This window comes from Convolutriloba macropyga, chromosome 5 (assembly GCF_964194025.1).
Source record: "Convolutriloba macropyga chromosome 5, txConMacr16.3, whole genome shotgun sequence".
In the NCBI taxonomy this organism is placed as follows: Eukaryota; Metazoa; Xenacoelomorpha; order Acoela; family Convolutidae; genus Convolutriloba; species Convolutriloba macropyga.
In genome coordinates this window covers 32,562,501-32,634,589 of record NC_134472.1, presented here as the reverse complement: position 1 = coordinate 32,634,589, position 72,089 = coordinate 32,562,501, and the positions used below count along the sequence as shown (strand labels likewise).

General features: G+C 36.1%; 1 protein-coding gene across 1 annotated transcript; it reads left to right on the top strand.

Annotated features, from left to right (window-relative positions):
- Window positions 1-13,368: 13,368 nt before the first annotated feature.
- Window positions 13,369-60,087, top strand: LOC142339957 (uncharacterized). Its single transcript, XM_075390327.1, has 3 exons — window positions 13,369-13,668; window positions 56,898-57,107; window positions 59,901-60,087. The coding sequence occupies exons 1-3, from the start codon at window positions 13,458-13,460 to the stop codon at window positions 59,984-59,986; spliced, it is 507 nt and encodes a 168-aa protein (XP_075246442.1). The 5' UTR covers window positions 13,369-13,457; the 3' UTR covers window positions 59,987-60,087.
- The last annotated feature ends 12,002 nt before the right edge of the window (window positions 60,088-72,089 follow it).

The window sequence follows — 72,089 nt, the reverse complement described above, 5'->3', positions numbered from 1 at the left end:
TAACTAATGTCGGTGTAAATTTAATGGCTTTATTGACTTTTAAACTAAATTTTTTCAAAAAAAATGTTTTTCAAACTTTCCCTTTTTGTTCTGATTTTAGTCCTTTTTGCCTATTCACTTTTTCGTATAGTTTTCGTAACCTAACCTCAAAAAGGAGAAATCTTGTTTTTTGTTGAGTCGCAAAAAATAATTTCTCTGTTCGTTATACGTTTTGACTGATGTTTTTTTTGACTGAGACTTAGTCTATTTGTTTCAGAAGAATTTTGTTTGTTTGTCTTAGATATTTTCAACATTTGCGGTTCTTTTCCTTGTCATTTTGCGATCGTCCTGTTACAAAAAAGACTTTTTAATGTTCAATGGAGGCTCAAGTGAAGATTTAGATTTCTTGCGGTTAATATCTTTAAACTTACTGGCCTCAACTCTGCGGTTCCGCAAAATTATTTGTGAATTTTTTAGTTCTGCTTGTATTTTTTGTTAGTTTACAGGCTTATGACTTAATCTGAATAATAACAGACGCAATTACTTCTATGGCAATGCAATTTAAACTTTCTATTTTTTGGTTCTAAGCTTAAGTTTATTATAAGTTTTGAAAATATTTGTTTAAAGAGACAGTCAAATAGACAATGGACTTTTGAGCTTTGCCACTTTTTTTTCTGTTATATTGCAGCTTAGTTTCTCTACAGACAAGCCACATCCGTTACCTAGTGAAGTACATTTGGCTCTTCATAACGGTTTCATTTACCTCAAATGGTCTTTGTATTATGAGTTTTCTTTAAATACTCATGGTTTTTGCATGTTTGCCAATTTTTATCAGATTTCTGTTCTCTTTTCACAGTATCAGAATAATGGGTTGACTTTTTGCCATTTGATAAAAATCGCAACTAGAAATTTTAATTTTTTAGTGAACAGCCTAAAATTTAATGGGCTGGGACACCGTTTTTGTGCAAACTTTGATTTTTTTATGTTTGCCTGTATTTGTCGTTCTTTTTGTGGTCGTATGACATAACTTGGATAATGAAAGGTCCCAATCACTTTCCTTTGAACTTAAAATGAATCTATCAATGAGTCTAGATGATACAGAACGTTTTTAATCAGTTTGACAAAAGAAAATTCGAAAGGCAACGTTTAAGCGTTTTTTTAATCTTTGCCCTTTTGCTCTTTTCTTGTCAACCTGCTACCAAGTCCCATTGAGAAGAGGACCCATAGTTTTTTCTATTGAAGCACAACTTTATTTTTCTTTAAGGTAGGTCTTATCTGATGCCATTTTGATTTGGTAATTTTTGTTTTAAAAACATGGACAATGGGTTTCGGTCGTAATTAATATTTGTATTTATTTGATTTTTATCGCCGTCTTTTCTGGTAGTCACATTAATGACAGGTTTCATCGGCCGTCTAAGGTATATTGTTTTTCTATTTAGTAGTTTGTTGAATTACGTGGGATTTTTTATCTCTTCATCGTTTGGTAGCCAATTAAGTGAAAAATGTAGATGAGCGGGGTCGGAACATTATATGCAAACGCACATTACCGAGCCTCCTTGTTCATATATAAATAGGTATTTTGAGAATTAAATTGATTCAAGAATTTGGAACAGCAAAAATTTGGCGTTTCAAAGTTAGCAAGACGTATTTGAAACCCTAAGTAAGGATTGCACAAACATTCTATTTTCTCCAAACGGTAATCAATTCTAATTCATTACGTATAACAAATGGCAACTTTATTTTTTAGGAGTTTTTTATCGGGACGCTTATCTTTTTCTGTTATTTTTTTCAATTCAACTTGAAACAAAAAATCCAGCCTCTGAGAGCTGTCGGATAGGAATTTGATTTTTAAAAGCAAGACTACAGACTTCCTAACGATATACTTCAATTAAACCGTTGTTTACAGAACAGACATTTCTTTGTCTCTGATTGGTCAGTCTAAAGTCAGTTTGATGTCGATGAGGTATTCTAAATCTCGATTTTCATCTGCTGCGGTAGCATACCACTTTTAACTTAGATCCACAAGTTTGAGTGCAATCAGTACCGCTGGAACCAGATGGGATACAACGATGACTCATTGAATTCCTTGAGCTGCGTCCAGGCCAGGGACTATCCTTGGATCAGGTGGTTCTACATTAAGAGATCTCAATATGAAGAGACCGAAGACTGCACAGACGCGAAGCAGGCAGATCCAAGCGGCTAGTTTATTCTGAATCATCCAGAACGAGGTGTCAGACCAAAATGAACTCTGATCAGACCGTTCCAGAAAAAAAATGACCTCTGAGCAGACCGTCCCAGACCAAAATGACCTCTTATCAGACTCAACTGTGCTTTAAGTTTTTGCGCGCTTGAATCCAGCTCTGATCAGTATCAAAATCGCTTAAAAAAGTTCAAATCGCTTAAAGGAAGTGCGCTCGATATGACCTCTGATTAGATCCTCCTGCGCCTTATAACCGGATAAATATTCGCTAGAATTCGCTTCTGATCAGACCCACATGAGTTCAAAACCGTTTCTGATCAGACTATCTTGCGCTTGAAAAACTCTGATTGGAAACGCGCTAGCCATGAATGAGTTTTTTAGTGTCCGTATAATACACGTTTTATAAATTTTGACCATTCGGCAAAATATTGGTTAAAAAGTTCAGCTGAAATGGAACAATTTTTGCCTACAAAAACACTTTGGAATGTTTCATATTTTGTAGGTACATGTTGTCAGTTTCCTGTACAAAAGCTAATCATGAACACGCCAACTTTCTCAACAATTGCTTACACCTACTTATAAAGGGGACCAGCTCTTATTAGACTGAAGATCATGGTTTTGATTGGAGCCAATCGACTCAAATCGGAGTAGTATATGATTAGATCGAGTATGTAGTGTTGGCCTTTGGGAGAACCATTAACTCTTAATCAAACAATTTTTACAATTATAAAAAAATAACGCTGGAATAAATTTTTTAGCCCTGATCAAATCCACTTGACCAGACCCCCCCCCACACACACACACACACTGATCAGACCCCCTTCCGCTCGGAATAGTGGTTGCACTAGCGGTCGCACTAGTGGTCGCAAAATTGTCTCTTGTCAGACCCATTTGCACACGGAATCGTCTCTGATCAGGCCGAGATTCTCAAAATACTCTCTCTGATCAGATCCAATAGCACCAGAAACTGTCTCTGGTCAGACCCAAGTGCGTCAGTCTGCGTATCTTCTGGCTATCCCGCTGCTACTTTGAGATCACTCACACCCTGTACTTCGGGTGTAGAAATCAGTGTATCTAATTATTATTCAATTCGGTCGAGCACGTCGTCCTGGGCAATACTGTCTCGGCGAAAATTTTTGTTGTGCAAAATGACGTTAAGTTAGTACAAGGAGGATCGGTAATATGCGTTCGCACATAAGAGTCCGACCCCGCTCATCCACATTTCTGCTTAATTGTTTACCAAATGAGGAGGGGATAGAAAACTTTTAAAAATTCAAGTAAATTTCGCAAATAAATAGTGTAAGAATAAAAAATTGCGTACAACTCAAATCATTCAGTGGACTTAAAAAATGCCGCTTAAGAAGGTCGGGGAGATTTGCCATTATTTAGAATACGAGACAAGACGAACAGCAAAATCAAATAACAACAACAAACATTAATAACATTCAAAACTCGATATCTATCTGTAGATAAAACTAATGACAAAGTGTACATAGCGGTAGGTAAAACTTATATTATACAAAATAACTAGTTTATTGTTCTTCACTACGAAAGAACGGGAAGCAGTCCTTAATGAGACTCGGTAACAAGTAGACAAAAAAACAACGAAAGCAGCTAACATAAAAATTACGCTCATATTTTTGAAAGCAGTTAAATCCAAACTAAAGAAAACACTTAAATATAAACTGGAAGTTTTGAATACAATCATTTATAATTCCATAAGATAAGACCTTGGCACCTGTCATTAGTAAGATTTTTTCATACGACTACAAAAACCCGAAAAGTACTGACAAAAAACTCAAATCAATTCTGCGAGACAACGGTGTCGAAAGCATTTAAACCATATTCTATTCCCTAAGAAAAAATGTTCGGTTGCAAGTTTTTGAACGCCAAAAAAGTAATATGTAACCACTCATTAGTGAGACTAGGTAAAAAGAAGACAGGAAAAAAGCAAAGTTTAAAACAACGTTTTGTGTTTTTCGAAAACAATTGATTTCAAGGTCATGAAAATGATCAGCTATACATTAAACTTTGCAAAAATGGGTGTACGTATTCCCCAAAACGAAACCAATAAGACCTTCTTTGATCAGAATTTGTCCTACGTTTACAAAGAGAACGTCAAATACGGACAAAAACAAAAAAAAAACCAAAACACATTTCTTTTTCGAAAAATGGGATTGAAGCCATTAAAACCATATTGAATTCACTTAAACCGTTATAAATTTTAAATTTATTTTTTTATACAGGCAAAGGGACAATGGACCAGTAAATAATGAGACTAGGTAACAAAAAGCCAGAAAAAAAAACAGATGAAAAGTTAAAAAAAACTTTTTTGGAAACAATTATTTTTAAAGTCATTGAAAAGGTCAATTAAATAGAAATTTTTAACAGGTTCAATTAATTTTTCCAACAAAGCCGTTGAGAACTGTATTTTTTCAAAAAATTTCATACGTTGAAAAACTTTATTTCAAATACAAACTAAAATAAAAGAGAAAAAAATTAGAAAAAGTGGTGTCAAACCCTTTATAACCTTAATTAATTTAGCGAAAACTTAGGATATGTTAAACTACGCCCCTTTCCGACACCAATACTGTGAGATTTGACCTGTATTTTACCATAATAAGTAATTAACTAAAACAGGCGAAGAACAGGTGGCGAAAAGAAAATAATGGTTTAAAAATTTTGAAAACAGTATTTCTCCAAGTCATGAAAACGATCAACTGTCAGACCAAGTCATTAAACATAACCCTTCATTCCTACAGCAGAAGCCATTGAGACCTGTCATTAATCATACTAAGTTATGAAATTACAAAAAAATCTCAAATACAGAAAAATTCTTTTTGGCAAAACACCGGCGTCGAAGCCGTAAAAACCATGAATTTAGTTTAAAATAGCCCTACCTATATGCGCTTTCCCTCAATGCCAATCAATTGAAAACGGATTGTATTTATTAAGACTGGGTAGCAAAAAAGCTATAGAACAAAAGACTAAAATATAAAAATCATACTTTCTTAAAAAAATTCTTTTCAAAGTCGTGAAAATCATTCAGCTCTAAATTGAGATTTCTTAAGAAGTTTATATTTCCCCACCGAAGCGAAGCCACAGACACTTGCCACAAAGCAGAATTTGCCATACGTTTCAAAAACGAATATCAATCACAGACAAAGTTCAAAAAACAAATTATTTTCTGAAAAACCGTTGTCCAAGCTGGTAAAACCAAAATTATTTCAAAAAACAGATATCTCCAATTGGTCTCTTTTTGAAGGTAAAACTAGAAATAGGTTCTGTTATTAATGGGACAATAAAAAAAATAGGCAAACAGAACGGTAGACGAAAGACTTTAAAAAAAACAATTTCATTTCTTGAAAAATTTATCTTTTAAGTCATGAAAACCACCAGCTAACAACAAAAATCAGTAAAAATATTGCAGTGTTCTCTATTAAAGAGTCCATAGTTTTAAGACCTCGGGTTATAAAGAAATTCTCATACGACTACAAGAAGAAAAGCAATTGAAGACATTTGTGAAAAGAATTGCTTTCAATTCTTCTAGAAAGCGGCTTCGAAGCCTTTAAAACCATAGTTTCTTCCCTAAAAATTATAAGCTCTATTGTGTTTTTTAAAGCTCGAACAAAGTAATAAGTGCCCTGTCAATACTTTGCTGATTTGACAAAACCAAAAAAAAATTAACCTAAAAATTGAGCAAATGTCCAAAAATCAATTTTTTTGTGAAACTAGTATTTTTGAAGCCAGAAAACATTTTATTGATGCATAAAACCGCCATAGAAGTTAAAAATGAATTGAATTGAAGATGCATTTTTTGCGCAAATTAATCTGCCCTAGCTGACCAAAAACCAAAAAACAAGTGAAAAATAGTGGTAAATGTCTATAATCCGTTGTTTATTTTGAAATCAAATAAGTTTAAAAAGAAGAGGACAGAAAAAAATTCCAAGTAAATCATATAGTAAAATAATAATTTAAGTGGTCAATAGCAATCCTTCATGTGAATTTTTCTGTTCTGTAAGGAACTTAAAAAATCAATAATTTGTTTAGAAGAAAAGACAGCTACTGATTACACTCCGAAATAAGTTTGGTTTTCAGAACCATACGGTCAAACCAAAACCAGCCTTGCTATTACTGTTGGCACATTGAAAAACTTACTATGGTTCCCAGTTTAATGAATATCGTGAATAATTTGACAAAAAAGTTCTTGTATCAACGAAACTTTATGTTGTTTATATAGATGTCTAGATTTATTAGCTAAAAACCGGCGAAATTTCCTTCCCAGAAAACTTTCGAAGAGTGCGGACAGGTAAATTAGCCATCTCATTAGTTGAAGCAAATTATTACGTTTGTTTCCAACAAAAGAAGCAAAGTTGACTAAAGAAGCTTTTTTTGCAATTTTTGATGAAAAAGGTCGTTTTTTTTCAAATAAGTAGCAAAAATCTTGATAAAACAGACCAACAGTACATTTTTAAAAACAATTTCACACATTTAGAAAAACGGACAAAAACATTTGCAAAAATTCATGAAAATCGTAACAAATACAATGAAATTCTCTCTATTATTCACAAAACTTTAAACCTCGTGTACTCCCTGGAGAAAAGCGAAAATCAAAAAAAATCTTTTTAATTCCATAATCTACGCTGGACTGGTTTTCTAATGAGACCCCTCACAGCACTCTACGATGAATATATCGATCGGCGAAAATTTACTGAACAAAAAACCCATTGGAGTATATAGGTTCTCCCACCACTAAAGTGGGTCGGAACAATAGTCTGCTTTGTTCAAAGATTCTTTGGTTACCCAAAACAAAATTGTTATCAGGTTAAAATTTCATGACACCTCCAGCGTGACAACTGAGCATAAGAGGTTCAATACTATTCAAATCACAGGTTTTTTGATAACGTAAATTATAATTAATGATTATATATTTTATAATAATAATAATTATAATAGCGATAATAATAATGATTATAAGGAATATATTATAATTATAATGATCATTATTAATAAATTGATCATAATTTTATAATTATAATTATTTTCGGCGAGGAAAAAGTTTCCGAAGAGCTGAACGCCTTTTCTAGATTTACAGCAGCTGGTCCTTCAAAAATATTTCCCGAACAACTTTTGCATGCTGTACAGTGTACCGCTTCCGTGGTAAACATAAGCTGCCGTGGAGACTTCCCGAATTTAATTCACAGGCTCTTTGTAGTGCATCGTTATTAGGCTTGTTGAAAAAGAGAGGCGCTATTTGCCCTATTGCAGTCGGAGAATTCTTGAGGAGGCTAATAGCTAGATGTTTAGCCAAGGAAGCAAATTTAGTAGCAAAAGATTTTTTCCCGAGACTCCGATTGGGTGTGTGAGTGAAGGATGGAGCGGAAGCCATTATACATTCGACTAAGATTTCGTACGGTAAAATATTCACCTCGTCCAGTTCCACGGATATTTTGCAAATTGACACTTGCATTGCATTCATTTCAATAAAAGCAGTGAAATGCTGAAAGCCGTTGCCTGTTCAATGCCTGGCGTTGCTGTTTTTACCAATTTCTATTATTTACATCCCTGCCAAGCATTCCTTGACAAATATTTTGTTAGCAGTGAAAGTGGCATGCAACAAGGCGACTCATTGGGCCTTTTGCATTTTTCTCTGACGCTCTGGCACATAATAGAGAAAATTCAGGAATCTTCGCCATCGCTTCAACAACATTCCTGGTGTCTATATGATGGTGTCTTGGTGGGCTCAGAGGATAATGTCTTTAGATCTTGGTATCTTCTATGCAAGCTCGGATCTGATCTAGGCCTCCCCGTCAGGGTCGATAAGTGCGAATTCTGGTCCACTAGAGACTTAGAGAGACTGGATTTAAGAAAAAAACGAAATGATTATCCGGGCCTTGAGGTTCTTGGAGCTGCGGTTGGAAGCACAGAGTTTGTCTGCACGAAACTTAACGAAAAGATAGGGAAAATAAGGGTACTTTTTCAAAACTTGGACTATTTTGATGACCCTCAGTGCTCCCTAGGTATCCTAATTCACCGCATTGGGGTCCCCAAAATGGTGAAATCTTTGTGTTGTCAAACTCCCACAAGTCCAATTATTAAATCCGCAAAAGAAATAGAATCAGTTAAAGACAAAGTTCAAAAAACAATTTATTTTTGAAAAACTGTTTTCGAAGCTGGTAAAGCCAAAATTATATCAAAAAAGATATATCTCCAATTGGTCTCTTGTTGAAGCCAAAATTTAAAATGGGTTCTATTGTTAATGGGACTATAACACAAAAAGGCAAACAGAGCGGAAGATGAAAAACTTTTGAAAACAACTAAAATCAGTGAAAATCTTTCAGTGTTCTCTATTAAACAGTCCATAGCTTTGAGACCTCGTGTTATAAAAAAATTCTCATACGACTACAAGAAGAAAAGCAATTGAAGGTATTTGTGAAAAGAATTGCATTCAATTCTTCCAGAAAACGGCTTCGAAGCCCTTAAAACCGTAATCTCTTCTTAAATTATAAGTTCTAATGTGTTTTTAAAGCTCCAACAAAGTAATGAGTGCCCTGTCAATATTTTGATGATTTGACAAAACCAAAAAAAACGAACCTGAAAATTGAGCAAATGTCCAAAAATCAATTTTTTTGTAAAATTAGTAGTTCTGAAGCCAGAAAACATTTAATTGATGCATAAAACCGCCACAGAAGTTAAAATTGAATTGAATTGAAGATGCATTTTTTGCGGAAGTTAATCTGCCCAAATGACCAAAAACCAAAAAACAGGTGAAAAATAGTGGTAAAGCTCTATAATCGGTTGTTTACTTTGAAATCAAATAAGTTTAAAATGAAGAGGACAAAAAAACTTCCAAGTAAAACATTGAAGTGGTCGATAGCAAACCCTTATGTGAATTGTTCTGTTCTGTAAGGAACTTAAAAAGTCAATTATTTGTTTAGAAAAGACAGCCACTGATTGCACTCCCAAAAATTTTTGGTTTTTAGAACCATACTATCAGACCAAAACCAGCCTTGCTATTACAATTGGCACGAAAAGAAACTTACAATGGTTCCCAGTTTAATGAATATCGTAAATAAATTGACAAAAAAGTTCTTGTATCAACGAAAATTTATGTTCTTTATATAATTATCTAGATTTCTTAGCTAAAAACCGGCAAAATTTCCTTCCCAGAAAACTTTCGAAGAGTGCGGACAGGTAAATTAGCCCTCTCAATAGTTGAAGCAAATTGTTTCAGCAAAATTATTACGTTTGTTCCCGACAAATGAAGCAAAGTTGACTAAAGAAGCGATTTTCTTGCAATTTTTGATGCGAAAGGTCGATCTTTTTCAAATAAGTAGCAAAAATCATGATAAAACAGACCAACAGTACATTTTTAAAAATAGTTTCACACATTTAGCAAAACGGACAAAAATATTTGCAAAAATTCAGGAATATCGTAACAAATACAATGAAATTCTCTCTATTATTCACAAAACTTTAAACCTCGTGTACTCCCTGGAGAAAAGCGAAAATCAAAAGAAAATCTTTTTAATTCCATAATCTACGCTGGACTGGTTTTCTAATTAGACCCCTCACAGCACTCTACGATGAATATATCGATCGGCAAAAATTTACTGAACAAAAAACCCATTGGAGTATATAGGTTCTCCCACCACTAAAGTGGGTCGGAACAATAGTCTGCTTTGTTCAAAGATTCTTTGGTTACCCAAAACAAAATTGTTATCAGGTTAAAATTGCATGACACCTCCATCGTGACAACTGAGCATAAGAGGTTCAATACTATTCAAATCACAAATTTTTTGATAAAATAAATTATAATTAAGGATTATGTATATTAAAAATATAATGATAATTATAATAACAAATATGATAACGATTATAATGAATATATTATAATTATAATGATCATAATTAAAATATTGATTATATTTATATAATTATAATTATTTTCAGTGAGGACAGCTGAACTCCCTGTCAGCTGTCCGAACAGCTGAACAGCTGGTTTCCCTTTCTCGATTTACAGCAGCGGGTCCTTCAAAAATGTTTCCAGAACATCTCCTGCATGCTGTACAGTGTACCGCCTCAGATCAGACACAAATTGCTCTGAGAGTGCTGACTGAGCTGGTAAACATAAACTGCCGTGGAGACTACCCCAATTTGTTTCACAGGTTCTTTGTAGTGCATCGCTATTAGCCTTGTTGAAAAAGAAAGGCGGTATTTGCCCTATTGCAGTCGGAGAAGTCTCGAAGCGGCTAATAGCTAAATGTTTAGCCAAGGAAACAGATTTAGTAGCAAACGAACTTTTGGTGCGGAAGCCATAATACATTCGACTAAGCTTTTGTACGATTAAATATTCACCTCTTCCAGTTCCTTGGGTAATTTGCAAATTGACTTTTGCATTGCATACAATTCAATAAAACGCAGTGAAATGCTCGAAACCGTTGCCAGTTCAATGCCTGGCATTGTCGCTTTTACCAATTTCTGTTATTCACATCCCAGCCAATCATTTTTATGACAAGTCTGTTGTTAGCAGTGAAAGCGGCATCCAACATGGCGACCCATTGGGCCCTTTGCTTTTCTCTCTGACGCTCTGTGACATGATCGAGAAAATTCAGGAATCTTCGCCAGCGCTTCAACAACATTCCGTGTATCTAGATGATGATGTCTTGGTGGGCTCAGGGGATAATCTCATTAGATCTTGGGGTCTTCTATGCCAGCTCGGATATGATCGCGGCCTCCACGTCAGGGTCGATAAGTGCGAATTGTGGTCCACTGTAGACTTAGAGACTGGATATAAGAATAAAACGAAGTGATATTTCGGGCCTTGAGGTTCTTGGAGCTGCGGTTGGAAGCACAGAGTTTGTCTGCATGAAACTTAACGAAAAAATAGGGAAAATAAGGGTACTTTTTCAAAAATTGGACTATTTTGATTACCCTCAGTGCGCCCTAAGTATCCTACTTCACTGCATTGGGGCCCACAAAATGGTGTATTCTTTGTGTTGTCAAACGCCCACAAGTCCAATTATTAAATCCGCAAACGAATTTGATGCCCAACAGCGCGAAAAACTTGAGAATGTTCTCGGAACTGTTCTTTCAGAAGAATCTTGGCCACAAGCAACCCTGCCCATAACCCTTTCAGGGTTGGTTGTTCGCCAATGTCAAGACCAATATAAAGCATTATACGTTGGTTCTGTTATCTCCGCTGAAGATCTTGTTTCAAAAACAACCGAAGAAAGCCCATGAAACTGCCAAGTTTTTCGGGATCTTTATTCCAGTATAGGACAACTGCACTTTTGAAACCTTTTGCAAAGGCGATCCAGCATGCTCTTGATAATGAAACATTTTGTGGTTTCAAAGAGACTCTAGCTTGTGAGAGAGAATGTGCTCGTTCTGTAATGCAGGAGTTTTTGACATCTATGGGGATCATGCCATTGCGTGTCACGGGCGAGGAGACGCAATTGCACGACATGATCGGATTCGAGATAAAATAGTGTCCGCTTGCTCATTTGCGAATCTCTCACCAGTATTGGAAAAAAAGAACCTCATTCCAGAAAGCCAATCACACGCCGGAGACATCTTTGTCCCGACTTGCAAAGCGGGCAAAGCTGCTCCATTTGATGTAAATGTTACTTCGTCGTTGCAATCCAACTCTCTCACTAAGGCGGCTACAGAAGCAAAATATGCGCTTGATGCAGCAGATGAGAAAAAAATAATGCCTCCACGACGAAAACTGCACAAAAAATGGGAAACATATTTGTCCCCTTTCCAATTGAAGTCCTTGGCAGAATATCGGCAATCTTGAAGAAAACGCTCAAGCGGTTGGCTGTGTTAAGTGACAACCGTTCTTTCCAAGCGCAGAGGTTGTCTGTAGCCTTCTGTAAATTGATGCAATCCTTGTCAATCACCGCTATTCGAGGATCAGCGGCAATGTTGTTGGCAAGGGTCCCTAGTTGTTGGCACGGGCTTCCTAGTTGTTGACACGGGCTTCCGCGACCTGATCCATTACTGTTGCAATCTTTGTCGACAGATATGATCAAGGTGTCTGCCTCAATGATTTTGACTCGCTCTTTTTTGGCCAGATTTAATAACCGATTCAGAATAAGATGAGTCCGGATCGGTCCTTTTATGATGAGCCGCCAAAACGATTGCAGCAAACGGGAGCCTTATTAATGTGCAGTTCTACTATTTTTATTCTTGCCTGATCAAAGTGGGGAGAACAAAAACGAACATTTTAAAAGTATAAAAATAAAAAATGCTGATGAAATTAGATTCATAACTGTTGATCTGTTGTATTGATAACCACCGTTATGTTAACCAAGTTAATTGTTATTTAAACTAGCTTCTTATCATGCACTCACGCGCACACACTTCAGTTCTGAATTTTAATTACTTGGTCTGAGGAATCTCAAAATAGCAAGATAGACTAATCAGAGGCCGACTCGAGAGCACTTAAATCTGATCATAACAATTTTGGGCACAACGTGGTCTGATTAGAGACAATTTTTAGCATACGCGGATATTATCACAAAAAACTTGGTCGAAATTGTGTCTGATTAATGCAATTTTTTGCATTGAGAATAAAATTTTTTCTTACTAAACTATGGTTGATGCTACTCATATCAGGTAATTTTGAGCGCGACTGCGTTTGATCACAGAGAATTTGAAATTAATTTGCGTCAAATCAGAGAATCTTTCCAGCGCAGATGCAGATTGGTCTGATGAGAGCGTCGATAAGAGATTAGTCTAATTTTTAGCGCATTTAAATGTTATTGGCAAACATGAAAACTGTTTCATCTGAAGATTTCTTTGTTTGACTGGATTAACCGGCGTTTTTGCTGGTACTTCTTTCTGTAGATAACTTCTCATCCTCAGAACCACGCCAGTTCTGTGCGTTGGGTTTCTTGCATGTCTAGTGCTTGGTATTTGTGCTAGTCGTAAAGAGAACAACTTCTTGTTTCTAATAGAAGTTTTTTTTCTTGTAGCATTTCTCTACAACTAAAGGGACTCTGAAATCTAAGGACTAATGTCGAACTTCGAGTCTAAACACGGTAATTTTAACTCAATCTCCGAAAGCACTCCCAGAGATGGACAAAAAAACAGTTTTGCCGGTCTGGCGTTTTTAAAGTGCTAAAAATGTTCCTATCCTGGTTGTCGAAATTCTTTATTATGCCGATGACCACTACATGCACGCGAAAGTTGAAATCAATTTATTTTCCCAGCGACCTCAGGCTACATTTGGATACAGATCCGATCTCACTTGGCACATGTTTACTGTGACATGAGCAGTGACCCACCCAAGACGTACATAGATGCAACAGGGACCTCAAAGTGGGGTGGTAGTGCGTACGACATTGACTTAGCATTACACAATGAAGTGTCTGCGAGTTTCAGCAAGACTAGACTTGTCGTGTCCTCTTGCATGACATTCATCAACATTACAGATCAGACATTCGCCACAGCCCCTCATTCCTTAGGAGGCGGTTATTTTAGTAAGTAGAGCCTCAAATTGATGGATGCAACAATAGCATAAGAACAATCACAACTCCAATTGGTTGTTACCCAGGTCGAGTAATTTTCCCTAAAACTATGTGAGAAATGCACTGATTTCTTCAACAATCACTTTTCCATATTTAATTAATGTAAAAATACTTTTTGTCGACTATAAATGATATCGTTACAGTACAAATATATCAGAATCAATTAATCGAAGCTCGGGTCGAGGTGTCACCACCATTCAACGCAAAATTAAGTAAAATAAGCGGTGAATGTGGAAAATTTTGTAAGATAAGCGGTGAAGGCGGTGAAATTACATAAATCAGGCGGTGAATGCGGTGAAAAACATTATCGCCTGGTAGCGGTGAAGTTACATCACTTCACTGCTTTGAAAAAAGTGTCCCAGTTGTGTGAGATCAGCAGTTAATGTGGTGAAAGTTACATAAATTCACCGCTTAGAAAAAAGTGATAAAATTGTGTGAGATCAGCAGTGAATGTGGTGAAAGTTACATATATTCACCGCTTAACTTAGTGGTGAAATAACACAATTTCACCGCAAAATTATGTACCAAATTTGCGGTGATAAAAACAACTTTTCACCGCTTATCTTACGTATTTTTCCGATTTTTCCTCGACCCGGAAGCATTATCATAAAGAAAAAGTTATATTTGAAAAAATGAACAAAATAATGCAAAATTTACAATATTAAAAAGTTTACATGGAGGTTTTTCCATTAAAAGAACTTTTTTGGTCTCAATTAAAACAGAAAATGAAAGTCCGGAAATATATACTCAAAAATTTGAAGTTCAGACTCTAAAGTTCGAATCATATGCACCTTTTCATTTGGTTCAGAGTGCTGGCAAATGAAGTAGCGTGAGAAACGTTTGAGTGTGTGGAAGATATGCAGTTTTTGTTATCAGTTACCTTTTGGTCTTTGATTTTTGCTCCGCTTTCTAGTTTTATCCTTGGGTCTCCGGCATTTTTCTCTATTTTCTTGTTTAGTCGTCTTGTCGGTTGGAAGCGTCGGGCAGCGTTTTGCGTAAAGGTCCAAACTAGTATCCTTTTTCAGCCTTCGTACCAAATTTGGCCAGATCAAAATTGCCGATTGTGAACTCTGGCTGGGCAGGCTTCGTATTTTTGACGTCTGTTTGTCAGTCTTTATCACCATGGATCCAGTTGCGATCAATCCATATAACCCGTCAAGATTTTCAATGGAGCATTTGTTATTTGGTCTCCTTTTGCGAAGTTCAGTTCGATGGAAGCGCTTTGGTTCTTGGAACAAGTAGACCAGACTCTGTCTCAGCTTCCTAGGTGCGTACTATGGCGTCAATATAAATAGATGTCCTTCGATTTGGGGATTTTAATGCGATCGGTGCAGACATAACAAGACCACGTATAGTTTCGAGTAATCTATTGTGTTTACAGCTTCTTCATCGATATCAGGAGGCAGCTAATTTGTTTTCTAATTTTGGGCAAAAAGAGCGTAGTCAATTTGTGCCGTTTGCTTACATTTATCAATTTAGCAACGATGGGCAATTTAGTTGAGTCTATTTGTTTCGTTTTTGTTGCTGCGATGCTATCAATTGGCGTTCGATATTGCGGCGAGCGAAATCGGCACATGAAAAGGACTTGTTTCTAATTTTATTTTCGACTTTTGGTTCCTTTTCTCGTTTTTGTGATGCAATTTGAGGCATTGAAAAGAACGCATTTCGTGCAGCGTTAGTATATCGATCAAACTATAGTCATGAATTAGTAAGAATTAATAGAACGAAAGTTTAACTCACCAGATTACCAAGACAGAAGCAAATTGATTTTAATCACAAAGTTTATATAAGTGAATCGTCAAGAAAGGGTTATAAGAATCAATATTTGGTTCAAATTGGTAAATCTAGATAACTAATATTAGAGTGAGATTATTTGATGTAAAATCTTCCCAGCAAGTATTGAATGATCATGATACCACCGGAAATTTGAACAAATTCTTAGAAAAGTCTAAATGCATAGCAATAGCATCATGGTATCCCCTGCGAGTGATTTCTGAGAAAATTTGCAGAAGCAAGTCATATTGGGTGCCCCTTGAGACCCCACTGTAAATCAAGGTTGAAAACTTACTTACACAAAAGAAGCTTGTTATGATTTAGTGGTGGAAGTAATGCAGACTGGTCTGCTAATGTGAACGGCAGAAAATGAACGACGGGCTTTTACTTCAAGCTTAACGGACGTGACGCAGCACTCAGCTGGGGTGTCGAGAAGCCGGCCACAGTTTCTCTTTCTTCGTCAGAAGGAAAATATCAGGGCATGGCAGCAGCAGTTCAACAGCATTGTATCTGAAACAACTCCTGGAGGATTTCGGCATCCAAAAGAAACATCCAATAGCAATTGGAGAAGACAACCAGAGTTGTACCAAATTGTGCAAAAACCCAGTCATGCACAAGAGGGGCAACCACATGCGACAAAATTTCACTTCATTCGGGACAAGACGGAAACTGGGACTATTTCAATTCATTACGTTCCTACTGACAAAATGGCAGCCGACATCTTCGCGAACCATTACCCGTATCGAAGGAGGAAATATTCAGAACTGTTTCGATCGAACAGACTCTACGCATTCAGCTCATGTCTGAGTTGGGGTGTTTGAATATTGATCAAACTAGAGTCATGAACTTAGTGAGAATTAAAAGCAAAAAGTTTAAATTACCAGATTACCAAGAAGTTTATATAAAAGAATCGTCAAGAAGTGGTGCTAAAAATCGATATTCGATACAAAATGATGAACCTAGACAACTAATATTAGAGTGAGATCATTTGATGTAATATTTTCTCAGCATGTATTAAGTGACTCTGATACCACCAGAAATGTGAACGAGTTTTTAGAAAAGTGTAAATGCATACCATCTATGGTACCTCCTGCGACTAATTTCCGGGAGATTCGCAGAAGCAAACCATTTTGGGTAACACTTGCGACCCCCTCTGTAAATCATGGTGCTAAGATAAGTTTTGTATTTTGATTCTCTCGCAGTGATAATCGGTATATATACAGCTTATTTTTAGCCTTTTTTCATCCCCAAAATCAAATCACCATCTTGATCTAATAATCAGATCTCTCCTGTAAATCTCCAAATTCTACTGTAAAACATCATTTTCGTTATTCTATCATTTTAAGAAATTAATTTTTCTTCTTAAGTCAAAAAATAGTTTCTAAAACAAAATTGATTTGTTTTTGACAGTTATAATCGTTTTCTGCTTAGTACCTTCTCTTTTCACAACTGTTTTGCCTGCTCAAACTACGATGGATCAACAGAAAGTGAAGCTACTGACCTACACAGGAAGGGCAACGGACTTTCCAATCTGGAGCACAAAATTTGCGGCTATGATGCAGACGAACGGACTCTACAAGTCTTTTCTTGGGACAGAAGAGCAACCCAATGAGCCTGCACTACTAGCCAATGGGGCAAGCAATGATGACAAGAAGAACCATAAGGTGCTGAAGGATGCATATGAGAAGGAAGTAGCAGACATCAAGGAGAAACGGAACAATGTGTGGTGCCATCTGGCACTGACTCTAGATGCAACAACCCTCATATTGATGAGAAATGACTGTGTGGGAGATGACGGCATCGGAAAGGAGCAATAACTTGGATTTTTTTGCAAGAGAGATTTCAGATTGTGGAGACGCCGACAGTGGTAACTTTGATGGCACAGCTGGGTCGACTGCAGCTCGAGGATTCTGAGCATTTGGATAGCTTCTTCATCAGAGGAGAGAGGTTGCTCACAAGGCTACAAGAAGCAGGGGACGCAGTCTCAGAGACCCTCTACAACGCATTGGTCTCTAAAGGTCTGCCAATGAAGTTTGAAAGTATTATTATACCGGAAAGCTTTAAGCCGGCACCGAAATTCACAGAGTAGAGGAAAAGGCTGCAGAAATTCCTTGAGAGCACAGCACAGAAGCACAAGAGACAAACTACAAGAAGGGACCCAAGAAAGGAAATTGTTTTGTGTGTGGGATCCCTAAACACTTTGCCAAGGACTGCAGGAAGAAAAAGACAACACAGTGCAGCAAGTGCGGTGAGAAGTGTCACTTAGACAGGGCATGCAAGAGACAAAGAGATGGATGCAAACATGAGTCAGTGGCAACGAGTCCCACATTGGGTACACCAGTCGAGGGATTTTGGGCAGCTCTTACCCAGTGGAAGACAGCAGGCATGCTAGTGGACAGTGGTTATACAGATCACATAGTGACGAACATCGACGCGTTCCTGGACTTTATGCCCTTTCGATCAGTGGTCAAAAAATCCAAACGAAGAAGCTTCCACAGTGGGGGACATAGGCTGTGTGAGGATAAGCTTTCCCTCAAACAAAGGGGAACTCCAACGCAAACTCAAAAATTTTTTGTGTGTGCCAGACTACTCCTCAAACCTACAATCAGTCTCAAGATGCTCGTAGTGGGGACAGGGCTTCACCTTTGAGAAAGGAAATAGCTGCATGAAACTCCAGACCAGACGGGAAATCCGTTAAAAATAACACAAGAAAATAATTTGTTTCACTTACCCTGCACCGTTCTAGAATTCAAGATGAGTTCCAACAGCATGAAATTTGACTGTGCAAGGAAGTGGCACAGACAATTGGGTCGTTTGAATCAAGCGGATGTGGTCAGGAGAACGCCAGAGACAGTGGGGAAACTCGATGATGTAAACATGCGTGTTTTGCAATGTGTGCGCAATGGCAAAGATCACAAAGCCTCCAGTACCAATAGTGGCAGAGACCCAAGAAGAATAGAAGCTGAAGAGGGTGTTCACAGACGTCATGGGACCTTTCACAGTACAATCACTGACAGGATTCCGTTTCTGCATTGTGTTTGCAGACCAGTATTTGAAGTTTTTGTTTGTGGACTTGATTAAGGCAAAAAAGGAAGCACTGGCCAGCCCAAAGAAGTTTCTTCTCAGTGTGGGGATGCCCAAAAAGCTGAGACAAGACAATGCGAAGAGGTTTCTCTCAGAGCAGTTCAGGATGTACTGTTTAGATGCAGGCATTCTACAGGAGAAGACCATACCAGAGACGCCACAACAGAAAAGGTTAATTGAGAGGTGCAACACGACACAGCTGGGGATGACAAGATGCTTGCTCATTGACTCGGGTCTTCCGAAGGTTATTTGGTAAGCAGCAATTCTCCACACAACAAGAATCAAAAACTTAGTTGTGAGACAAGGAGAAGAAAATGCCCAGAGAGCTGATGGTAGGTATAAAACTTAAGCTTTCAAATAGTAAATTACCTATTTTTGGTTGCACAGACTTGATGATGAAGAGGGTTAAAGATGTCATCAACCTTGAACCCATGGCACTGGAAGGAAAGTTTTTGGGATACACTGGAGGAGACACGGGATACTTGTTGTATCTGCCCAAAACACGCAGAGAGGTGGCATTTCGAGATTTTATAGTCAAGGATAGTACGAAGTGGGCTCATTTCCTGACAACACAAAGACGCTCGGCCTACTAGACGAAAATTCAACGCAGCTGGGGATCTGGCACCCAGATGATTATTATCAAGATGATGGCAACAATGAGGAGCTCGGCATATTTACTTTAATAAGGGAGGAGTGGCATGACTTAGAGACCGTGAACATTCAAGAAACGACACTGAGACAAGATGCCTCGAATGTTGAGGAAGCAGCACTAGATGAAGAATCTACTGCAACAAGAGGGAGTCTCAGAGACTCCCAGTCACTGGAAGACAGTGACACAGAGGACTTCTCACTGTCAGAGAGAGTTGGCTCGTTTGAAGAGGCACTGGAGCAGGCGGACAGGGCAGAGCCTAGACGAGAGAGACGAGCAAAAAATGTTCCGGAATTTTTTGGAGAAGTCAGGATCCATCTTGCCGTGACTGATGGTGACTATGTGGAAACCAATACAGTCTACGAAGCCAAGCAAGGTGACAATTGGGACCACTGACACCGGGAGGCAACGATGAACGATGTCAAGGCACTCCAAGACAACGGAACTTGAAACGTAGTGAGACGACCCACAAACAGGGACGTCCTAGCGGGATGATGGGTTTGCAAAATGAAATTGGGACCCAGTTTTCAGGTTGACAATTACAAAGCACGCTATGTGGCAAAAAGGTTCAAACAAGTGGAAGGACTGGAGAACTTTTAGACTTTTGCGCCTACCTGTGAGCGAGAGACATTCAGGATTTTACTTCAATAATCAGCGAAACAAGGCCATGTGATGCACTAGTTTGATGTCAAGACGGCTCGGATAGAAGTTAGTATGTCGACTGAATAAATCACTTTAGGTTTTGAAACAGGCAGCTAACAAGTGGTATAAGCAATTGGCAATTCTACTACTGAGACAGGAGATCTCCAGAAGCAGGAACGATCATTGCTTGTTCGCAAGAGCAGAGACAGAGAGTCACTTATTCACCTTGGTTTTGATTGAGGACATCATAGTTGCATCAGGAACAATAAAAATGATCTTCGATGTCAAAAACGCGCTCGAGGCAACATTTCACGTGGAGGACAGAGAGAGACTACACTGGTTTCTGGGTCTTAGAATCAGACGAGAAGAAGGCAAAGCCACAGTCGACCAGGAACGCTACATAGAAGCAATGCTTGAAAGGTTTCAAATGGATCAAATCAAACACTCAAGAACTCCAGCTAATTTGAAATTGAAACTTGAGACAGCACAGAACGGAGACCAAGAAGTGGACCAAAGAATCTACAGAAGATTGGTTGGATCACTTCTGTATCTGGCCAAACAGAAGAAACCAGACATCATGTTCACAGTCATCATTATGTCCAGACACATAATTTCACCCACCAATCAACGCTGGTTGTGCAGAAAACGACTTTTGCAACATCTTCAAGGTTCAAAATGTTGAAAATTTACCTAGACAAAAGAAGATTGTTATGAATTAGTGGTGGAAAGTGATGCATATTGGTCTGGTAAAATGAACGACAAATAATTGACGACGGGCTATTACCTCAAGCTTAACGGACGTGGCGCAGCACTCAGCTGGCGTGTCAAGAAAAAGACCATAGTTACTCTTTCTTCATCAGAAGGAGAATATCAGGGCATTGCAGCAGCAGTTAAAGAGCATTGTATCTGAAACCAATTTTGGAGAATTTCGGCATCCAACAGAAACATCCAATAGCAATTGGAGAGGACAACCAGAGTTGTATCAAATTGTGCAAAAACCCAGTCATGTATAAGAGGGGCAAACACATTGAGACAATATTCCACTTCATTTGGGACAAGACGGACGATGGGACTATTTCAATTCAACACGTTCCTACTGAGAAAATGGCGGCCAAGCCGACATCTTCACGAAATCTTTAACGTACCGAAGTTGGAAACATTCAGAACTGTTTTGATGGAACATACTGTACGCAATCAACTCAAGTCTGAGTTGGGGTGTTAGAAAATTGAGCAAACTATAGTCATGAACTTAGTGAGAAATGATAGAAAGAAAGTTTAATTCAACAGATGACGAAGACCGGAGCTAATTGATTTTAATCACAAACATTGTGTAAATGAAGAGTCAAGAACTCCAGCTAATTTGAACTTCAAACTTAAGACAGCACAGAACGGAGACAAAGAAGTGGACCACAGGATCTACAGAAGCTTGGTTGGATCACTTCTATATCTGGCCAAACAGACGAGGCCGGACGTTATGTTCACATTCAACATTCTGTCAATTCACATGAATGAACCCTCCAATCAACACTGGCTGTACGGAAAAGAACTTCAGCGATATCTTCAAGGTTCAAAAAGTTGAAAACTTTTTCACACAAAAGAAGCTTGTTATGATTTAGTGATAGAAAGTGATGCACACTGGTCTGGCAATGTGAACGACAAAAAATCATGAGGGGCTATTACTTGAAGCTTAACGGACGTGGCGCAGCACTCAGCTGGGGTCTCAAGAAGCAGGGCACAGTTGCTCTTTCTTCAGCAGCAGGAGAATATCAGGGCATGGCAGCAGCAGTTCAAGAGGAGTGAATCTAAAATAACTTTTGGAGAATTTCTGCATCTAACAAAGACGTCCAGTAGCAATTGGAGGGGACAACCAGAGTTGTATCAAATTGTTCAAAAATCCAGACATGCACAAGAGGGGCGAACACATTGCGACAAAATTTCACTTCATTCGGGACAAGACGTAAGATTGGACTACTTCATTTCATTACGTTCCTACTGACAAAATGGCAGCTGACATCTTCAAGTAAAGTATACCGTATCGAAGATGCAAGCATTCAGAACTGTTTTGATGGAACATACTCTACGCAATCAACTCAACTCTGAGTTGGGGTGTTAGAAAATTGAGCAAACTATAGTCGTGAACTTAGTGAGAAATGATAGAAAGAAAGTTTAATTCAACAGATGACGAAGACCAGAACAAATTGATTTTATTGACAAACATTGTGTAAATGAAGAGTCAAGAAATGGTGCTTAGAATCAATACTTGGTTCAAACTGGTGAATCTAGATAACTATTATTAGAGTGAGATTTTCTGACGTAAAATCTTCCCAGCATGTATTGAATGATCTTGATACCATCGGAATTTTGAACGAATTCTAAGAAAAGTGTAAATGCATACCATCTATGGTACCTCTTGCGACTAACTTCTGGGAAACTTGCAAAAACAAACCATATTGGTTAACCCTTGCGACCTCCACTCTAAATCCCGTTGCTAAGGTTAGTTTTGTATCTTGACTTTCTCGCAGTGATAATAGGTATATTTAAAGCTGATTTTGAGCCTGTTTTCATCCTCAAAATCAAATATCCATCTGGATCCAAAAAATTCAGATCTCTCCTAAAAATCTCTAAATTTGACTGTAAAATTTGACTTTTGTTATTCTCTCATTTTTAAGAAATTAATTTTTCAACTCAGTTAAAAAACGCCTTTTTTCCGCTTGCAAAAACTCATAACTCAATATGCAGCGTTGAATTAAATTTGTTTTGAAAGCACTTAAACCCCCATAACATGTAGAGGTATTAATATCATATTGATTTGGATCACTGATAATATAATCAATCAATCCCGTTTTTAAGCCCTATAAACAACCTGTTTTGAAAAAAAAATGGTAATCGACAGCCAATCCATCGTGTTAATTGGCTGTTTCAGGACCTATTGGATCAGGGTTCCTTCATTTGAAACAAGTCGGCACTAATTTCTGTGACAACTTGATATGTTCCACCTAATTTGTAATAATCCTAAAACTTCCAATTCGCTTACGCTATAGATTTCCTCAATATTATTCAAAATTTGCGATGCGCAGTCTGTTGTTTACCATCTGTTAGCTGCTCCATAAACCCACACACTCCCTTTAAGGTGTGTTTTAAATATTATTCTTGCATCGAAATTAGAAATAAAATGCTTATCTTCCATTGTTTTTGCAGTTCCGTTTGTGGTTTTTTGGAGGTGTACTTCGTGTTTTTGTGTTCAGAAAAAAAGTAGTTGTTTTTGAAAGCATTGAGAATGACTGGTCTGCAATAACTTTCAAAATTTTTTTGAGATGGTGACACAGAGGTTTTCTCACTGTCAGAGACAGTTGGCTTCTTTGAAGAGGCACTGGAGTAGGCTGACAGGGCATAGCCCAGACGAGAGAGACGAGCAAAGAATGTTCCAGAATTTTTTGGAGAAGTCAGGATCCATCTTGCCGTGACTGAGGGTGACTATGTGGAACCCAATACATTCTACGAAACCAAGCAAGGTGACAATTGGGACCATTGACACCGGGAGGCAATGATGGACGAGGTCAAGACAATACAAGACAACGGAACTTGAAACCTAGTGAGACGACCCAGAAACAGGGACGTCCTAGCGGGAAAATGAATTTACAAAGTGAAATTTGGACCCCGTGTTCAAGTTGACAAATACAAAGCAGGCTATGTGGCAAAAGGTTTCAAACAAGTGGAAGGACTGGACGACTTTGAGACTTTTGTGCCTTCCTTTGAGCCAGAGACATTCATGATTCTTCTTCAATTATCAGCGAAGCAAGGCCATGTGATGCACCAACTTGATGTCAGGACGGCTTTCCTGCTGTCACCAAAAGAGGTAGAAGTGTATCTGGAACAGCCACAGAAGTTTGTTAAACAGTTTTCAGATAGAGAAAATTTAGTATGTCGACTGAATATATCAATTTATGGTTTGACTCAGGCAGCGAACAACTGATATAAGGAACTGGCAAACTTACTACTGAGAGAGGGGATCAACAGAAGCAGGAACGATCATTGCTTATTCGCGAGAGCAGAGACAAAGAATCACTTATTCACCTTGGTTTTGATTGAGGACATCATAGTTGCATCAGGAAGAACAAAAGTGATCTTCGATGTCAAAAACGCGCTCGAGGCAACATTTCACGTGGCGGACAGAGAGAGACTACACTGGGTTCTGGGTCTAAGAATCATACGAGAAGAAGGCAAAGCCACAGTCGACCAAGAACGCTACATAGAAGCAATGCTTGAAAGGTTTCAAATGGATCAATTCAAACACTCAAGAACTCCAGCTAATTTGAAATTGAAACTTGAGACAGCTCAGATTGGAGACGAAGAAGTGGACCACAGGATCTACAGAAGCTTGGTTGGATCACTTCTGTATCTGGCCAAACAGAAGAAACCAGACATCATGTTCACAGTCATCATTATGTCCAGACACATAATTGCAACAACCAATCAACGCTGGTTGTGCGGAAAACGATTTGCAACATCTTCAAGGTTCGAAATGTTGAAAATTTACTTAGACGAAAGAAGATTGCTATGATTTCGTGGTGGAAAGTGATGCATATTGTTCTGGTAAAATGAACGACAAAAAATTGACGACGGGCTATTACTTCAAGCTTAACTGACGTGGCGCAGCACTCAGCTGGGGTTTCAAGAAGAAGACCATAGTTACTCTTTCTTCATCAGAAGGAGAATATCAGGCTATGGCAGCAGCAGTTCAAGAGCATTCTATCTGAAACAAATTTTGGCAAATTTCGGCGTCCAACAGAAACATCCAATAGCAACTGGAGAGGACAACCAGAGTTGTATCAAATTGTGCAAAAACCCAGTCATGCACAAGAGGGGCGAACACATTGCGACAAAATTTCCTTTCATTTGGGACAAGACGTAAGATTGGACTATTTCATTTCCTTACGTTCCTACTGACAAAATGGCAGCTGACATCTTCAAGAAAAATATTACGCATCGAAGATGGAAGCATTCAGAACTGTTTTGATGGAACAGACTCTACGCAATCAACACAAGTCTGAGTTGCGGTGTTAGAAAATTGAGCAAACTATAGTCATGAACTTAGTGCGAAATGATAGAAAGAAAATTTAATTCAACAGATGACGAAGACCGGAGCAAATTGCTTTTAATCAGAAACATTGTGTAAATGAAGAGTCAAGAACTCCAGCTAAATTTAATTTCAAACTTAAGGCAGCACAGAACGGAGACGAAGAAGTGGACCACAGGTTCTGCAGAAGCTTGGTTGGATCACTTCTGTATCTGGTCAAACAGACGAGGCCAGACGTTATGTTCACAGTCAACATTTTGTCCAATCACTTGAATGCACCCGCAAATCAACACTGGCTGTGCGGAAAAGAACTTCTGCGATATCTTCAAGGTTCAAAAAGTTGAAAATTTTTTCACAAAAAAGAAGCTTGTTATGGTTTAGTGATAGAAAGTGATGCACACTGGTCTGGCAATGTGAACGACAAAAATCATCGAGGGGCTATTACTTGAAGCTTAACGGAGGTGTCGCAGCACTCAGCTGGGGTGTCAAGAAGCAGGACACAGTTGCTCTTCCTTCAGCAGCAGGAGAATATCAGGGCATGGCAGCAGCAGTTCAAGAGCATTGTATCTGAAACAAATTTTGGAGAATTTCGGCATCCAACAGAAACATCCAATAGCAATTGGAGAGGAAAACCAGAGTTGTATCAAATTGTGCAAAAACCCAATGATGCATAAGAGGGGCAAACACACTGAGACAATTTTCCAGTTTATTTGGGACAAGACGGACGAGGGGAGTATTTCAATTGAATACGTTCCTACTGAGAAAATGGCAGCCGAGCCGACATCTTCACGAAATCTTTACCCGTACCGATGGTGGAAACATTCAGAACCGTTTTGATGGAACAGACTGTACGCAATCAACTCAAGGCTGAGTTGGGGTGTTAGAAAAATGAGCAAACTCTAGTCATGAACTTAGTGAGAAATGGTAGAAAGAAAGTTTAACTCAACAGATGACAAAGACCGGAGCAAATTGATTTTAATCACAAACGTTGTGTAAATGAAGAGTCAAGAAATGGTGCTTAGAATCAATACTTGGTTCAAACTGGTGAATCTAGATAACTATTATTAGAGTGAGATTTTCTGACGTAAAATCTTCCCAGCATGTATTGAATGATCTTGATACCATCGGAAATTTGAACGAATTCTAAGAAAAGTGTAAATGCATACCATCTATGGTACCTCCTGCGACCAACTTCTGGGAAATTTTAGAAGCAAACCATATTGGGTAACCCTTGCGACCTCCAATCTAAATCACGTTGCTAAGGTTAGTTTCTGTATCTTGATTTTCCTGCAGTGATTATAGGTATATTTAAAGCTGATTTTGAGCCTGTTTTCATCCCCAAAATCAAATATCCGTTTGGATCCAAAAAAATTCAGTTCTCTCCTATAAATCTCTAAATTCGACTGTAAAATTTGACTTTTGTTATTCTCTCATTTTTAAGAAATTAATTTTTCAACTCAGTTAAAAAACGCCTTTTTTGCCGCTTGCGAAAACTCATAACTCAATATGCAGCGTTAAGTTTGTTTTGAAAGCACTTAAACCCTCATAACATGTAGAGGTATTAAGATCATATTGATTTGGGTCACTGATAATATAATCAACCAAGCCCGTTTTTAAGCCCTATAAACAACCTATTTTGAAAATAAATGGCAATGGACTGCCCATCCATCGTTTTAATTGGCTGTTTTAGGACTTATAGGATCAGTGTTCCTTCATTTAAAACAAAATGACACTAATTTCTGCGATAACTTGACACGTTCCATTTTTTTGTAATACACCCAGTGTTCAATCTAAAAATAGCAATTCTTTTACGCTATAGATTTCCTCAATATCATTCAAAATTTGCGATGCGCAGTCTGTTGTTTACCATCTGTTAGCTGCTCCATAACCCCACACATTCCCTTTAATGTGTGTTTCACATTTTATTCTTGCATCGAAATTGTAGTTAAATTGCTTATCTTCCATTGTATTTGCAGTTCCGTTTGTGGTTTCTTGGAGGTGCACTTCATGTTATTGTATTCAGAAAAAGATGTAGTTGTTTTTGAAAGCGTTGAGAATGACTCGTTTGTGATAAACTTTTAAAAATTTTTGAGATATTGTACGCATCCAATAATTGATCTCATCTTTTCCTGACTTGTTGGTGATTTTAGCGGCATGTGACATCAGTTTTCTCTCTTATGGTGAGAGTTTTTGTTTGATAGGTGACCCAGCTAATCAACTTCCGTTTTGTCGAAAAGACATGTTTGTTTGTTTTTTTGTCATACTTTTGTTCCGACCCCACTTGTGGAGGGAGCAACTGTATACACAAAATTTATTCAAACAATTTTTGCCGATCGATATATTCATCGCAGAGAAATGTGAGTGGTATCGTTAAAAAGCTCTTCCGGTGTAGAATTCAAAATTAAGAAGATTTTTTGAATTTCGTATTTTTCGAGGATTTATCGAGGTGAAAATTTGTGAACACGTGATATTTGCATGGTTTTGTTCACTTTTAGAGGAATTTTTGATCAAATTAAAGCTTTTCTATAAAAATAGTATATGAACACCCATCCCATTTCACGCTACAAAATGCAACAATTTTGTGTTACCAGAAGACCGATAAAAAGACCGCTAAAAAGACCGGCTAGTTCTGATCTGTGAAGAAGTTTACAATCAATAAAAAACTCGAATTCAATTTGAGAGCTGTTTTTGTTCAGAAAACTTTTCCATTAATTAATGGTTTTTAAAACACTTAGTGACTAGTCACTTTTCATATCGACGCTCCGTTAATGACGAACCTCATTTACAGCCAAATTATACGCAATGAACAAAATATTCGTTCAGTTTTCGAAACTTTTCGAAACTTTTAATGAAGTTTTTATTTTCTTTTTGAGATTTTACTAAATTTTGGGAGCCCTGATGCATTGAATCGCTAACTAAAATGGCAATCGGCTTTCAAATAAGCTTTAGGTAACCCTATATAGTGCTTTGAGTGAACAGCTATTGGCTGTTAAAAAATTTAAAAAAAATTAGAGAAACCCCTCATTTCTATTACAACCAACATTGTTCTGGTAAGCGATTTTATCTGACAACTATTGATATTATGGCTTCAATAACACGAGTTTTTTTTTCAAATTTCAAAGAAATATCGGATGTTTTTGGTAATTTTGGTTCCTTTTGAAATCTTATCTATCTATTTTTCCTGAAATTGATAGTTCGAAATGGTTTTTGAAAGATGTCCTATGTATCGTAAATAAAAAAATCGCAGAAAAGATTATGGTTTAAATGGCTTCGACACGTTCTTCTCGCATTTCTGCTGAATTTTTTTTTTTGATTTTTGCCTGTATTTGTCGTTATTTTCATAATCATAAGAATTATTGTGATGTCTAATAAATAAGATATTGATGATATCCTTCTCTTCTCATCGAGAAATAATTGAATGTTTTTTACTTCCGTTGAAAATTCTTGAAATTAATGCTGTTAAAACACATAAAAATATAATTTTAGATAATTTTTTTTGACATTAAACAATTTTAAACTTAATTTTTTGAACTGTAATTCAGTCTCAGTAATGACAGGACCTCCGTTTTTTGTAATGCAACTAAAATATTTCTGGTTAGCGACCTTATCTTCTAACTATTGGTTTTATGACTTTGATGACAGTAGTTTTCAAATATTTCTTTGTTAATTTTGTTCCCTTCGAAACTTTATCACATTATCATTAAATAGATAGTTCCGAGTGGCTTAGCGAACACGTTCAATGGATCACAGATAAAGTTCTCAGAGAAACGCTTTTGGTTTAAATGGCTTCCACACATTCTTCTCGCAGTTTTCTTTTGACTTTTTGGTTTTTGCTAGTTTTTGTTGTTGCTTTCTTAAGCATAAGACTTATTGTGATGTCCTGTTGATGAATTATGATTGACAAACATCCTTGTTTTCTCATTGAGCTATAATTTAGCGTAATTTTTTGTTGGAAACTATTGAACTTATGGCGTTGATGTAACGGGTTTTCTCAAAAACTTCGTGGTTACATTAGTAGTAATATAGTGAGCTACCCTACCCGGGGTGAAGTCCCATGTATTAAGATAGGGTATAGCGTAGTTCCAGGAGATTGGGGCCTCTCACATGTATTAAGATAGGGTATAGATTGCATGTATTAAGATTAGGTGTACATGTATCAGCGGGCGACATGTATTAAGATTAATTATAGCCGCCGACATGTTTTGAGATTATTCATAGCCGCCGACATGTAATAAGATTAGTGATAGCCTCGGACATGTATTAAGATTAGTTATAGGCGCCGCCATGTATTAAGATAGGGTCTAGGTTTTGTGCATGTATTTGTGCATGGACATATGCTAGTAGTATAATCGTTGCAAATGTGGGGGGTAGGTTGGAAGACGCTTCTGAAAATATCAATTTTTGTGTAGTTATTAAGTGTTTACTTGAGAACAATAGAATTGGCGTGGGTAATTAATTGCGGTAATTATCTGAGAGGTAATTACGTGACATGTTGAATTTTTGTTTACAAATTTTAGGTCATATTAAATTGTGTAACTAATTGGCGTGGGTTTTCAATTACCCTATTTATCTGAAGGGTAATTATGTGACTTGTTAAATTTTTTTTGTTAAGCTTCCGGGCAATTGCAAAGATTGTTCCCCAAATTATTTGAATCAATTGTTTAACAATTGTCTTTTGCGCGCTCATTACTTGGAAAAAGTCAAGATAGCAAGAGGTAGTTTCAATCTGTCGTCCTCTGGGTTATGAGCCCAGCGCGCTCCCACTGCGCCATCTTGCTAAATACATGCATATATGCATTGTTTTTTTGTACATTATTTGAAAAAAAGATGTTAAATAAATGAAAAAAATGAATTAAAGTATTATAAAATGACAGACACAGAATAAATTATGAGCATCAAAATACAAATATACTAAATCATTTACAATAAACTGAATAAATATTAATGAACATTAAATTACACTTAGCCGAGTGGTTAATAAAGTCCGATAAAAAAGTTTAGAAAACTAACTAGAAACAGTTACGAGAAACATATACTATTGACTTTATTAACTTCAGCTTATTAAATACCAAAACGAACACTATTACTTATAATTACTTATGAAAATTAACACGTGCACATCATGAATATTTTTCAATTTGGTTTGGAAAAACTTAAAATGCTGCAAAAATTGCGTAAAATCCACACAAATTTTGCATCTTCTGAAGTGGTCGATGTATTATTTTTTGGTACTTTTTACCCAAAAATTTGTAATGTGTTACTGATCGAGCCAGAGAATTCGCATAATAGTAATTTCTGTTGAGTCGAACAATCAATATCCAATGTTCACCGACTTCTTTACTCGAAGCAGTGTTAAGGATTGCAAATCTGATTTTGGGTAAATTTGGAATGAAATTTGCCGGAAACGATTCAATGTATTTTAATTTTAGCTCAGGACTGCGTTCAACAATTTATTGAAGAGATTGATTATCCATAAAAACAGTTTTTCTGTTTCAATTCGCAAGCTCCTTTGGAACAGGGATTTCTCACATTACAATCAAGTTAAAATGATTCGTTCTTTTCAAATAAGCAACAATCCTTAGATTGGGGAATTGTACGTATCAGATCTTCTCTAGATTTATCTACTCTGTCTTCACTGTTACTGGTGACATCGGGATGAAAGATAATATTGATGATTGAAAGTCCCAGGAATACTGTACAAATAAGGTATACATATAAGTTTGGAGTAGTTCTACCCCAATTTTCATCTTAGTATGAAAAGGGTTGCATATATGTGATAAAAGTATATATCCAAAAAATGTTCCAACGCAGAAGGCAATAATATAAAAACCATAAAAAATTGAAAAAAAAAATTTAAAAATCTTGTTTAATGCATATTTCCTCAGACATTTTTAGCAACTGTTCCAAACTGATCAATTTTAACTGTTGAGATTCGTTTTCCGAGAACAATTAGCTCGGTTACATTGGTTAGCGGACATTCAAAGAACATTTCTAAACGAAGACTTTCCCCACTGAGTTCAGGATAATGAACATTCTCACCAGCATCTTGGAGTGAGGTGAGATCGAATGCAAGCACATACTGATCTGTAAAGAAATCATTCGTTAACGCAGGCATTTCTTCGTTGAAGCTCATTGCCTTCATTGTTGTAACATAAGCTCTACAATTGTTGGTTGTATCAATTGAGACAACAGCTCTGTCCCCTCGAACAATTCTCAGCTCCCGCTTTCCAAACTTTCAATAATGAAAAGGATTTTCTTGAAAATGTCCGGTCAATGCTGAATTGGTGTTCATTGCTATTGCAATTCGTCTGATTGGAGAATTATTGAAAACATTTTCCTCAATAAATTGATTTTGTCCAGAAGGAATAATAAATCTTCGCGCAATTGTCTCCATAAAATTATAGCAAGCTGATTGATGTGTTAGTTGATACTTGATTGTCTTGTGTTCCATTAACGACAACACGTCTCGTAAAAAGTGAACAGTCAAGAACTCTAAGGGGAAACATGGGGATTTTAGGAGATTATGTAAAAATTTGGTCTCGCTCGAATCAATTTGAGTCTAATTTTTGTATTTGGAAGTTATAATTTTTCACATTGAAATAAGTCGATTGCAAGGTTACCATATATGATGACCCCATCTTTCAACAAAAGCTCTTCTTCCCTATCTACGAACGGGCTTTTTTCATAATCACTAGGATATTTCTCAAATTCGTATCCATGACACGCCAAAATTCCTTCTTTTTTCATTGAAAAACCATGGAATTCATTGAACATCAGAGCTTTGTGGCCATAGAGTCCGTTAGAGTTGTACACTTGTTGATTGTTTAAATACACTTCGCAGTCGGAGAAAAGAGAGTGTAACAAGTTGTTGCATGGATCAAATTTTGAAAATCGTCATCAGTGAAAGACATACCCATATCTCTTTTCCATGCTCTTTTCCATGATCGAAATAAATACTTCTATCTGTTTCAAACTCAAGTTCAATGCTGCTTTCATCCAATGAAGTACTGAGATAAACTTCTTGAATATGGGAGGATTCAATTGGTTCCAAAACCGGATATTTGTCAAAAATCTCCAAGCAAGGATTTGTAAAGTGTCCATAACGGAAATTGCTATCATTTATTGATCTGGTATTCATTTTAGTTTCGATAAAATATCCCACCTAGTTCGACAACGTCGACTGATTTTTGGCAAGCGTTTTTGAAAAATACGTCGTTTTCTAGGTTTTCCTCCTCCTAGCTGTTCACGTAAAGTTTTCTTTCCAACATCTGTGGCTGCAGATTTAAACTTTTTCCTTCCAGCTAATACATTTCCGATTTCTGGCGCAGCTAATTCAATCAAGTCAGCACCAACTCTTTTAGCTGCTGGTACAACATATCGTTCCAAAAATGGAATTGCAGTCCTCCCAATTGTTTGTGCTAAAGCTCCAAATCCTCTTCCCCTTTGTCTTGAATAACCACGAAAATACGGTAAATCACTGTCTGCAATCATTTTTTGTAAGCTTAATTTTGAAAATGACTGTCTGAAGCTCTTCTGAACATCAATACAGCTGTAGTTACCCCTACTGAATTGAAGGGAATTTTTTCACCGTATGAGTAGCGGCGCTCAAGTTTAATGAAGTGGAAAGAATTTTCAAGAATTTTTTTAAATTGAAGATTTGGGAAGTTTTGATATTTCATATATTGTCCAGTAAATATTGTCTCCATTTTTAATTTTAGAAATAAATGGAATACATCTCAAAAGCGCGGCTTTTATATCACCTACAAAATTGTTTTCAACAATATCACTGTATATCATGAGAGTATGAATTCGAACAATATCGTAGGAAAATTTAGGAAAATGTGGTCCAGCACCATTCATAAAAACTCCCATTCGGTAAACAGCTTCCTCACACCCAAATACGTGACAGAAATTGGTACTGAAGATTACTAGTTCCGAGTTTTCATTAGGAACACTTAGGGAGATTCTCTGTGTAATTTTGTTGACTTTTAATTTGAATGGATTTTTCTCAAAATTTTCTATTTCCTAAATTTTTTTTGTTCATTTCGTTCAAAATATCAGATATTGATGGATATATACTCCTGCATCAATTGAATAATAATCGGAAGGTTTTGTATCTGGAGTTGCAGCATCTAGATAGAAAAATTTTCCATCTGCATTATTCTGGTACAAAGACGCATATGATTGTTCGGCTATTGCCACTTCTCATTCTCCTTCAAAGTTAATCTGTTCTGGAAGGAAATTTGTATATGAACGTACTATTATTTGTATTATTTGGATAAAAATCAAAAGATGCGTTGGAAACCAGCTCTACCGCAAAAGTGTTCATCACTAAATGATACACTTTGAGAACTCTCGTTCAAAAAATTTTTCTAGTATTTCATCACCCTGCTCTCCCTTGAGGTTGTATGTTGGAGGTTTGTAAGCAGCAATCTTAACATTTTCAAAGATTTCACTCGTGAACTGTGACTTGTAGCCTTTTCTAAAAAGAATATCGTATTTCGAAATTCGTACTTTATCCCCTAATTTAAACCGAGGTTTTTTGTATTGATTGATTGGATTTTTGTAAAAAAAAAATGATAAAAAGTCTTTGTTTTTACCTCCTTTGGAGCTTTACCTGTAGATCTATTTACTCTACTATTCATTGTATTAAAGGAGGAGCTCATTTTTACAAGGTACTTTTACCCGCTTCCTTCCATGAAGCGATAAATAATGTTTTTTATAGATCTGATAGCTCTCTCAGCTACGGCAGCTTTTGTTTCACTTCTCGTTGAATAATTTTTAATTTTCTTTTGTCTACAAAATTTTCGAATTTCGCCACCAAACTCTGTTCTTTGATCAACCCATACTCTTTGTGGGATGTTGTTTTTTCGTAGCATTTTTTTGAAAGCTGCTACAGCATCTGTAGAATTCTTTGATTTCATTGGTTGAACACGGACAAAAAAAGAAAACACATCAACCCAGATTAATAAATACTTTACTCCGTTATTAAACTCCGACAATTTGTCCAGAAAAACTCAATCAAGGCACCAAATTTCATTTATCCACTTTTAAAATGCAGGTAATCGTCTAAAATGTCGAGTTGCTTGACGATATTTTGTATAAGAATTGTTAGCGTGGAGAAAGGAAATAACCTTGCTTCTTGATAAACCGCTCGCTTTCTGAAGATTTCTAACCGATCCAAATGCAGCGTTTCCTTCATTGTATAATCGTTGAGGTTTCGCTTTTGCAGATTATGAGAGGGATGCAACTCCCTCTGTCTTTGCTTTTGGCATCCTTGTTTACAATTTTGTTCGGACTTATGCTTGTAGCATCAAGTATTGTGTAATAGATATCAGGAAATTCAATATTCTTTCTCTTCAATGCGTAATTAAAATCGGTAAATGCTACATTTGTATCTTTTCCACCCAGTAAAATGGAGTCACTGAAGGACAGCTTGATTCGAGGAAACTTCAGTATTTGATCTACAACTAACTCGTTTTTGAATAATTTTGTGTTAGTGGTGATGTCCTTGTGAAGAGAATCTAAATTTTGTGGTACGAAGTTAACTTTTTCCTCACTCTTGTCCAATTTGTACACATTTAATTTGAATTTTCGTTCGTAAAGCTGCTGAGGAATAAAAAAAACTGTTCCATTCCACGAAAGACGGTTAATGATAGACGGAGTTCTATTCCTTTCCTTGAACTTAAAATCGCTCTCCTTTATTTTATTCCAGTTCTTTTTTAGAATAAGCTGATGACTTTTGTCTGGCTACTTTATTACGTCTCGTTTTTGAATATTTTGCCATTCTTCTCTAAGCAGGTTTACGATGCACTCGTTTAGAAGCTGAATAAATTCTTTTGGAGAACTTTTTAGGTAAGTTCTTTTGAATTTGTAATAACTTTGGAACGTTGTCAGAGTAGAGAGATGTTGTGTGCTCATCACTCAAAAATGTGGTCTGCTGTTTATGTTGTGGAAGGAAAAAAATTGAAGGAATCGATCCACTATTTGTACAAAATCGAAGAGAGTCGACTGTTTTGGGAGTTAAATCAATAGGTAAATGACCATATGGAATAGAAGTTGCTTTGGTATGCCAATCTTTTAATTGTGAACCTAATGCCAATTGTTGACTCAGAGTGTTTATTTGCAGTACGTCTCTAGGAGATTTGAACAAGACAATACGAGTATTTTGTAACTCTATATCTCTTCCTAATCTACTCTGATGAAAAAAATTGTGTTTGATACATATTGTCCTGAGTCCTTTATGTCTTCCAGTATTTGCAATTTTAACGAAATCTTTTGGAAATCTCCTCACAAGAGTCATCAAAAATTAACAGATACTTTATTCCGTTATTCGGGAGGTTTTAATACTCAAAGTCAGCTCATTCTTTAAACTAAATATTTTTAACATCTTTAGATATTAAACTATAAAGAGATTGATAATGTTGATAGAAGTAGTAAATTTTGTTGAACTTTGGTTGAAAAGTTCCAATTGTTAACCATTCATGTATAAGATGAGATTTTCCAGACCCGCTTGGACCAACCAATGATATAAAAATTCGTTCTTTTGAGGAAATTATCTTGTTCATAAATTAGGTGAAGATAAAATATAACCAACAGTACTAGAAAGGATTGCAATCCAAACTGTTTTTTCTTCACACGTTGTAGCCAATGTTATTCGTACTATACAACAGGCCGGAATTACGAGTATTACAAAAAATTGGGACAGAAAAACGACTAGAGACCTATTACAAGTCTGTCCGAAAATTTTCCATAATTGTCGTATGCATAATTGTCGTAACTTTATCTGTATGCTGAGTCATTTAAACGTTATCATTGAGACGATTAAAAAATTTTTCCAGCTGAATCGCGATGTAAATAAATAAAAAAAATGAGATAAGCTTCCATACATAAAAAAGAAACAAACAACAGCGAGAGCCAAAATACTGTCTCTTCACAAGAATTAATAACAGAAAGCATGAAAAAGGAAAATAAATTCAAAATGAAGAAAAACGGTGTAACGCTAGGACAAATATTGTTCAACTTTCTCTTTTTTGAAGCAATTTTTTGTAAAAGAATAAAAACAATTTTAAAAATTAATTAAAAGACAATATGATTCATTACAATCAAAGTACATAAAAATTTTTACAAATATTAAATTTTGTCAAAAAAATTAAGAACCCAAGTTCCATAAGCTTAAGCTTTCTTCTCTGCACAGTGCAATGTTTTCTTGTGTTGGTAGGGGTAGTTACTACATTCCCAGATAGTATCTTCTTTGGAAATCAACTTATAGGCTTTTGGACATCCAAAATTGTTCAAATTTTTCACATCCTTACACAAATATTTGGATGGGATTTTACATTTTTCCAATCCTTTGTCAAAATATTCGGTCGTAGGAGAACAATATTGATGAATGATGGTTGGAAGATCTGAGTAATCAACTTTTCCATTATTCCAGTTGATTCCATGTAAATTCTTTGTGTTCCACTTTGCTTGAAATGTTGGCTTGTAGTCATTCGAAGAGGCAATTGAAGAGACAAAAGAATGATTCAGTTATATGACCTAGAAGACAGGAGCTGGGTAATTGCGGCAGCATGTAACAATAACCTGGTCCTTCGTCTGTTGTTGTTTTTACAGCTCCAGCAGAATCATGTAAAATTGCATGTAGACAACATTTTTGATCTAGCTAAGAAAAAAACCGGAAGAGAGTTTCCATATCCAATTCTTCCTCCGTGAGGAAACTTTTGATCAATATCGTCCAAATGGACATTTCGGTACCAAATTTTACAAGCTGCGAGAAAACAATTTTTACGTTTTTCGTTCTTAGAAAACATTGAATGTATGCTTCCGTAACGATTGAAAATGTTTACCAGAGTAACAATATTCATTAATTCTGAGTTGTTTCGTCCAAAATAATGCGAGTCTTTTTGTAATTTTCTATATAGGAAAGAAGGGTTGGTAGATGATCTACTAGATTTTTGTACTCCTCTTTTTTCAAATCATTCTTTGTAGGAAAACTCCACTGATATCCGTTCCAGTGATGTTGAAAAGTGGAAATTTCTTGTTTGTCAGAGCGATATGTTAGAGTTGTTCTGAGCAGTCCATTATGAATAACCCACTTGAAATCAAAAATTTGGTACTCTACGTCTAAATTTCCCAAATGGGGAAAATTTTGCGCTTCAAGAACTGTATATGAATAACTTTTAAGCTCGTGATGTAACCTGACGTGAAAAACTTTTGATTTGTCTCTGAGACTTAAGAAAATGTTTATAGAGCATCCAATATCCCAACTCATTCTAAGAAAAAAAAAGTTTCAAATGAAAAAATGTTTACTGAAAGACAAATACATATAATCACCAAATATTCTTCATTCAAAATAAAAAAAATTATAATATCGCGCAGCAGTAGTTATTGAAAAGTACATTGTTCAATATTAGAGACATCTTTAAGGTTTTCAATCAGTTCCTTGAATTCTTCCATTTTAATGCTGACGTAAGTCAACTGCTTGAACTCCTTGCTCTCTTTGCAACAAAATAGTCGGATCTGGACATAAACTGAAGCTGGATTGTCCTGAACGTACTGTATAAAGGTAACGTAGAGTGTTCGATTTCTTCCAATGCTGATCTCTCTTGCTTTGTGACATTGTTGCAGCACGTCTTCCATTTTTGGGTTCTTCTCACATTGAGCTGGATTTTCACAAATTCCCCAGTCTCCTTCAACAGATCGTTCTTCAGGCGACAAAATTTCTTGAATTCATAATCTCCAATTCTCAGTTGTTGGTACTTTTCAAATGTTCCGCATTTAACTTTTTTGAGGACTTGAAAAGTTGGTTCAGGGTAATTTTGTCCATTTACAAATATTTGGGACACAGTAAATCTCCCAAATCCGTTTGGATGAGAGCCAAGGTCAAATAAAAAGGGACAGAATCAGTACTCAATTTAGGTTGTGAATCTGTAAACATTGATGGAGCGCTCGAGTAAAAAAGAGATAATTTGGAGAGAGACATTTACGTAACTTGAGTAAGCTGCGAGAAATTTAAGTGATTTGCTTAAAATTTTAAGGCCCTCTACAACACACAGTTTGCTTTTATGCTAATGACATCATTGTTTTCACTCAATTTCCTAAAAAAGAAGAGAAAAATGTGTCTATTTATACTTTTTCTATGAAAGGATTTCCAATCATAAATTTTCTATTAAAAAACTATTGAATCATTATAGAAAAAGCGTTTTTGTGTTTAGCACCTCTGTGTTGCATTAGAGAGAAGTAGTGGCGAAAATATTTTGAACAAGTAAAACATTGAAATTTCTTAATCCGCTGTTTCTTGAATTGATTCATAGTTCAAATGAGCTTTTAAATTGCACAAGACAATTTCATTGGTTTTCTTATTTCGAATTTGAATTCGTTTATAATAAAAAAGTTGATTCCCTTATTTGGAGTTTGGCTATGTTAAAAATAAACAAGTTAGTTTCCTTATTTGGAATATAAGTTCTAAAGAAATTGATTTCCTTATTTGAACGTACTAAATAATTTTACAGAATGGCAGCTGATATACCACACTCAGGTTTTACCACACTTTTACAAAAAAATTTGTGAAAAGGCGTTGTTTATATCTGTTTCTGCCAAAGATTATAGAACATATATTCTTACAAATGAATATAATGTTGCATCTCAGAACAGTTTCTGTCCCCTGAAAATCTGTCGATATCACAGTGTTCTCGTTTCTTCCTCCACCAAAGACTAGCTTCAAAAACTCGAAGGTCTTTTCTATTTAAATCAGAGAGCGGATTGTCTATATACATTATATAATTATCAATTTTTTGGCAATATTTTGGAAGAATTGGGTCTTGTCTTTACTCAGTTAGACAGAGCAGTACAACTCAATTATGAGAACAAGTTTGTTGAGAAGTTACCTAGTGTGTCCAAAAAAGATTGAGTAGAAAGAAGTTCTAGGGACATCTACTGCGAGCTGAACAAATAAATGTAAGCACGAAAACAATGGGATCTTCATTTCTGGACAGAATTCAATCTATTAAAAACTCAAAATAGGAGAGTGAATTGATAAAAATTGTTGACTGTTTGTTAGATGGTCATGGCTTAATTGATAACCCTCTGTTATATCTTGAAATTGGAAAGTAATAAATTTGAAATTTCATGACAATTATTTACATAGTATCACTTTTATATTTTGGTTTGAAAATCAAAAAATTCAATTTCTCATTTTACAGAATCCTTTTCTTAAATGTTTAAATTGATACCTCTAATCTGTTATATTTCGAGTTTTGTAACAAATTATTCTTTTAAAAGTCGAGTTTTCTGTTTGTCAAAAGTTTTTGTTAAAAGTTGGGTTTTGGAACAATTTATTTTGTTAAAAGTCGAGTTTTCTCAACAAAATTTTTGCTTAATGTCGAGTTTTCATTCAATTTTTTTGTTTAAATATCAAAAAACGGATTCCAATTAGATAAAATAAACAGCCAATTTTTCCTGATTTTCAACAGTTTACGGTAAATTTTAACGCAGAAAATGAAGAGAGTTTTAAATTTTTATAATGACAGGTTTTCATTTACTATATTAGCTTAAAAATCGAGTTTTCAAACAGGTCTTTTTCTTAGAAATCAAATTTCTGCTCAGTTTTTTCTTAAATATCAAAATTTTGATCAATCAATTTTGTTAAATGTCGAGTTTTGATACCGCTCTTTCCGTTAAATATCAAGTTTTAAAAATCAAAATTTTATTTGATGATATCCTTATGAACTGGTTTAGAAAAGAAAGCTCACATAAGAAAGATTTTATTATACAGAATGTTTAAATACATCACCAGGAAAATGTATAAATCAACATACAACTTTTCCGTTAAAGTCGATTTTAATTGAAGCTGAAAAATTGTACCAACTCGAAACTATTCAAATAGTGTTCTCACAACATACTCTGCCAAGTTTTGAATCTCATTCCCAAAAGGTCTAGAACGTTCAAATATTACTGGAGGATCAGTTGGTTGAACGCTGATTGAAGTTGTTGAATTTTCATCAGTCAGCAAAACTGGATTGTGGGCTGTTCCATCCTCTTTGGAAGGTGTTATCATTGATGGAGTAGTCGACATATCGGTAGAACCAGAGTACTGTGCCGGATCAAAGTTCTGCTGATCATTCGCTGACCAAGTGCTATTATCAACACTTAGCTCGCTCCCATCAAAGCTTGACACAGTTTGAAGCAAATTCCCTGACTCCTCCACTGAACTCAAAACTTGATTTACATCCGGGCTAGAGAACCAAGAGATGGGAATTTGCCCTTCTTCCCAAGGGAAAGTGTATTGAATGTTGCCAGCGAGGTAGTTCGGCGGAAATTCTGTCCCAGCAACGTGAGGATAGTGGTGCCCACTAATAACAGAAACTTCGTGTCCCATTGCTCGAGTTCCAAGCTGATTCTCCGTAATTGGAACCTGACCCTGATAATAAGTGTCGAACTGTTGTCGCTGGTGTTCAATAATAAGCCACACAGTGATGGGTAAAGTGATTACAGACTCATATAATCCGTTTGATAAGTCTTTAATACCTATCCGAGCAGTCTCCTCAGTGAAGGAAAATGAGTACAAAAGACAATTGTTTTGCACAGTAAACTCCATTTTGTTCAGATGAATTGATTGAAGTGGATTTTTCAGAAACGAAATCAGTTTGTAAATGAACGTGCTAAAAACTGTCAAGTAGAGAGCAAGTTAGAAAACAACAAATTTCACTTTATAGTAGGACAAAAAGAAAATCTAAATTAGAAACAGATAAACGTTAAAACTGAAGTAAGCTCTGTAGATAAGAAGAATGTGAATGTAGGATAAAGTTTTGATGAAAAGTTAGCAAGATGATGAGAAATAGTGGTGAAATTAATTTTCAGGAAATGAAAGAGAATGATAATGTCTAACTATGTCGCTCCTATTTATAGTGAACCCCGTCCGATAAAATCAAAGTAACCAAAGAAAGAAAAATTTTGTAGAAAAATGACGTTAGTAACCAGAACAGGAAATTGAAGGTTTTTAACGTAACCAAATATGGAAGACCTTGTTATAAAAAATGCTCGTAACTGAAACAGGAACATCAATGCGTAATTAGAAAATCAAATATGGTTTTTGACTAATACGTGTAACACTTGAATTGACTACTTGTTTACTAAATAAGGATAGCTGAGTGGGAACGAATTGACATAATTTAACAAAAAGCTCAAGCTCTGATAAATTTGTTCAACTTTGTTAAATTTTAAATAAATCTCGGAAAGTGTTCCATATATGTAACATAACTTTTGTATATATTTGAGAGCCGAATTCCAAATCGAATTTTTACCCCTTCAGAACTGTAATCTGTTTAATATTGGAAAAACAACGAGCTTTGTACAGATGAAGTGATTGCTATGGGGTTAGGAATTGGAATACAGTTCGCTTGTGCTAGATTTCTGTACCGTTCTAAAACTTCGGGAACAGAATTCAATTAAATAAGATTTCCAACTTTTTAATGTGTACCTCTGACGATAAATCAAATGATTGTTTCGTTATATAATCATCATATTTGAATTTTTTAATGGAAATTGTTGCATACTCAAATCTTTTACTAAATCGGATTATTCTGTTATTCTGAACGCAAAAATCCAAGAAATTGTAGAAAAAGTAGGAATCAACATCAGACTCGTCAATTTTGTCGGCATCGGCAATTCCTTCTCTCCTCTTATATACTTTTTCCAACAACTCTAAATGATTTTTGATTAACATTTTTCGCAAATGATCAAAATTTCACGCGATACTCTGTTTATGTAAAAGAAATTAAAATTAAGAAACAATTACACAAAATTAAATCTTTAAAGCGGGATTTTGATTGGCTGAGAGGTTCCAAGACAATAAAGTTAAATTGTACAGTAAATATTTGTTCCTGAAGTATGGATGAATATTTGTTTTCGAAATCTTTAACATTGTTGTCAATGCATATTCATGTGCTAATTTCAATTTTCAATACAACTAGATTTGTTTGCAAGCACCGAACTCTGTCAATTGCGGATAGACACAAATTTGAATCGCAGAGTTTGTAAAGATTGGAACAATTTGTTCGAGTTTGTTGTGAGTCTGTTTTTGGATTATAGCTGGATGAAATATGAAAACTTATGTAAAATGTAACAGAAATGATTTTAAAAATCCAAGAAATTGTAGAAAAAGTAGGAATCAACATCAGTCTCGTCAATTTTGTCGGCATCGGCAATTCCTTCTCTCCTCTTATATACTTTTTCCAACAACTCTAAATGATTTTTGATTAACATTTTTCGCAAATGATCAAAATTTCACGCGATACTCTGTTTATGTAAAAGAAATTAAAATTAAGAAACAATTACACAAAATTAAATCTTTAAAGCGGGATTTTGATTGGCTGAGAGGTTCCAAGACAATAAAGTTAAATTGTACAGTAAATATTTGTTCCTGAAGTATGGATGAATATTTGTTTTCGAAATCTTTAACATTGTTGTCAATGCATATTCATGTGCTAATTTCAATTTTCAATACAACTAGATTTGTTTGCAAGCACCGAACTCTGTCAATTGCGGATAGACACAAATTTGAATCGCAGAGTCTGTAAAGATTGGAACAATTTGTTCGAGTTTGTTGTGAGTCTGTTTTTGGATTATAGCTGGATGAAATATGAAAACTTATATAAAATGTAACAGAAATGATTTTAAAAATCCAAGAAATTGTAGAAAAAGTAGGAATCAACATCAGTCTCGTCAATTTTGTCGGCATCGGCAATTCCTTCTCTCCTCTTATATACTTTTTCCAACAACTCTAAATGATTTTTGATTAACATTTTTCGCAAATGATCACAATTTCAAGCGATACTCTGTTTATTTAAAAGAAATTAAAATTAAGAAACAATTACACAAAATTAAATCTTTAAAGCGGGATTTTGATTGGCTGAGAGGTTCCAAGACAATAAAGTTAAATTGTACAGTAAATATTTGTTCCTGAAGTATGGATGAATATTTGTTTTCGAAATCTTTAACATTGTTGTCAATGCATATTCATGTGCTAATTTCAATTTTCAATACAAATAGATTTGTTTGCAAGCACCGAACTCTGTCAATTGCGGATAGACACAAATTTGAGTCGCAGAGTTTGTAAAGATTGGAACAATTTGTTTGAGTTTGTTGTGAGTCTGTTTTTGGATTATAGCTGGATGAAATATGAAAACTTATATAAAATGTAACAGAAATGATTTTAAAAATCCAAGAAATTGTAGAAAAAGTAGGAATCAACATCAGTCTCGTCAATTTTGTCGGCATCGGCAATTCCTTCTCTCCTCTTATATACTTTTTCCAACAACTCTAAATCATTTTTGATTAACATTTTTCGCAAATGATCAAAATTTCACGCGATACTCTGTTTATGTAAAAGAAATTAAAATTAAGAAACAATTACACAAAATTAAATCTTTAAAGCGAGATTTTGAATGGCTGAGAGGTTCCAAGACAATAAAGTTAAATTGTACAGTAAATATTTGTTCCTGAAGTATGGATGAATATTTGTTTTCGAAATCTTTAACATTGTTGTCAATGCATATTCATGTGCTAATTTCAATTTTCAATACAACTAGATTTGTTTGCAAGCACCGAACTCTGTCAATTGCGGATAGACACAAATTTGAATCGCAGAGTTTGTAAAGATTGGAACAATTTTTTCGAGTTTGTTGTGAGTCTGTTTTTGGATTATAGCTGGATGAAATATGAAAACTTATATAAAATGTAACAGAAATGATTTTAAAATCCAAGAAATTGTAGAAAAAATAGGAATCAACATCAGTCGCGTCAATTTTGTCGGCATCGGCAATTCCTTCTCTCCTCTTATATACTTGTTCCAACAACTCTAAATGATTTTTGATTAACATTTTTCGCAAATGATCAAAATTTCACGCGATACTCTGTTTATGTAAAAGAAATTATAATTAAGAAACAATTACACAAAATTAAATCTTTAAAGCGGGATTTTGATTGGCTGAGAGGTTCCAAGACAATAAAGTTAAATTGTACAGTAAATATTTGTTCCTGAAGTATGGATGAATATTTGTTTTCGAAATCTTTAACATTGTTGTCAATGCATATTCATGTGCTAATTTCAATTTTCAATACAACTAGATTTGTTTGCAAGCACCGAACTCTGTCAATTGCGGATAGACACAAATTTGAATCGCAGAGTTTGTAAAGATTGGAACAATTTGTTCGAGTTTGTTGTGAGTCTGTTTTTGGATTATAGCTGGATGAAATATGAAAACTTATATAAAATGTAACAGAAATGATTTTAAAGGTATATAAGAATGATTTGATTTTTTTGAGTTTACGCCAAGGAATGAGGTCACACACATGGAATGAATGCTCGTAGATATTTAAGGTATTTGAAAATGGAAGATACTGATTGCTTTATTCATTATGTTCTAGAAAGTTCGGTTATGAAAATAAGCTTCCTAAAATGGAAATGATAAATTTCCATTTATGGAGTGATGCGTCATAACTGCGTTCCCTAATTGTACAAAAATAAACTCTTTCATTCTCACTTTGTTTTTTTCACAATTAGTTGCTCGTCACAATACCCGAATTGGTTTCAACTTGTATCAAAACAATGCCTTCTCTCGATAGAAATCTCCCAGTGAAATGCACAAAGTGCAACAAAATGGTGGTGAAGAAGAATATGGCAAGACACACGCAGTCTTGTGATAGTGAGACTTTATTTTTTCCCAAATGTCCACATTTCAGTACAAAGAAGAAAGAAGACATGAATTACCACATTGCTAAGCATCACGCACCTAAGGATACAAAGCTAAACACTATGTGTATTGTATGCTTGGAGCAGTTTCCCAGTTTCTATTCTCTTCAACAACACAAGAGGAGAAAGCATGGAACTTCAACAAAAGTTGGAACAAAATCGAGTGAAAAACTTAAAGAAGTTCTAGAATCAGAGGAACCGGAAAAAGACAACGAGCAACTGCAACAAGAAAGAACTTAGTGCTTGTAATCACTTTTTTGACAATACTAGGATTGAAAATGGGAGACATCAAGTGTTCAACTTCAAGCTAACCAAGCTCGATCCTCATGAAAATAATAAAAAGTTGAAAGAAGTATTCGAAAAACTCAACTGTGCTGCCAAAGTCAACTTGGCTCTCGGATTTATATTAAGAAATGTGGATACGGACGAGTATCGATATTTCTACGCTCACGAGAACAACACTTTCTTCGAGAAATCTCATCTACTCTGTTCCAAAGGAGACTTAGTCTCTCTTCAGGACAGGATTGAAAAGATGGATTTAGTAGAGACGTGTGCTCAGGACCGGGAGATTACAAAATGGCGATCTGCTCTGACTGCAAATGTAACAAAATTCTGCGCTCTCCTAATAAGCTTTCCAATAAGATGTATCGATGCTGTTCTTCCAGAACAGTTACTTAGACGATCAGATGTGAATTGTCTTGTATCGAATGGCTATGGCGAGACTTACAAAGATTATCTTTGCCTATTCCGAGCTATAGCTGTTCACTTATATTGATCATCGGAGCTTGAAACCAATGGAAAATATTTGATTAGTGTATTCCTCCATGAACCTGGAGATGACGCAATCAATTTTAGAGGGGTATCGATCGATCATCTTGTATTTGTTGAAAATGCGATAAAGCAAAACATATTTAATTACGATATTGACATTGTAGATGGAGATTTTGTTGGTGAAATTGCTAGGAGAAGTGTTTAAATGTATGAGAAAATGTTAATTTATTACGTTACAACAACCACATATGCTATATGGTTGATATTAACACATTACTTAGACGATTCCGTTGTCCCAGTTGCGAAACGTTCATTCAGAAAGAGGGAAATTTTAACGGCCATGTTAAAACGTGTAAAGATAGAGTAGAGCAAATTTACTCAAAGAGTTTGTATAAATTGCGCGAGACCTTGTTTGATAAACTAGACGGATTTGGAATTTCTTACAACGATGATCAAAAATTGTTCAAATTGAGCAATTAAAAAAAACAAACACAACCACTTGGATTGGAAAACATGAACCAATCTCTGTCTCTATTTCCTCCAATTTAATTGATGAACCTGTGTTCCTATAAAAATCCGAAAGCTCTCATTATATCTTTTGTTGAAGCTATTGAAGACTTAGCAAACAAAAGTAAAAGTGAAATTCGGACAAAGATTTCCTCTATTGAAGCAATAATCAGAGCACGAATTAACGCAATTTGGGAAAATTTTTAAAAAAGGAAGGATCAAGACGCTTCAGCATTTGAGTGTGAAGATGAACTTTCCGAAGAAGATGATGAAGTTGAAATGTCTACGCAATTTCTCCAAATGCAGAAAAACCATCTTTTGGACTTACAGCAACACTTTGAACGTTATGTGATTACTTTACCTGTGTTCGTATTCAATAGTGGAAAATATGATTTAAATCTCATTAAGTCCTTTCTCCTACCCTATCTTATTCATGAGCGCGACATTCAATCTACTGTTATTGAAAAGGCAAATCACTTTGTTTGTCTTAAGTTTGGTGATGTACAATTTCTCGATATCTTCATCTTTCTCAGTGGAGCTACCTCACTTGATTCCTTCCTTAAAGCATACAAGACAAGTGAGACTAAAGGATTCTTCCCCCATGAATGGTTTGAGTCTCGCGCAAAGCTCGATGCAAATGTTCTCCCTCCTTACAACTGTTTCTTTTGCAAACTGAAAAATCATAATCCACTGGAGAAGGAATTTACTGATTTCACTAAATTGTTTAACATCGGATTTTCTCAACAAGAGTCATTAAAAAATTTGAGGTTGAAAAATGTTCCTCCATTTGGAATTGACAATTACAATTACCTAAAAGTGGCCTGGGAGCAAGAAAAAATGGCTACATTCAGAGATTTTGTCAAGTGGTACAACAACAATGATGTTGCTCCAACACTGGAGGCAATGCAAAAAAATGATGGAATTTTATCACAACTGGGGTATCGATATGTTAAAACTCGGATGCTCACTTCCGAACTTGGCTAAAATATGTCTTCACAAGTCAACAAACCACAAATTTGTTCCATTTGCTGAGACGGATAATGACAAAATACGTGAGGATATGACTTGTGGTCCATCTATTGCTTTTACCAGAAAAGCAGTAGTTGATCAGACGTCCATACGAAACTCTGAAAACCTTTGCAAGTCTATAGTAGGTATTGACGCTAGCCAACTCTATCCCTTTCCAATGTGTCAAGAAATGCACACTAGACATTACACTCAATGGGAACTTGATACAGATTCTCAAAAAATCAGGGCTCGAACAAACAGATCTCGAACTTTTGAGAACATGCTTATCTCATATCTTCAATCACAACGTCTCGAATGTAAAATTGAGAGCTACTACACAACCGGAAAACAGAAGAAGGTTGATTATTTTAGCGTAGACGGAATTTGCGCACATTGTAGTACGGTGTTTGAAGCTATGGGGTGTTACTTCTTTTCTGTCCTTGTCAGGAAGCTAAAGCAAGTCTCTCGGAAGAGGAAACTTAGAGTGGGATAAGAAAAAGAGAACATGATGAATCGAGAAGAGATTATTTAAAAAGTAAAGGATATAAAATTGTTGAAATCTGGGAGTGTAAATGGTGGGAAAGTGTTAAAGAAGAAGAAAATGTCAGAAATCACGTGAGAAAGGACTTTCCTTTCAAAATGCTTTTGAAGCAAGAGCCTTTACTGTCTAAAATAAGAAATGGAGAGGTGTTTGGATACGTACAATGTGATTTGGAAGATAGTCGAGCTGATAATGGGGATTAACTGAGAGATTACGCTGTTGAAAACGACTTACTGAAGCAACCTCAGCGAGTGCTAATTTCAAGTTTCAATCTGGAAAATGGAACAATTATTACTCCCATACGAAATTTCTCCATCAGTCTCGGTCTGAAATGTACAAGAATTTATAAATTTGTACAGAACACGCCGAGAAAAAGTTTCAACACCTCTGTACAGTCAGTGGTAGACGCTAGAAGAGGTGGAGATGAAAATCTTGATTCCAGCATTGTTGCTGAGCCTATGAAATTATTGGTTAAAAGCTCTTACGGTTCTCAGATTATGGACAGAAGCAAAGATACAGAGACCAAATATTTGAACGATCAGAAGAGGCACAAAGCAATCAATGGGAAAATGTTTAAGCGTTTGAACAATGTCTCAAAAGAGCTTTACGAAGTTGAACTTGCAAAATCAAAAATTGAACACCGCCAGACTATAAAAGTTGGATTCTTCATACTTCAGCACGCTAAACTACGAATGTTGGAGCTCTACTATAACTTCTTTGACAGAGTTTGCGATGTGGATAAATTTGAGGAGTTAAAAAGGGATACAGATTCTCTCTATTTAGCCCTGGCTCATGAGAATTTGTATGAATTTATTCGACCTGCTAAAAAACAAGAATGGGAAGCATTGAGACAGCAGGACTGTAATGACTGTTTCCAAGCAGATGCTATTCAAAATTTCATCCCTAGAACGTGTTGTTCTAAGCATAAGAAGGATGATAAACGAGAACCAGGTCTTTTCAAAGAAGAATTCAGATGTACGGAAATGATTTGTCTTTGTAGCAAAACTTATTGTTGCTACGATGCACAGTCTGACAAATACAAGTTCAGTAGTAAAGGTCTCAACAAAAAAACACTAGAAGAGAACGGAGATGGACCAATGGAGAAATATCGACGTGTGATGGATGAAATTATCAATCTTACTTCAACAAATAGAGGGTTCAGAACAATAAATTATTGTGTTGCTACGTATGAGCAGACAAAGAAGGGGCTGTCCTATTTTTACCCTAAGCGCATTGTTCAATCTGACGGTATTCATACAGCACCACTCAACATTTAACTGAAATAGTTTTTTTGCCATTTCACACTTCTTTAATATTCACTGTTGCATTTATACTGTGTCTGTAATTTTATAATATTTTAGTTCATTTTTTTGTATCATTGAACTTTTTCCAATTAGTGAGCCACCAAAAGACAATTGTTACTCAATTGATTCAAACAATTAGGGGAACAACCATTGCAATCGCCCGGAAGCTTAGCAAACCAAATTCAACATGTCAAATAATTACCCCTCAGATAATTAGGGTAATTGAAAACCCACGCCAATTAGTTACACAATTTAATATGACCTAAAATTTGTAAACAAAAATTCAACAGGTCACGTAATTACCTCTCAGATAAGTACCGCAATTAATTACCCACGCCAATTCTATTGTTCTCAAGTAAACACTTAATAACTACACAAAAATTGATATTTTCAGAAGCGTCTTCCAACCTACCCCCCACATTTGCACCGACTATACTACTAGCATATGTCCATGCACAAATACATGCACAAAACCTATACCCTATCTTAATACATGGCGGAACCTATAACTAATCTTAATACATGTCCGCGGCTATAACTAATCTTAATACATGTCGGCGGCAATAACTAACCTTAATAGATGTCGGCGGCTATAATTAATCTTAATACATGTCGCCGGCTAAAACATGTATACCTAATCTTAATACATGCAATATATACCCTATCTTAATACATGTGAGAGTCCCCTATCTCCTGGAACTACGCTATACCCTATCTTATTACATGGGGACCTCAACCCCCCCCCCGGAGGGTAGCTCACTATATTACTACTTATATTATATTTGTTCAAACTTGTTGATTTATTGAAATCATAGTGTTAAAAAAAGAAGTTCCCCTTTGCTGTTAAAAATTTATATGAATAAATGAGATAGAGAAATTTTACCAAGAATTACTTTTTTATTTGCTTTTACACTTTTCCTCGCTAATTTTCTTTTGAATTCGCGGTCTTTGCTTTTTTTGAAACTCTGAATGTAATCGTAAAATGCTGCTCGCTCTTAAAGGCTTTAACTGAAAAATTGAATGAATGATGTTACTCAATGTAGTCTGTTAATAGCAAAAAGTGTTAAAGTTTTTAATATGATTCGTTTTCAAATGTTTTCAATAATTTTCGGTTTTTGTTCTTTTCGTGAAATTGTAACTTATTCTCAACTTTGATAGGTTCTATCCAATTCCTTGTAATTGAAAAACTATTTTTCCATTGATATCATGTCGTAACTGATGTTTTCTTTGTTGGAAAGTATGTGTCTCCATAAAAGTTTTGTGAGTGATCAATATTTGTGTTTCTTTTTCTCTTCGTCTAGCACATTCGCTAAAAAATGTTCATTTTTGCTTATTTTGATTTTTTCTTGTACTCCTTCTTATGGCAGATCTTTTGAGCACTATAATGAGTCATGGATTTTTGCAATTCAATCAGTAATTCGGTTGTGTGATGATTTTTTTAAACTCAAACATCTATTTTCAATTTTCTCATCATTTGGTTGATAATTAAGTCAAAAATGTAGATGAGCTCGGATCGGAACATTATGTGCGAACGCACATTAACGAGCATCCTTGTTCTCATCTGCTTTCGTTTAAAGTTTTTTAATAATTTGATTTGATAGCCAAGTTGTCCTTTGCTATCTATTAATCTGTCAAAAGACAATAAGTATTTCTATAGCCTTCTTAAAATTGAGCGGCATTTTGGTTAAGCTAAGAAGTCTTGTTTGAAAATCGAAAAGTGCCTGTATAACCCCAATTTTAATGTTCAAATTTAAATGACGCACAGTTTCCGGATGTTAATTAAAATGGCTTTTTTGTACTGCAAAACTATAAGCGGTCTCCTGCACAGCGGTTTAAATAAAATGTTTTTATTTTGTTGCGATGAGGGATCCAGTACATTCATGTATTTGTTCTTGAAATTAAATTTATTAGGGACTTTTCGATTCATTGCTGCTTTAATTGACTAATCTCTTTTAACTGTTGTTAAAATCGGCAACGTTCAATCTGAACAGACAGAGAGTGTGTCGATATGACCCTCTTTTATTAAACCTTTTTTGTTTTTGTCTTAGATTTATATGAATTCTTTGTCCTCTTTTGTACTGAATTGTGTGCTTTTTGTGAAACTTAGAAATTTTTTCATGTCGTTCGCAATTGGATTTAATAATAATTACAGAGTTGATGAATTTTTTCTCATATAGGGCAGTCAATTGCAATGTAATTTTTATCTTCTTTTTGTACTGGTTAGCGGCTAAACCCGATGCCTATAGTCTTTCTAACAAATTTTTATCAGCAATTGAATTTAAGCCGTCCGCTACAAAATTGAACTGTGCGCTTTTGATTTTCCGATCATTGTTCTTTACGAGTATTTTGATCATTTCAAGTGCTAATTTGTTGAAGACCATTCTGCCTCTGAACTGTTTGATAAAATTTCTTTCTATAATGGTAAGTCCATGATACAGCATGCTTTTCCTGAGTCTATTGAATGTGAGCTTTTTGTGTATTCAATAATCCATAACATATTTTGAAGTGCAATATTAATACCTGATTTACCGGGTATTGTTGTGACGCATCCGTTGGTTAATGTACCACAAGAGAATTGGAATCATCTTCGTAATTACAGTTATTTATATTACTAATTGCGGAATCCTTTTGTTGGTCAATTTTGTCACCATTGCTTACGTGTCACTTTCCATATAAAGATTTGACTGGTTTAGTTTGTTACGAAACATCTTGGCGAAGTGCTTGAAATTGCCACAGTGAGTCTGATTCTTACCACTTGTCGTGCATGGTTGTTTTTGATTAAAAGATAAGTTCTGTCTGCAACTTCTTAGCTGCGTAATTGCTTTGGGACGGTCAACTTGTTAGAATTGACGCCTTGGTTGATTCACTCTGCGAAATCGCGTTTTGTACTGAAATGCAATTATGATTGTTGAATTGTTTAATTAATTTCGTATTAGTTTTGTTGCCTCAATTCCATGTTTATAATGAAGCTAAGTGCGCATTCTGGTTATACCGTGTCTCTGCTTAATTGTTTTTCTGTGTCACTAATAATTGTTCCGACCCACTTTAGTGGGGGAGGAACTATATACTCAAATGGGTTTTTTTGTTCAGTCAAATTTGGCCGACCGATATAATCATCGTAGAGAGTTGTGAGTGGTATCACTAAAAAGCCCGTCCGGCGTAGAATATGGAATTAAAAAGATTTTTTCAATTTTTGCTTTTTATAGGGAGTTATAGAAGTTTAAAGTTTTATGAATATGTGACGTAATTCAGCTGTTTTTATTCACATTTTCGTCATTTTTGCTAAATTTGTTCAAATTTTTTACTGTAGTGTTATTGATTTTATCTCTAAAGATAGAGAAAGGGTTGCTGAATTCTCCGTTTTGAGTTTTTTGGCTAGAATTCTACTTTTTTTCTTGAACAAATTTGCTTTTTTAGCTCAATCATTTTAAATTTGCAGGAAGTAGATACCTCAAAACTGCTGCCGTATTCTTTTTAAGCTGACAAAAGAGCTAGTTCTATACCAGCTGGCTTGAAGAGTCTTCTGAAATTATAATTTTGCCAGTTTTTTGCAAATTAAAACTCGATAATTACACAAAATGCATTTTCATTTTTGACAACCTAAAAATTTTTGTTTAAAAAATGATCTGTTTCAAAACCATTTGAACAAATGAGTATTTTGTTCGATTGCGCAGTAACATCTGGGTTGATCTTTATCTCGTCATGGCTCCTAACAAGAAATATATTTCCAGATTTTAAAGGGTACTTCTTTTTTTTGTTCGCTAATTTTTTTTCAAAATGTTTCCGCTATGAAAAGGTTTTTATGTAAACTTACTTTTTTTACTTACAAGAAATTCAGATCAGGGCTAAATGAATAACAGTTATTAATTTAAAGGAACAAGGAGCAACGAGATTATATTACGGTTTCAGTATAAGCTCATGGTTTTTGGGGTTCTGACCAATTGTTTTCGTAAAAAATTTTTCATATTTTCTTGAACTTTGAGTTCATCTGTTATATTTTTGTAGTCCAAAAGCTTATTGTCCCCATTTAAAGATCCAGTTTTCTTAGGCGCTATGAATGATTCTAGACAAATCATTTATTTGTTATCTGATGTCTGTTTTAATTTTGAATATAATTGTTTTAAAAAATTATCGGTTAATTTTTGAAGTTTGCTACTACTTTTTATCTTATTTCTCTCATCTTCGGTTGCAGACTCAGTCAAAGCAAGCAGAAACAGATTTCTTGTTGGTCATATATTAATGTGCGTAATGATTTATTGTTCAAATAATTGTCTCTTTCTCTTTATACAACGCGCTTTGAAGTGTTTTTCAATTTTGAGCTTAAATGCACATTTTTTGAGTTCATTTTGTTGCCTTGTCAAATTATCATAATAGTGGCAAATCGAATGAGAAAAATTATAGAAAACGAACATCGTTGGGAAAAAAGCGTATATGGATATTATAATTGTTTTAGTTACATAGTTTATGCTTTTTTGGGCTGAGACACAGTTATCTCGCAAAATTTAACTGGACATTTTTTTGTTTTTGCCTATGCTTGTTTTTTTGTTGTTGTTGTACGCCCTATACTTGATACCGATAGATCTCAATTGCTTCTCCAGAATGTATAATTTAACCTAGTTAAAGATTTCAGCTAATAGCTGTTTGTTTTAATGACATTAAAAGTGAATGGAGAAAAACATTTTTTTCAACTGTATACTTTTTGCTTTCATTTTTGTAAGCATGTAGCTCAATCTCACTAATTGAAAACCTCAATCACTTTTGTTGATTCATACATTTTTTCCGCTGGGTTATACGTTGTGACATATGGCTTCGACCATTGATTTCACAAAAAACTCTTGAGATTCCTAAACTAATAAATTTTTGGGTTTCTTTTTGTTCTCATATTCTCGTAGTCCTTTTATAATGAAAGCTCATTGATGTTAAAGTAAAACAAAAGTGACAACCTATGGTTCTTGCAGGTATGATTTTATAATTATAGTGCCTTAAATAGTGTGATCTCGTAAAATTGTTTAAAGTTTTCGCTTCTTTATATATTTGTTATTTTGTAGGGTGGTGACTTAGTCTCATTATGTACAGGCCAATTTGGCATCCGGAGTATCACAATCTAATTCAACGCTGTCTGTTGATTTTCTAAGTCTGTTATAACTTTTGGAAATATTTGTTTTCAAAAATATATTTGGGTCTTTGAGCTTAGTCATTTTTTTAAATCGTTTTTCGGTTGATTTGTAGCCCAGTCTTTGTAGACACAGGTCAAAACACGTTTCCAGTGAACAGTATTTTGATATCTATGAAGGTTTTAGCTTCAAACGCTTGTCTCTCGTCTTTGCTACTACTGTTACTACGAGATTTCATAAAATATTTGAGATTTTTTTATATTTGTATATTTTATAGGATTTTTGTTTTCTTTTTAATTTATAACATTAATCCAGGTTCCCTTGACTTTGTAAGTTCTCGCAATTAAACATTGGAGAATGACATGTCCTAACTGCTTCCTATTGAGATATAAATAACAATTTTAGTAATTTCAGTTGATATCTAATGACCTTAATAACGGTAAAAATAATTGTTTTCAAAAATGGAAACGTATTTCTGAACTTCGCACCTCGTTGCTCTTTTTGACCGACCTGTTAACCAGCCGCATTGAGAACAGGTCTCCTATTTTTCTAATAAAGAGTAGGTCATATCGTTTCGTTTAGGTTTTATCTGATGCGAGTTTGATTTTGTTATGATTTTATTTTTTTATAGCCACCAAATTTTGGTCGTAAATAATGTTTACGACCAAAATTTGGTGGCATTACGACCAAAATATACGGCATTATTGTATCCTATTGGTGTTTATTGAATGATATGTATGTTGTTGAAGGTTTTCTCACTCTTCATCATTTGGTAGCCAATTAAGTCAAGAATGTGAATGAGCGGGGTCGGAACCTAATGTGCGTACGCACATTACCGAGACGCCTTATTATATTTATAATGAACATGTTGCTGCCCACATCATCTGAGCGCCTTGCGAAAATGAACGGTTAGTAAGTTTTTTGAGGATACTATAAAACTCCTCTACTTTATCGCTTTTTTCTGACTCCTAGAGTAAAGGTTGTATCGGTCGAATGCTACAATTTGAGTGCGGATGATTGAATTTTTCATCATTTCCTAGAACTAATTGGTGGACAAATCGTTTACTTCTTTTCTTGGAATTTTGGTTTTTTTTTCTTTGTCCCTCTCTTGCGATGCTCAAGTATATTAAGTACACACATTTCTCGTCGCAAATGGCCCGCGATCGTTTACCGCTGAAAATCCAGTAACGACCAATTTTCTACACATTAATTTCCATTGTAATTTTTGTTCATTATTTCTTATTTGCCTCTCGGTTTCTGAGGTTTCGTTCGCGTTCCCTTTCAGCATCTTTTTTTGTTCTGGGGAAGTATCGGTTGACTCGAACATATAGTTTTTTCGCTTATATAACCAAATTGACCTATGATTGCCCTTTTCCCCATCTTGGTGGCAGTTTTGAGGTAATGCATTCCCAAGGAGGTTTCACGACAGTTGTTGTAAGCGAGTTACTGTTTTTTGATGCCATTATTGGTGCTTTGAGAAAAATTTTATTGGGATTTCGCGATGTGAACTAGTGCTCTATTTGTCTTATTGAGTTCTTGGTTTCGCGGTGCAATTGAGATTGCAATTGATGCAGTATATTTGCGACTCAAGTACCTTGTGTTTTGTCTGTAATTCGATCACCGCCTTCCCGAAGCCAAATTGGGTTTTAAAAGCGCTAAAAAATTGAGAATGAGAATGCAAATGAAGTTCAAAATAAACACAAGCTGATCAAAATTGTATGGTTTAAACAACTATGTAAGCACAATTAAAACTGTATTATCAAACAGATGACCAGATATAAGTGAAATAAGTCATATAAACAATTGCAACTTCGAACAGGTGAAACTACTAAATATAGCAAAGACAAGAATTGGGAAGCGGGCTACTAAATATTGAAAAAAAAACATCAAATTGAAGGTCAAAATGAACAATAATGCAGCAAAGAAAAAACAGAATGATGGGAAAATTAACATCAACAGGAACTGAAACCAAAGTACTGTACCACAAGGCTTAACGGGGAAAATTGTCGGCTTGTGTAGCGCGAATTAACAATTTTTGAACAATTTCTAACAATGTATGCGCGTGAATAATTTTATCCATTGAAGATGAATTTTATGCGTTCCTTATGATGAGTTGCTCCTGAAAATGGTAATCAGCGTTTTGTTCACCAAACATTAAAAATTCAATTTCAACGGTTTTGGTTTGTTTTAAATGCATTTCAGATTTCGGCGGTGCTCATGAGTGAATGACCATTTAGCAAGTTCATATATTAATAATTTTCACTCTATGAACTTGCTACGTTTAGCAACTTGTCAAATTACTTAATAAAAGTTGGGTGCCAAATTAATTGAAATAATTTTGAAGGAAAGATTTTATTTCAAAGGAATTTTTGTTTGAGTGCTTCCATATGAAAGCGGTGATGTATGTAGGATTTGTGGTTGTTGGCGTGATAACGTCAAGTGCGGTAAAAACAATATCAGCCCCTGAAACCGGATTTTATAAGAATTTTACAAAAATTCACCACCTTCACGGCATTCACCGCTAATTTTTTTTTCGCTGTTCGCCGGATTTCATACCTAAATTTTTTTGCAAAAGAAGTCCAAGTATTGACCAAGTAGAGGCAGTAAATTGTTTCCATGTATTATTCAAAATTAATCAATAGCACATATTCATCAAATCACAGTTTTGCTGTAACTCATCCGCTCAAATTTGGGCACTTTCTGCAATTGTTTGTGCCCGGTTCAAAGATTTTGCTCAATTTCCCGCAGAAAGTTGCAAAAATTTGTAAGACTGTCAGTGAATGCGATGAAACTACATAATTTAGTGGTGAATTCCGTGAATTTATGTAATACCTCCGCTAAATTTTGTCAGTGAAAATATTTAACTTTTCACCTCTGATCTTTTTCGTTTCACCTTGACAAGTTTTTTGCAGGTATTCTCCGGCCCGGGTGCTACTCCGTTGTTGGTTGTCGTTCTAGACTACGCTTCGGGTGGTGGATGTAGAGGCATGTTGGACAGTGATACATATCCAGATGATTTCTACCCAGACAAATTGGGCGAAGCCACGATGGACTTAAGGGGCAATCAATTCACTCTAGCCTCCAACGTCCGCTTTGACTACACTGGGTGGCGTGGTCAGCTGTACTCGTCCTCAATATCAAATGACAGAAAACGCGCAGAATTCTCAGGTTGATCAGACACAAACTTTATGGATTTTATTATAATTCAGGAAACATGATCATAACTTTTTGCGCTCCAAAAGTTGCGCATTTTCATGCTAATCTTTATAGTTATATACTCAGTAAACACAAATACCAATGTCCAATGTATAATAGCCTAAATCGAACTTAAAATAGATATCTGTTAAATTAATCAAAACAAAAATATGCCTCTAAAAACTGCAAGAAAACTGCTTTTGTGTAGCCATTTTCTACATTTTTCTTAAAACATGATCTGTCATCAACAAGTCTTCATAATTTTTCTTTACCATTTGAGTTTTGTAAAACAACTAAACGCATAGGGACATGAGAATAAGGTAATAACTTACTCAACTTCGGATCTGTTCCACATGCTTTCAGATTTTGTTACCTTTGTAGGAAATTTTTACACAATTTTTGCCAGCGATATCAAGTTTTCAACTATTTCAGTCGAACGTAATCGTTTTCATCTGTTTCAGTCTGTCTTTAACGGAATCGCATTTTGTTTTTATTCAGCTTCATTCAACTGTGATCAAATTTTAAAGAGCAATTCACTTCAGTTTGGGTCAGAGAAATGCTTTTCGACTAGAGATACTTTACTTTTGCTTCTCGAATTTATTCAAATATCAATCTGGTCAGTGGAAATAATTTTTAGGGAAGTTGGTCTCGACAATGGCTCTAAGATTTAACAATTTTTGTCTCAAAGTGATTACAATGGATAAATTTAAAAACAACTTGACCCCGTTCGACTGAAGTTACAAGAAGGGTACCACAAAAAACAGTACTGGGTCTCTTTTGTTTCAATTTCTTTGTAATGGGTCTATGTAAGGCAATCATTGGTGAGTATTCACTAGTTTTTTAATCTGTGGTGACTGTCGAAAAAATTTGATTGCAGATTTTTTCACTGCATTTCGATTGCGAGCTGATCAAAAAAATGACAACCGATCAGAATCGAATAAAAAATTTGATGTTTGAAATTGCGTTTGAAGCACTTAGGAGTATTGAAAAAAACAAGTGCGAACAAATTTGTTCAAACCTCTGGTGAAAGACGCTACAAGAGGTTTTAGCGAAATAAAACCATATTTAACTAAAAAGAAGACCAAAACAACAAATTCTTTTTTCATTAAAAATTATAAAAAAGAAGATCTCACAAAACAACAAAAACTTTTGTAGTTTCTTTAGAAAGATATAACGGAAGATCTCACAAGAAGTCAAGATGCAATCATTAAAGTAGAAGAGATGATTGAATTGTTTGTTGGAGTATAACAGCATTTGACATTAAAATTAGAATTCTTGGTAGCCATTGTAATTTTTAACTATGCATGCGTTTAATTTTTTTCGAATAAAATTGCCGTGATAAAGAGATCTCAAATGGATCGTAATAAAATGTAACCATTGCTGTATGAAGCAATTTTTCATGTCTTTTTTTATGTCTTTTTTCAAACTTCAGCTTATTTCAAACTGCTCAGGTGTCCAAGAGAGCCAGAAGTAATCATTAGAGTGTAATTTCTAGTTATGGTTTTTTTCAAATGCGAGGATAAGGAACTTAAGACTGTTCTGCGCCTGTGGAAAAAATTGGACTGTGGAGATTTTTGATGGGATTTCAGTTGGAAGCTTTTTAAGAAGTGAAATTTAATGGGCACCGAAAGAAGTACCCACCGCTTTAAATTGGGTTCGAATAAGTTTAAAAAATCATTGACTACTCCTTGAAAACATACACCTCATAAAATTATGAATAGAAAAAAGTGGAACGACAATGTAGACAAAGAATGAAATGAGACAAGTCCAAAATATAGAAATTTGTTAAAATCTGTAGTAAAAAAACAATAGAAGTTTTCACAAAGCAACCTTAACAAAACAAAGAAAAAAATTCCAAAACTTTTATAGTTTTCTTTAAAAAGATACGACAGAGAAAGGAGTACCTCAAAAAAATCAAGATGTAGGCATGGCAGCAGAAGAGTTGATGAAATTGTTTGTTGGAAGAGGACGGCACTTGACAAAGAAATGAGGTCTTTCTGTTGCCATTGCAGTTTTGATCCGAGAATCAGTTAACTTTTTAAAATCGCAAATCATAGTGAAGAGTTTAATGTCACAAAAAATCGTGAAAAAAATTGTCGTTGAGAAATGATCATTTCGAATAAATTCTTAGAAATCTTAAATTTATTGGTTTGTTAGGTTTTTACATCGCCTTTTTAATGTAAAATTGAAAAAAAAACCAAAATGTTTGAAAATGGCGAGAGTGACACCTGTATAGAAAACTGCTGATAAAGATCGAGTCTCTAATTGTAGACCCATATCAATTTTACCTATTTTTGGAAAAAAATTGAAAAGAAAAATACCGAAGATTATTAGGCTAGTTGTTAAAACTTAAGATTTTGTCTTCAAAGCAGATGGGCTTCCTCTGTAGGAGATCAGTGGAAGCAAAAATTTGAACTAAGGAAAATCATTTCAACAACCCAAGGAAAAACGTCAAGGCACGTTGCGCACTATTAGTTCTAGCGGAAGCTGTTGATATTGCTGATCATCAAATCTTAATGAGGCTGTACAGCCTAATTGCGCTCGCTCAGATTTTGTGCTTAGGATTAATTATATGATTAATGTAATTCAAAAAAGAAAATCTTTTCATTGAACCAATCTGAAAATGATTTTAATATACTCATGATAAACAACCTAATTCCAACAAATCATTCAGTTGTCATTTGACGAGCATGTAATACTCATTTATCCGATAGTGATTGCTTTGATTCTAGTTTGTATGCACATTAATCTGGTGTAGTTCTGCAGGTGACGGAGCATGCAGTCTGGGAGCTCCGGTCAACAGAAGGGGAGAATCTACCATAGCTCTTGCAGTTCTGGTAGACCAGCAGTAACACAACAATATAAGAGCAAACACTTTGGATACCTCAAAAATGTTCAACGTTTAGCTTCTTCGTCTTTTTACATTTTAGACAAGCAGTACTGAAATAAAACAAAATTTGGGAGGATAAAATTGAAATATAAATCAGTTTAATAATTTAGTCTATTACAATCTATTGTGAGAACAACTCCCAAGTGGTTTGGACAGAACTATATACACTAAATCGAAATTAATGCTGATGACTTTAGAAGAATTCAGATCTGAAAATCAGAAAGAAACAACAATTCAGAAAAAACGTCCTGAAGCGTGAGGAAAAATAATCAGAAGGACATAGCTTGGAACAGGCCGCTGTAGTGCAACCCGTGTTGAGAAAGACCGACTCCAAATGCATCGTTTTCGTGAAGCATCGTTTTCGTCAATTTTTGTCGGTTTCATCGGTTTTACTTGCAAGAAGTGTTGGTTTTTGACAGTTTTTGTCGTTTTCTGTCGTTTTTGGTCGGACTCATCGGTTTTGCTGGTCAGAAGCATCGGCTATTGTCGGTTTGTCGAAATCGTCGGTATTGCTGTAAGGATCATCAGCTTCATGGGAACTGTAAATTCCACACGTGAGAAGCTTCGGCTTATGCAAGAGAGTCATCGTCTTATCAGCTTTAGTAGTAGTAGTAGTAGTAATAGTAGTGGTAGTAGTAGTAGTAGTAGTAGTAGTAATAGTAGTAGTAGTAGTAGTAGTAGTAGTAGTAGTAGTAGTAGTAGTAGTAGTAGTAGTAGTAGTAGTAGTAGTAGTAGTAGTAGTAGTAGTAGTAGTAGTACATCTAGCCAGTCACGACTAACCATCGGCACGGAGGTGCTGCTGGGAACGAAAAAGAAAGCGGGCTGGTTCGAAACACAAGATGGCCGGAAGCTCAGATTGAAAAGCTTAGCGGAGGCTAAGCCAGCGTTGGTAGCTTCACAACAACAATCTGCAGTAGCGGATTTAGAGTCGCTAGAAAATGAGAGTGGGTCAGCGGTGGCTGATCAAGAGTCTTTAAGATGTCAGAACTGTCAGCGGCAATTCAGTACAGTTACCGGACGCAAAGTGCACCAAACAAGATTCTGCAAAGCCGGTTTGTCAAAGAATGTCGTCGACAAGTCAAAGTTCGAGCAACTAGAGGCGAGCCTCACCTGTGACAAGTGTGAAAGGAAGTTCAAAACAGTCAATGGCCGAAAAGTTCACCAATCGAGATACTGTGGCAAACCTAAAGCAGCTGCCACACGCGTGTTTTCCTGCAAAGTACAAGATGTTATCGGAAACGAGTTTGAAAACATAGAAGCGTTCAAGTATCTCGGATCATATGTCAGCCTCAAGCATGGAGACCTCCAGGAAGTCAATTGCAAACTTGCAGAAGGTAGACAACGGTTTGCTAACTTCCAAAATCTCTGGAAGAGCAAGCAGCTCAACGTGCACCTCAAGTGCAATTTGTACAAAGCACTCGTTTTATCAGCCGTGCTGTACAGCTCAGAGACTTGGACTCTTTCGAAATTAATGGAGAGAAAACTTGAGAGTTTCCACTGTGGTTGTCTTCGGAGAATTCTACGTGTGTCATATCTGGAGAAAGCAACGAACGATGAAATTATGTCAAGATCGCGAATGCCCCAACTATCCACGATGATCATGCTCAAACGGATAAAGTGGTACGGTCACATCCAGAGAATGGAACCAGGAAGATTAGCCCGCAGTGCCTTCGATTGGGACCCGCCCGATCAATACGCCCATGCCAGACGCGCTCCTGGGGGGCAACGGAAAACGTGGATGAGTCAAATCGAAGGAGACTGTGTACGAAACAAAGTATCGTTCACCAGATTGCAGGAGAAAGCAGCAACCGGGTCGAAGAATGCCTTCAACAATTTCGTCGTACAGCACTTCACAGAATAACCAAACAAATAACTCTTCTTGTTTTGTTTGTATTTGTATTTGTATTTGTATTTGTTGCCAACCGTGCCTTTATTTCATATTTGGAATTAAAGTGTTGAAACAGTAGTAGTAGTAGTAGTAGTAGTAGTAGTAGTAGTAGTAATAGTAGTAGTAGTAGTAGTAGTAGTAGTAGTAGTAGTAGTAGTAGTAGTAGTAGTAGTAGTAGTAGTAGTAGTAGTAGTAGTAGTAGTAGTAGTAGTAATAGTAGTAGTAGTAGTAGTAGTAGTAGTAGTAGTAGTAGTAGTAGTAGTAGTAGTAGTAGTAGTAGTAGTAGTAGTAGTAGTAGTAGTAGCGGGGGACAAAATCCAACCTCACCTCCACGTGGTGTCCCCTGGGGGTAGGTCATGTGCTGCGGATCTACGCTCACATGGTCGAGCTAACGAGGCTCTGGTCTTCTAGTTTGTGGCGCAACTAGTCGTATCTCAGCCTTCAAACACCAAAGCAATGAGTACAATCAACCATGGCCCCGAGTCCCGGGTAAGGGGTGCTAAAAATCTCCCGAGGAACCAACTCAGAATTGCAACTTTAAACGTCAGAACACTGACCCAAGCCGGATCTCTAGAGGCTTTGAAAATGGATCTGGCGCGATACAAGTTGGATATTCTGGGAGTGCAGGAGACGAGATTGCAGGAGCAAGAAATTGATCTCGGAGACCACAAGCTCTACCTGTCTGACTCGTGGTTGTCTGGTGTAAAGTCGAGACAAGGAGGAGTGGGCGTTGCTGTAAAGAAGTCATTGATAAACAGCATCGTAGAACAAGTGGCTCTAAGTGAACGTATTTGCTACGTCAAGTTCGCGGCTCAGAGGAGAGCCAATCTAGCTGTTGTTGTCTGCTACGCACCTACGAATGAAGCTAGTCTCCAAGAGAAGGATTTGTTTTGGAGTCAACTTTCAGACCTAGTTTCCAGTTTCAAACATAGGGAGCGTATTTGTGTCATCGGTGACCTCAATGCAGAGCCTGGACACCAGTTGAATGACACCATGAGCTGCAGAGGCCCGTTTGGAATGGGTGAAGAAAATGAAAACTCTGAAAAGTTGTTATCATTTTGCACTTCACACAAATTGCTCGTAGGTGGTACATGGTTCCAGTATCGACAAGTGCATCGGTACACCTTCAACCCTCCCGATCCGAGTTGTCGAAAAAAGATGCTGGATCACATTCTGTTTGCAGAGAGATACAGAGGATGTCTGACGAATGTGAGGTCCAGAAGAGGGAAAACCACAATTACCGATCACGAACTGGTCATTGCGGAAGTATCTATGAAACTTTTGTCTAAAAAGTCATGCTTCACGCCCAGAATCAGTTCTGCAAAGCTGCAAGATGAAACAACGCGTGACTTATTCACGCAGGAGGTCAAGTTACATCTTGATAAGAGCGGCGATTTCGAGAATACAGAGCAGTCTTGGGACAATTTTCGAAAAGCCCTGAACCAAGCAGCAGTGAAATGCCTCCTTCCGGACAAGCGAGTGAACAAACCTTGGATTTCTCCAGATTCTCTGGAACTTATCCGGAAACGAGCCGATCTACAGTTAAAGAAACACAGCAGCGCGGAGGTGCTGTTAGAGTTCACAAACTGCTGTAAGGAAGTCAGAAAAGCTCTACGTGCAGACAAACGGGCATGGCTTGAACGCAAAGGCCAAGAAGTGCAGAGCTTCGCGGACAGAGGCAACTTAAAGGAGGTTTTTGGGGCATCACAGCAGATTTGCCGAAACTGGAGGCCCCAGTTGACCAAATTAGTTTCAAGCACTGGCGTCAACTTACGGACGAAAGAGGAACGACTTGAACGCTGGACGGAACATTTTAGTCAACTCCTGAATCCCTCAACATTCAGTTGCAGTACGAGATTGGATCCCGAAGAAGCAGCTGAAAGCTTGCCGATTGACCTGAGCCCAATTCGATTTGAAGAAGTGCTTGAAGCTGTCCGCAGGTTGAAGAATGGCAAGGCAAGTGGACCCGATAACATTTCCTGTGAGATGTTGAAAGCACACAAGGGTATTGTCGAGTGGCTCTGGGACATCATAGATAAATGTTGGTCGACGGAAGTTCTGCCCGATGACTGGAAGGTAGCAGAAATTGTCCCATTATACAAGAGTAAAGGAAAGAGGTCAGAGTGTTCGAACCACCGAGGGATCTCTCTATTGTCAGTACCAGGCAAAGTGTTCGCTTCCGTTACTCTCAATCGATGCAAAGATTCAGTGGATCGCGTCTTAAGGGAAGAGCAGTGTGGCTTCAGAAAAAGCAGAGGATGCGCCGATCAACTCTTTGCCCTGCGTCAAATAATAGAGAAATCAATGGCGTTTCAATTGGATATTAGCTTTTGTTTCATAGACTTTCGAGCGGCATTCGATTCTGTCGATCGTGAGCAGATGTACCAGATAATGAAACACTATGGTCTGCCGCAAAAAGTGATAAACATCATAAGAAACAGCTATGATGGATTCAAATGTCGAGTCAAAGCCGAAGGTGAGAAGGGACGCTTATTTGATGTCAGAACAGGCGTTAGGCAGGGTGATGTGTGGTCCCCAATCCTATTCGGCCTTGTCATCAACTACATTTTAGCTAACTCGGTGCATGGAGGATTAGACATTGGGAGATTGGTGGCTGACTTAGATTTTGCTGATGATGTTGCTCTCGTGGGGGTCTCAGACAGTGAGGTGCAAGAAAACCTACATCGAATCGAGGCCCTAGCGGAAGCCGCTGGTCTGAAGATTAATGTGGCCAAAACAAAGAATATGGGCGTAAAATGCGACAACCCAAATGTTGTTGCAGTGCCTAGTATCCAACAGAACGTGGAGATACTCACTGGAACACATAAAGGCAAACTAGGACTCCTGGCAGAGACATCTAGCCAGTCACGACTAACCATCGGCACGGAGGTGCTGCTGGGAACGAAAAAGAAAGCGGGCTGGTTCGAAACACAAGATGGCCGGAAGCTCAGATTGAAAAGCTTAGCGGAGGCTAAGCCAGCGTTGGTAGCTTCACAACAACAATCTGCAGTAGCGGATTTAGAGTCGCTAGAAAATGAGAGTGGGTCAGCGGTGGCTGATCAAGAGTCTTTAAGATGTCAGAACTGTCAGCGGCAATTCAGTACAGTTACCGGACGCAAAGTGCACCAAACAAGATTCTGCAAAGCCGGTTCGTCAAAGAATGTCGTCGACAAGTCAAAGTTCGAGCAACTAGAGGCGAGCCTCACCTGTGACAAGTGTGAAAGGAAGTTCAAAACAGTCAATGGCCGAAAAGTTCACCAATCGAGATACTGTGGCAAACCTAAAGCAGCTGCCACACGCGTGTTTTCCTGCAAAGTACAAGATGTTATCGGAAACGAGTTTGAAAACATAGAAGCGTTCAAGTATCTCGGATCATATGTCAGCCTCAAGCATGGAGACCTCCAGGAAGTCAATTGCAAACTTGCAGAAGGTAGACAACGGTTTGCTAACTTCCAAAATCTCTGGAAGAGCAAGCAGCTCAGCGTGCACCTCAAGTGCAATTTGTACAAAGCACTCGTTTTATCAGCCGTGCTGTACAGCTCAGAGACTTGGACTCTTTCGAAATTAATGGAGAGAAAACTTGAGAGTTTCCACTGTGGTTGTCTTCGGAGAATTCTACGTGTGTCATATCTGGAGAAAGCAACGAACGATGAAATTATGTCAAGATCGCGAATGCCCCAACTATCCACGATGATCATGCTCAAACGGATAAAATGGTACGGTCACATCCAGAGAATGGAACCAGGAAGATTAGCCCGCAGTGCCTTCGATTGGGACCCGCCCGATCAATACGCCCATGCCAGACGCGCTCCTGGGGGGCAACGGAAAACGTGGATGAGTCAAATCGAAGGAGACTGTGTACGAAACAAAGTAAAGTATCGTTCACCAGATTGCAGGAGAAAGCAGCAACCGGGTCAAAGAATGCCTTCAACAATTTCGTCGTACAGCACTTCACAGAATAACCAAACAAATAACTCTTCTTGTTTTGTTTGTATTTGTATTTGTATTTGTTGCCAACCGTGCCTTTATTTCATATTTGGAATTAAAGTGTTGAAACAGTAGTAGTAGCAGTAGTAGTAGTAGTAGTAGTAGTAGTAGTAGTAGTAGTAGTAGTAGTAGTAGTAGTAGTAGTAGTAGTAGTAGTAGTAGTAGTAGCAGTAGTAGTAGTAGTAGTAGTAGTAGTAGTAGTAGTAGTAGTAGTAGTAGTAGTAGTAGTAGTAGTAGTAGTAGTAGTAGTAGTAGTAGCAGTAGTAGTAGTAGTAGTAGTAGTAGTAGTAGTAGTAGTAGTAGTAGTAGTAGTAGTAGTAGTAGTAGTAGTAGTAGTAGTAGTAGTAGTAGTAGTAGTAGTAGTAGTAGTAGTAGTAGTAGTAGTAGTAGTAGTAGTAGTAGTAGTAGTAGTAGTAGTAGTAGTAGTAGTAGTAGTAGTAGTAGTAGTAGTAGTAGTAGTAGTAGTAGTAGTAGTAGTAGTAGTAGTAGTAGTAGTAGTAGTAGTAGTAGTAGTAGTAGTAGTAGTAGTAGTAGTAGTAGTAGTAGTAGTAGTAGTAGTAGTAGTAGTAGTAGTAGTAGTAGTAGTAGTAGTAGTAGTAGTAGTAGTAGTAGTAGTAGTAGTAGTAGTAGTAGTAGTAGTAGTAGTAGTAGTAGTAGTAGTAGTAGTAGTAGTAGTAGTAGTAGTAGTAGTAGTAGTAGTAGTAGTAGTAGTAGTAGTAGTAGTAGTAGTAGTAGTAGTAGTAGTAGTAGTAGTAGTAGTAGTAGTAGTAGTAGTAGTAGTAGTAGTAGTAGTAGTAGTAGTAGTAGTAGTAGTAGTAGTAGTAGTAGTAGTAGTAGTAGTAGTAGTAGTAGTAGTAGTAGTAGTAGTAGTAGTAGTAGTAGTAGTAGTAGTAGTAGTAGTAGTAGTAGTAGTAGTAGTAGTAGTAGTAGTAGTAGTAGTAGTAGTAGTAGTAGTAGTAGTAGTAGTAGTAGTAGTAGTAGTAGTAGTAGTAGTAGTAGTAGTAGTAGTAGTAGTAGTAGTAGTAGTAGTAGTAGTAGTAGTAGTAGTAGTAGTAGTAGTAGTAGTAGTAGTAGTAGTAGTAGTAGTAGTAGTAGTAGTAGTAGTAGTAGTAGTAGTAGTAGTAGTAGTAGTAGTAGTAGTAGTAGTAGTAGTAGTAGTAGTAGTAGTAGTAGTAGTAGTAGTAGTAGTAGTAGTAGTAGTAGTAGTAGTAGTAGTAGTAGTAGTAGTAGTAGTAGTAGTAGTAGTAGTAGTAGTAGTAGTAGTAGTAGTAGTAGTAGTAGTAGTAGTAGTAGTAGTAGTAGTAGTAGTAGTAGTAGTAGTAGTAGTAGTAGTAGTAGTAGTAGTAGTAGTAGTAGTAGTAGTAGTAGTAGTAGTAGTAGTAGTAGTAGTAGTAGTAGTAGTAGTAGTAGTAGTAGTAGTAGTAGTAGTAGTAGTAGTAGTAGTAGTAGTAGTAGTAGTAGTAGTAGTAGTAGTAGTAGTAGTAGTAGTAGTAGTAGTAGTAGTAGTAGTAGTAGTAGTAGTAGTAGTAGTAGTAGTAGTAGTAGTAGTAGTAGTAGTAGTAGTAGTAGTAGTAGTAGTAGTAGTAGTAGTAGTAGTAGTAGTAGTAGTAGTAGTAGTAGTAGTAGTAGTAGTAGTAGTAGTAGTAGTAGTAGTAGTAGTAGTAGTAGTAGTAGTAGTAGTAGTAGTAGTAGTAGTAGTAGTAGTAGTAGTAGTAGTAGTAGTAGTAGTAGTAGTAGTAGTAGTAGTAGTAGTAGTAGTAGTAGTAGTAGTAGTAGTAGTAGTAGTAGTAGTAGTAGTAGTAGTAGTAGTAGTAGTAGTAGTAGTAGTAGTAGTAGTAGTAGTAGTAGTAGTAGTAGTAGTAGTAGTAGTAGTAGTAGTAGTAGTAGTAGTAGTAGTAGTAGTAGTAGTAGTAGTAGTAGTAGTAGTAGTAGTAGTAGTAGTAGTAGTAGTAGTAGTAGTAGTAGTAGTAGTAGTAGTAGTAGTAGTAGTAGTAGTAGTAGTAGTAGTAGTAGTAGTAGTAGTAGTAGTAGTAGTAGTAGTAGTAGTAGTAGTAGTAGTAGTAGTAGTAGTAGTAGTAGTAGTAGTAGTAGTAGTAGTAGTAGTAGTAGTAGTAGTAGTAGTAGTAGTAGTAGTAGTAGTAGTAGTAGTAGTAGTAGTAGTAGTAGTAGTAGTAGTAGTAGTAGTACTACTAAAGGCGACACATTTCAATTGAAAAAATTACCATAAACGTCCAAATTGCAATCAGTGAAGATTCTAATAAAAAGTTAGAGGCTGTAATAAACTTCCAAATGTCATCAGTTGGCTTGGAATCCTATTGTACAGAATACTGGAAAATGTTGCTCAATTTGGCGAAATTTGCTCTTTTACAATTGCAGTGGCTCTGGGCACTATTGCGTTTCTACCTGACGTCATTTACTCCTTGACGCACCTGTCCCTGCAGTCATCCTTTGCTAAGCAGACACTCTTCCTAATGATCTTCCCTTGTACCTGTCCGCATTCCCTTGTACACTCTTTCGCTAGATGCTCATCGCTAGCTGTACTGGATCACCCAAAACCTGTGAGATTCCACACCTCAAGGCATATGCAACGTCTTTGAATTCACCAATAACGACTGTGGCATTGATAATAGTTTCGTCAGTCGTTAGTCAGTTCCTTCACCATCAAACAAAAAGTATAGCGAGTATCCAAAACTAAGGCTCGGAAAACGAATCGGCATAACCAAGAACCGGTTCCATGGATACGGGGCTCCAAAAAATTGACATGGCGTAATGACACAAGAACCCCTTCCATCTCTAGCGGCATCTGAGCAAAGTGACGTGTCTGAACGTGAGTAACGTCTCCTTGCGACCCTCAACCAACAACATGTGTCTTTTTTCCGACATAAACCTGTCCTTGAGGTCGTCATATAATAATCAAGGAGTAAAAATACGTAAATAAAAATACGTAGAAAACAAAGAAATTCATAATGTTTCGAGACAATTTCCGTAATTTTTGCTCTTATACAGCTAATCAAACATACTGCCTCGCGACCGCATTGAGTGCAGTTAACTGTTCTAAGCAACCCAGCTATCAAAAAATTGATTTAGGTCTGCAATCATCTTGGACATGTTATATTGTTATCCGGATATCAGGTTCAATCTTTTGGTAGTCTAAAACGTCTAAAAGCGTCTTCGATGTAATCAAATTTCACAAGATTACACAATCAGAATTGAAAAATGTGTCTTTTCATTTAAATCTTTCGATACAAATCAAGCAATTTAGATTGAACCACAAATTATTGTCCGATGACTTTAATTTATTGGAAAATTTTAGTAAAAAATTTTAAAACAAAAAAATTTCAAGAAATATAATAAAATAAAAACGCTGTGGAGTTTTTGATGGTCTTCTATTCAACCTGCTAATCGATTAAATATTTTTGAGTTAAAGCGTCGGAGGTGTTCTTAGTTTTGTACCCGGAGGTTTGCCTCAGTTCAAATCAGTACTGAATCATAAAAATTTCATTATGTTTTTTTGCATGAGCAGTTGGCTGTTCATGTCACTTTTTGCAATTTACAGTCTGTGTTTTAATTGTTTTAACACTCACCGTCTGCGCATGAAATTAGTCAGCTCTTATCGCGTACTGCCTTTTGTCTGACCCGTGTTAATTACCGCCTGCCACTTATCGGGCCAGAACTATTTGCCGACTGCCTTTCATCTGCCCCGCGCTAATTACCGCCTGCCACTTATCGGGCCAGAACTATTTGCCGACTGCCTCAAATATGACCAGCATAATTACATGTAAACTATTGGGCTATTCGTTGTTTACCGCTATTTAATAACCTAATTTCTCATGCTTCTCTGCTTGCTCATGAAAATTGAAAATGCGATAAATAAAAACAATGTATTGAAGAATATTATATATTTATGAAAAATACATTGATATCCTGATCAAAATGATATCATAGAATACGCTTTTCAAAGTTTAGATACACTGCAACGCAATAAAAAAGGAATGATTGTTTTAATTTGAATGTCTATTCAGTTTTAGTTCAAACAGATTCAGTGACCTTCAATCGTGTGCTCATCTAATTGGATTACGTGCAGCCGATCGTTCTGAACTGTTATTCCAGAGCCAGCACCGCAGGTATAGTGTGGGATGAGTGGAATGGAACATGGATGACTGGCATTCGAAAGAGTGACTGACGACTGCTGTCAACCAGATCAACCTCCTCTTTGGTGTTATGTCGAATAAACGCTAATCAAACTCGGAAAAATCCAAACATTGCAAAATAATCTATAACAGAGACAAAGAGGAGCAGGGAACTAATAGAGCTAAAACAGTTCAATGAAACACAGAAACTGTGAACACACTAAATCATCATCTCAAATGAACACACACAATTCATCATCACGTTTCAACTTCTATGATTACCGAACTTACTGGTGTTCTTCTTTATGTGTTTTAACTCCACTGTTAAGAGTGAAATACTTTGCAATTTGATCTTTATTGCTCTGGCGGTTGCATTTCTTTAGTTGTATTATGCAAGTTAATTCCTCCATTTTGTGGTCAAGAGATTACTATTACAACGTATTTTAAATAATTTACAACATCTTCCAAGAGACTACCAAAACGCAGCCTGATAAATTGTGACAGAAGGAAAGATCTTAGTACTTGACAAAAACCGAATATAATATAACTGACTGCATATAACTGAAAGAAAGTAATTTAACTGACCAAATATCTTTGCATCAAGAACTGTAGAGGTCACAATATCATGCTACTCTTAAGAAGCATTTCTTAAGAATTCTCTATGGCTTGTTTTCTCACATTTAAGACTGCGATATTTTCCTCGTTGTTTATTTCTTAGATCTCATATATCACTCGGCAAAAATCATATGAAATATTGCACCTCGATCACTACATTACCCTGTGGGTTTGGGCCTGATTAGTCTTGGTCTTCTTTTGTTTTTTTATTTATGCAATATAGCAAAGTCGTGCAAAATCTTTCAAATTCTAATATTAACCGAAATATAGCATATCATAAATTAAGCAAATTTCTCTTCTTTTTAACATCTCAGTTTAACCTTTTTGTTTACATACAAAATATTAGGGGATGTCAATCGAGACAAAAAATGATTCCGCTTCACACGAACCATGTATGGTTAGCATACTATATTGATTGGAAGCCAAATTTGGACTAATCTGTCAAAAACGACTACAACCAAGTGAACTGTATTGGTTACTTTCCCGCGTATGACAAGAAAAGATTTAAAACGCCCAGATCATTTTCATTCTGTCCCGCGTTTTTGCGATTTGCTTTTGTGAACAGTTTTATCCTAAATAAGGAATATTGTTATTTGCTGAAACCCATGTTTGCTTTTGCAAATGTTTTTTTAAAAAGGACAGAGTCAAAATAAAATAAAACAAATTTTTTGTTTCAAAATTAGTGAGGCCAAAACAGGCCTTGATATCACTGCGGGGCTGTTAAAAAATTACTGTTTCAAATGATTGTGAAAAAAAGGTTTTTGCGACAGAAATTCTGCACATATCTAATAATTCAAAAATAATAATAATTCTACTTAAATAGTCCAATTTAGATAAAAAAAACCGGAAAAAAATAAGTGTTGAAAGTCACCAACTTTTTGGTTCTTCATAGGAAACCAGGGGTAACAAAGATCCTTCCGCATCTGTGTAAAAGATGATCGTGTCAGCAGTTTTCATGCCTGCACGACCAGTCATGTTTGGACAAAAAAGCATTTTTATGAAAAACGGCAACTATGCAAAATCTTCAAAAACTTAAGCAAATTTTTTTAAAAAAAAGAGTTGGTTTCAGCAAATACCTTTTATCTGAGTATAAGGAAGGAATAAGACTGCAGTGAAGAGTTTTATCTTTTTTAAGCAAAATCGTTTAAAATATGCAAAATCTTCAAAAACTTAAGCAAAATTTTTTTAAAAAAAAAGAGTTGGTTTCAGCAAATACCTTTTATCTGAGTATTAGGAAGGAATAAGACTGCAGTGAAGAGTTTTAACTTTTTTAAGCAAAATCGTTTGAAATATTTCACGCAGATTGCGAAATAAATGTGAGAATTTACAAAAAAAGGTGAACAAAACATTGGAAGTAACCCTCACATTCACAAAACGTCAAACCACCTTAATTCATCGTAACACGATACAATCAAAAAAATCTTTTTGATTTGACAATCTACTCT

Coding starts and splice junctions, on each gene's coding strand:
- LOC142339957 (XM_075390327.1), top strand. CDS start 13,458: ATGAGCAGTGACCCACCCAAGACGTACATAGATGCAACAGGGACCTCA. Junction 13,669..56,897: donor CTTAGGAGGCGGTTATTTTA/GTAAGTAGAGCC, acceptor TTGTCGTTCTAG/ACTACGCTTCGGGTGGTGGA. Junction 57,108..59,900: donor AAAACGCGCAGAATTCTCAG/GTTGATCAGACA, acceptor GTAGTTCTGCAG/GTGACGGAGCATGCAGTCTG.